The sequence below is a fragment of the Elgaria multicarinata genome, chromosome 10 (assembly GCF_023053635.1).
Source record: "Elgaria multicarinata webbii isolate HBS135686 ecotype San Diego chromosome 10, rElgMul1.1.pri, whole genome shotgun sequence".
NCBI lineage: Eukaryota > Metazoa > Chordata > Lepidosauria > Squamata > Anguidae > Elgaria > Elgaria multicarinata.
Genome location: NC_086180.1, coordinates 46,098,190 through 46,170,278, shown reverse-complemented (window position 1 = coordinate 46,170,278; position 72,089 = coordinate 46,098,190). Strand labels below are relative to the sequence as shown.

The window sequence follows — 72,089 nt, the reverse complement described above, 5'->3', positions numbered from 1 at the left end:
ACTCATACCACTCCTATGCTTTTTTATTTTATTATTATTTATATAGCCCTTATATAAATAATAATAAAATAAGCACAAAGTGCTCATTGCCCCAGAGCTGTGTTCCACTGATTTTTACATAGCGCAAATGACATCAAACTAGAAATTGAAAAAGAAACCTACTTTAAACCTAATTGGAGGAAAATAATTTTTGAACTTAGTACCCGAGCAACCTATAGAACCTTGAGAAAAAAAAGGTTACAGACACTTGCTTTTGCCACCCTAGCTCATGGCAGACAGTACATTAAAAAACCTCAACCCAAAACAGAGCCATTGAGGTCGGCTTTGTACTCCCTTTCAGGTTGGCTTGGCACCCCAGGTGACCACCATGCTTGCCCACCCCTAAGGCTAGCCCTGACTGTGGTACGATGCTCATGGCTCCCTTTAAATGAATTGAAAATTCACAAGAACACATGTTTCCCTCCTTAATATAGCATCCTAGGAAGAAGCAAAACAAAAAATGGACAACAGTCACCAGAATGTGTGTGTTTGAAATGTGCAAAACCTTTATTTCATCCATATTAAATTGCTTTTTTGTTGTTGAAACCATATCATCAAAGCAATAGTTCAGACTGGCTAAATATAATATCAAGCTTCAGCCTTGCATGGCTTATACAGATGCAAAATGCATGTACTTGGTGCAAATTCTGCAACAGAGTGCTTAGTTCAGCCTTCCTCAGCCTGGTGCCCTCCAGTGTTTTGGACTCACAATTCCCAGCATTCCTGACCATTGTCCATGTTAGCAGGGGCTGATGAGAGCTGAGCTAGTTTTGCCACCTGCCTCACCTTTGCAAAGTAGCTACAGAGTTTCCAAACAGGGGTTTGTAATCTGTTACACAACATGATGTTAAACAAGTAAGGTTAATGAGGTTAATGGTTGAAGCAATAATTGCTTCTGTCTAACTATGTTGGGGAGGTAGCACCAGAACCATACTATGTACTTTCAGATATTATAAGTTAGAAACCTCAGCCTGACAGTTCAATTCAGTTTTGGAGAAGTTATCGGGGGGCTGTATTCTAGCGGTGGGTGGGGCTGAAGGCAAGTGGGGCAGAGCCAACATTACAATAAAATAAAAATCAGCATATTGTAACTTAAAGCGCTTACTGCCAGTAACTAAGGTTTAGGGGAGGCAGTACAACATTTTATAATTGGTTGGGTTGGGGGAGGGGCAAAAAGCCAGGAAACACCAAATGATTGGTAGATGGTGGGGCCAGCTGTCTGAGTCGGATTGGGACCCCAGGCCTGAGCCAAAGAAACCTCAGCCTCAGTGGAAGAATACATGCTTTGCATGCAAAAGGCCCCAGGCTTAATACATTATATCTTCAGGGATGATTCTTCTCTAAACAAATAATTTATAGTACGCTCATGATTGGCCACTTACAGAGGTTTGTGAGTTTATTTCACAACATTTCCAGCATCCAGGGTCCCTCACATGCTATCCCCTGGAAATTGTGGGTTTATAAAACCTAGAGGTGATGTGGGAATATCTAGGAAATCACACCATCTCCCAGTATGTAATCTCATTGTTGCGCTATAATAATGCCGCCAGATGGTGCTGTCTCAGTAAAGTCAATTGAGCATATGGAGCAGGAAGTATTCCATTTCAAACCACATGGCCACCTATGTAATGCATCCAATCACATCCAAGAAAGAAAGTGGATGCAGAGAGCCACGATAAGGCAACACATTTAAATATATATATATATATAGAGAGAGAGAGAGAGAGAGAGAGAGAGAGAGAGAGAGAGAGAGAGAGAAGGCCCAAGAAAGACTCTTGTCTGAAACCCTGGAAAGCCACTGCCAGCCTGTGTAGAGAACATTATACTGGTTGGACCAATGGTCTGACTCAGTATTAGGCAGCTTCCTATGTTCCTTTTCTTTAAAAAATGGAGTAGAACATGAACGCTTCTTTCTAAAAGAGCAAAATGGTATAATGATAATTACGATTAATTGTCCTATGCTGGTATAAAAGTGCAGAAAGTACCACTTACACAGGTCAAGTTGTTTTCAGAATCTTTTGAGTAACAATAAAGCTATAGTAGCTGCAGAAAGCAAAAAAAGACTGGCTGAGTTTTTAACTATACATGACTTTGACATGACCTGCATATTAGGAATATGGGTTGTGCTGAATTTCTAAAAAGTGAAGAGAGAATATGGGGGGAGGAGAAAGTTAAGGTGTAAAAGCTGCTGACAGGAAGGGTCCAGAACCTTAGTATGGTGTTAAGAGCCTTGGGGCTCATCTACGCCACGCAGGATATTCCACTATGAAAGCGGTATATAAAAAGCAAGAGCCACACTACTGCTTTATAGTGGTACTGAAGTGCACCGACAACTGTTGGGGCCCATGACACATCTTAACCAAGCAGGATATAACACTATGAAAGTGATATGAAAGTAGTATATGGTATGTGTCAATGGGCCCCAATAGTTGTCAGTGCACTTCAATACCGCTATAAAGCAGTAGTGTGGCTCCTGCCTTTCATATACTGCTTTCATAGCACTTTCATAGTGGAATATCTTGCTTGGTGTAGATGAGCCCTTGGATGCCAATTGTGGGAGAAAAGTGGTAAAATAAAGTCGTCTTCTCACACATTATTCTCTCTCAAAAGGGGTTAATTCCAGTCTTGGGGCCTACTAAGGAAAAAGGCTGGGGGAAATCAGGGGAAGGGGTCAATACCCCGGGGCTTCTATACTTTGTTTAAATTATCCTCTCATGCCCTTTTCAGGGACTGAGCAACAACCTATATATAAGACTGGGTGTGCTACCATCATGTGTATTAAATCCTGGTTCAGAGTATGCTGGCAAGATCAGGGTCACCTCAGGAAATGAAAACTCATTTAGGAACTTCAGTTTGCCTAACATGGTTGGTTGGATATCTGCCAGCTACTCTATGAGAACTGAGAGATTGTCTCCAAGAATTAGTATATCAAAGGATCTGAAAGTACAGTTTCTCTGGGAAAGCCTTGGGTGTAACAGTAAAGACAAGGATGATACATAGAAGAACCCTTATTGTGAGGCAGAACGGAAAGTTAGTTCCCCGGATTAACTTCATGGAATTTGAGAACAGTTTGTTCAGCCATCGCCAGCAGAATGCATTGAATGCATTGCCTATGGGAGGGTGAGAGATAATCAGGAAGAAAATGAATTAACTTTGTTCTTTGAAGGACACAATGTTAGGAGTCAGCTAGCATGACATTTTTGTCTCTGCCAGTGGAGTTTCTTAAGGCTCAATCCTATGCATGTCCTACATCCTGGGGCATCCTGGGAGTTGTAGGACTTTTTTCTGTCTAAAAATACGTAGGATTGCACCTTTAGGTTTATAAATGCACAAATGCCAATATAAGGCTGAAGTGAACTGAGAATTAAAAAGGCCTCTGGGACAATCTAAGATCTGGTCCTTACCTTTGTATTCCTTGATCATTAAAATACCTTAGTGATTACCTCAGAAAAGCAACATTGGGCATGTAGAATTCACAACAACCATATAGTGATGCAAGAGTAATCCAGACAACTATGACTAACTGCCTTGATCTAACCATCTTTCTTCAGAAGTAATTCCTATCCATTTCAATGGGACTCACTTCCAAGTAACTATGCTTAGGTTTGCAAGTTAAATGTTTACCTCAGGCAGTGAACAGGTTGTGGCTGGCCCTGGATCTGCCCTTTATACTACCTTACTCCTGAAGAAATGCTGACAGGTTATCCTCTGAGTAGCCATGACTAAGGTTTTTGTTTCTTTAAAATGTACAGTTTAAATGTAGTGGACAAAATAAAGAATCAAAGTATGAAAATAATATTAAGGACAGTGATGCTAGAATGTACTGGCAGTGGTGTAGTGGTAAATGTTGAAGTGCAGACGCTCAACATGACAGTCCTGAAGCCACGCCCCCAATTAGAGTCTAGAAATGCAGGCAGCTCTGTCAGTCCATATAAACAAACCAGCTCTAGCACTTTTCATCTCTACCAAGAACAGGTCTTTTGTACAGCTAATGGGTCTTAATTGCTCATTCAAGACCAACCAAACCGAAAGTACTTTGCGTTACAACAGGGACCAACATATCATTGATGAGAAAATTAATTTCTTGAGCTACTGTGAGGGTACTCTGAGAGGGGTGGCAGATGATGTCACTGTCCACCACCACCACCATCATCATCATCATCATCATCATCATCATCAGGCCAGTGCTGCATCCCTGTGAGCCCTAGTTCCACCACACCACTGTATACTGGACATAGAGCAAAGTGTCTTATTGGCTATTGTATTGCCCCTCATTTGATGGAACTGTAGAACAAAGTAGGCAGTGCTGGCTCAATGTTTTGGGGGTACTCTTGGCAAAATGTTGTCATGTGCATGCACATGACAGATGCACTAATTGAATTCCCCTCCATGAGTGGGTCCATACCACCACCACTGTCACTGCTGTCCAATTGGTTGCCCTCTTTCCCTGAGCCTTATCCACACAACTGCCCAAGCTATGTGGAGGAATCTGATCCATCTCTTCATTCTTGTCACTGCTTGCATACTCGGAGAGGGATAGTGAACAGGCAGTAAAACCGAAAATGCTAGAACCCGGGGTCATCCCATGAAGCTGATTGGTGGGAGATTCAGGACAGATAAAAGGAAATATTTCTTCACACAGCACATAGTTAAACTATGGAATTCACTACCACAAGATGTAGTGATGGCCACCAACTTGAATGGCTTTAAAAGGGGGTTGGATAAATTCCTGGAAGAGAAAGCTACTAGTCCTGATGGCTATATGCCATCCAGTACCTGAAGCAGTAAGCCTACATACATCAGTTGCTGGGGAACATGGGCAGTAGGGTGCTGTTGCACCTGTGTCCTGCTTGTGGGTTCCTGGTTCGCAGCTGGTTGGACTCTGTCAACAGAGTGCTGGACTAGATGGACCTTTGGTTCTTAGAACCAACTTATTACTTTTATGCTTTAATTGTTGTTTGTTTTGGTTTTGGTTTTCTTACTATTTTATATAGGAAAGCAAACTTGAAGCACTTTGAATGGATCATAGTGATCACCAGGAGTGGTTTAGAGTTTGATCAATGCAGCAGTTGAGGTGCGTAGGTCACATAGGATCAGAGAGCACAGAATAATGAAAGATTGGTATTCAGTGTTCATGCAGAGGGAAGAAGTGAAACATCCCATTCCTTTTAAGAAACCCTCAGACAGTTCTGAGAAGACTAAACTGTGGCATCAGCAATTTTGGTCTGTTCTGTTTATTTTACTTTCCTCTGCCCGGCAAGTCAGTCAGTAAACAACATTTTGACGTCTAGAAGTCATAGAGGGAAGCTGACGTTCTGTGCATAATGTGAAGAGGATCAAAACAATTGTTGTCTGCAACCTAAAATGTCATGTGTGACGACTCCTTGGTGTACACACAGTACTCTTTTCAAATCACATATTTTCTAGTAAGATCTAGGGAACATAGCACAGATTGTGCTTTGATAAAGAATTCAAAACATTTTCACATGACTTATTTCATGTTTGTTTGGAGGAACTAAGGAAAGAACAGCCTGGTTTTGTAAGCCAAGGATGTATGTGCATGTGTGTGGAGGGTGTCATTATATGTGGCTATAGAAAACATAGGCCCTTTCTCTGTAGTAAGACACTGGCTGAGTTAGCAAATACTAAATTTAAATGAAAATTCAGTGAGTACACATTGGTTATAATCCAACAGAGTTAAGTACACTTAAGCCAATTAATTGCAATGGTCTTAAACACACCACATGTTTTGCTAGATTATGGACATCAGCTTCATTTTGTTTTCATTTGGGATGCCAAAGGGCTGGTTTACTCACTGGCATCTCAAAGGTTCAGGCATGGTTGTGGATGCTAGCTGGGAATTAGAGCATTTTCAGATGCAGGGTAGGTGGGAATCATGTTTCCCTACCTTTGCTTTGCCTCCTGCTTCTGTCCCAAAATAGGGACGAGCAGCTTCCTCTTTCTTCACACGGGGAAGAAAGAGGAAATAAGTAGTGACCACGTGGCCCATTTAGTGGGCGTTTTTGTAGCGCAGCTTCTCCTGCACACAGCAGGAAATGGCGCCAATTATTCTCAGAGCCATGAAGAAATGGATTTTCTGGGTCGTATTTTTGTAGCGGAAAAAACAACAGAAGAACCGGGAGGTGCACAAGGGGATCACTGCATTGCCAAAATGACCTGCGAAAATCCGTGAGTGGCCAGTCACAAGCGTGCAATAAAATATTTGCCTAAAGATGCTTATAGGCTGCTCTTTGTCCAAAACTAGCTTGGAATATATATGAGTTATACCACCTGCAGGGTGGAAGGAGGCTGAAATTGGCTTATCCAGCCTGAGGTAATGTACAAGAAAACTGGAAAACGGGTGTATTGGCGATGTAATACGGATTGGCTCAAAAGTACCACAACTCCATATGAGCTCTTCTGCTTGCACGTAACATTTCTTTCTTATGGCAAGCTCTCCAACTTCTCTTTAGAAGTGTTCACGGGAGTTAGAAGATACCATAAGAAGGGGAAAGATTAAAAAAGCAGCTCCTGTATGTGAATGAGGGATCCAGCCACTCAGGACAGGCTGGATCCCTGCCAATAAAAGTAATTTTGGATTCATAATTTTGAAAGTGCACTGATGTTTCTCTGAGTTGGCTCTGTAGCTATAATATCTGCTCAACCTGTTAGTTGCAGCTGTTATTAGTTCTACTTAGAGTAGACCCATTGAAATGAATGAAACCCTAAATCTTTATAAATAACCAAACTATTAGAAAGACACCATACATCATCAGTGGTCCTTCATCCATAAGGAAATGCACCATGTACGCTACCTAAAACTTTGATTACATGGGGAAGGAGAAACATAAAGCAAGCTATAGAAGTACAGAACTTGGCCCTTACAGCAAATCTAAAAGAAATCTACATTTGATGCCATTCACTAGCTTTGGCAAAACTAGTCTATTGTTTCTCCTGTCAGGTCACCAAGATGTGAGAATTTCAACAAGAATTTTTTTTTCTTGTTTTCATGACAAGATTTCCAGTTAGCCATGCAGTGCAACATCAATAGCCTGGGGCAATTCCAAATAATTATACTAATAATTATAATAATTGAAGTTATTTCATCTGTGAAGTAGTTCCCCTGTATTTGGTATTCAGAATGTTTTGCATAAAAATAATAGTTATTCAGGTAAGCAGATGTATAGATGGATGGGAGAGAAGTGTGCACAAATCTGCAGTGAGGAATGCAAACAATGAAAAATGGTGTTTTGTGAGGAGTTTTCAGATTTGGGCAATGGGGGTTCTGACAACCTTCATGAGAGGCCCTTCTTTTGATAGTGCCACCTTCAAAGATGCATTTGGGGCTGAGGCCAGAGAAGGCCTCCTCGATGGCCACTCCCAGACTTGGAACTCCCTACTGAGGGAGACTGGATTCACTCCTTCTCTGTTGTCCTTCTGCCAGCAGGCAAAGACCTTTTTATTCAAGCAAGCTTTTGACATGGAAGTAGTCTTTTGGGTTAGATGCATTTTTATACTGTTGTTTATAATTGTGTTTAATACATTTGTTTTATTATTGTTTTAACCAAGTTGCATTTGCAACTGCAAGCTGTCTTGAGTGACATTTTTCTTGGTAGACATGTGGGGTTTAAATCAAATCAAAATAAATAAATAATTATACAAACTACCACAAAGTAAAGTGTTGGCTGCCGATGGAGATGACTTTAAAAGGGAATTAGACACATTCATGGAGAATAAGGTGATCAGTAGCTACTGGCCATGTAGGCTACATGCTACCACCAGATGCCTCTGGACAACAGTCGCTGGGAGAGGGCTATGGTGCTCATACCCTCCCTCAGGGCTTTGCATAGGCATTCAGTTGGCCACTGTGGAAAGAAGATGCTTGACTAGAGGGGCCTTTGATCTGATCCAGCAGGCCTCTTGTTATGTTCTTCGTCAGAAATGAAAATTAAAACAGCTGACACTGCCACGACCCAACTCCCTTCCCCTTCTGCATTCTTATAAAAGTTATCCAGAGGTCTTCTGCTCTTCATGTGATGCATTTAATGAAACAACAATCTGCAGTTTTGCAGCCAGTAACAGCACCGGCTCTTTTTCTCTCCCTAGCCAAAGAGTAGAGGCAAATTATGCTTTTCCAAGGACGGCTGTGGACCACACACAGGCAAAACACATGAACCCGCACAGAGAGAAACCTGAAGATAAATAATATTACTGCTCCTGTTCAGGTCCTTCTGCATCCACAGGGCCAAAACCATTATTTATCTCTTTGGTCAGCTTCAGTGTAAACCCCTTCCTTAAAGTGGAACAGTCAGCTGTGTTTACCCTCTGAGGTAAACTTGCAAAGTCAGCTTTCCACTAAGGGGAGCAGCAAAAGAACTTCCATTCTTGATTTCAGCAGAAAGGCAACAACTGTAGATTAAATGTATTTCTTGCCCTTTTGTTCAATTCTCCTACTAGAGCAGAAATGTGCATCTCCTCAGCAGCTTTCCCCCTTGTTACATTCATTCCTCAAACTAAACTCAAGGTCACCATGTTCTCTTGCTTTAAAAAGAAAGAGGGAGAGAGAGAGAGGGAGGGAGGGAGGAGGAGGAGGAGGAAACACTCCTTTCACGGCACCCTTCAATCTAGAATATAAAATGTTTTCAATACAAGGAATAATGCTTAGTGAAGTCTGCTTTAACAATAAGTTATTATGCAGGTCTCTTCAGGTAATGATGAGAAATCCTCTTATGTTCTGAAGTCAAACAATGCAGCAGTTTCTACATGTGCCTTTACACATGTGCTCATAACAACATTTTGTCCAAATTCAACATATCATGTGAGTACCTCTGTGTGAGGCCTATCTAGCCTAGATATAGGCAGGGCCGGTGCCAGACTATTTTGCGCCCTAGGCAAGGTAAGCTACTTTCACCCCCAATCCCCAAAATGCCAACTTTGATTTTTAAGAACATATGTTTCCTGGGAAAAATAAGAAGCAGAAAACTTGAAACTGCTAAATTCATTTTAAAGTGCAAGAAATACGTCATGCCAATTATAGCAAACAAATTGGAAAGGAACGTCTATGGGTCTAAAATGCATTATTTAATAGGAATATCATCTCCAAATCATCCCCCCCAACTCACACACGCACGCGCGCACACACACTCAGCATCACTCACTCCAAACAAACACACGCATGAACACACGCATTCACTCAAAGACCCCATGCACCCCATTCACCCATACATTCTCTCTCTCACACACACACACACACACCTCAGTCTTACCTTACTCGCTTCTTCTCTTTCTTCTTCTCCACCTCCTGGTGCTTGCTGCTTGCTTCTTCTTGCCCCTCTTCCTCAGTGCTGGGGTGTGTGTGCTGGAGGCCCAGCCACTTGCGACAGCGAGCGAACTGAGCCCCGCCCCCTGCCTCACGTCATCTTCATGCTGACAAGATGGCGCCCCATGCCCACCCAGCCAAAGCGAAGCCAGAGACGCTGGGGTGGGGTGCTCCACATTCAGGCTTCCAGGCGCATTCTAGAAGTCCAAACGTGGAGCCGCCCCACCCCACCCCAACATCCCTGGCTTCGCTTCAGCTGGGCGGGCACCATCCTCAGCTGAATCCTCAGGCCAGCCCGGCTTACAGCCAACATGCGTGGGTGCTGCGCCTGGCGCCCCTCTTAGCTTGATGCTCTAGGTGGCCGCCTGAGTGGCCTCTATGGTAGCCTCATACAGTCTTGAGCTGTTCATTTAGGGGCCACTAGGAAGTGTAAAGCAGACCTCTGAGTATTACCATACATTAGGGTAACCATATGAAAAGAAGGACAGGGCTCCTGTATCTTTAAAGTTGTATAGAAAAGGGAATTTCAGCAAGTGTCATTTGAATGCATGTAGTACCTGTTGAAATTTTGTCTTCATCATAACAGTTAAAGCTGCAGGAGTCCTGCCGTCTTGACCAGATACAAAAGAGAGGAGGGGACCTGCAGCTTTAACTATTGCGATGAAGAGGGAATTTCACCAGATGCTGTATGCATACAAATGACACCTGCTGAAAATCCCTTTTCTCTACAACTGTTAAAGATACAGAAGCCCTGTCCTCCTTTTCATATGGTCACCCTACCATACATAGGGTGACCAGGTGTCTTACTTTACAGAGGACAGTCCTCTGTTTTAGAGAGCTGGGAAAGGACAGTCCTCTAATTGAAGGGTTCCTCTATTTGATGGGCTATATCCAGTCCAAGTATGATTTAAACTCAATGAACCGTAAGAAGAGAGAGTGAGCAGCAGGGGCCTTGAAGTTGCCCAGCCACAGTGAGCACCTGGGCAGTAGACTGAGCGGCTGGTACACAGGTCACTTGGTCAGTTTTCTAGTATGGTGAGATATATTGTATTACTTCTAAATTTCCACCTATACATATATATTTGTCTATGCAAATTTGTGCCCAGTTGTTTGATTGTAATGTCTGGGTACGTTCAGGTTTCCAATACAAGGAATAATGCTTAATGAAGTCTGCTCTAACAATAAGTTATTATGCAGGTCTCTTCAGGTAATGATGAGAATTCCATCAAGAATTGCGGTCCTGAGCTGTGTAAGGCTTTGTAGGTTAAAAACAGCCCTTTGGATCAGGCTCAGAAACATATATATGCACCATCAGCAGTCTTGAGCACTGGATTCCATTATGTGATTTTGTCCAGTCTGTAGCCACTGCAATCTACCGACTGTAATATTCTGCAGTGATATAGAGGTAAACCTGCAGGGAGCAGCTGTTCTGTGCAGTGATATGCTGTACAGCTGTCTGGATGGAGGAGCTGCCAAAGAGATGCAGTTTCAAATAGGCCTCCATGCCACTTAGAACGGCCACTTACTTGTCATCCAAAAGGAAATAATGCATTCCCACCCCCCAAAGAGGACACAGATTTGCATAATATTTCCATGCACTATGTAAGTACAGGTGCAAATTTAGAAAAAAAGAAAGAAAAGAAATATAAATACATCTCTGCATTGTGGGGAAGTCTGGGACCAGGTGACCTCTGTGCCCACCTAGTCTGTTGAGCAGGTGCAACTTCAAGGCACCTGCTTTCTCTCTCTCCCTGTGGTCCTTCGATTTTAAACCAGACTTGAGCAGGATCTACACTACTGCTATGAAACTGTTTATAACAATAGTGACAGTTGTTGGGGCCCAGGATACACTCCATATACAGTTTTCAACCCGTTTTCAAAGTGTCATATATCCTGCTTGGTGTAGATCTGGCCTTGGACTGGGAAGTCCTTCAACTAGAGGACACCTCCAAACAGAGGACTGGCCTCTGGCAGCCTTTCAATTAGAGGGCTGCCCTTTATAATGTAGGGTGCATGGTGACCCTAGTGCCGCTCAAAGTTCATATGAAGTGAACCCCTATGAATAAGTATGTTGCCTCAGAGGAGAAAGAGACAAGACCCAATCTACCAACTTTAGCAATGTTTAAGTGTTGTCAGTATGACTGGAATTGTTCATCATCAGTGAAGAAGTCAGGATTCTCCTGGGGATGGTTTCCCAAAGCCAGTTTTGGGAACTCTGGCTAGAGAAAAGTAGCTGGGTCAATATAGGTGCACACACATCCATCCCCACCCCCATGTTCATACTGAAAGCACAAAGAGGCAACAGGATAGCGCCAACTTTCCATTCCCAGCAATGTGTCCATGTTTGACATTAGTGTGAGAGGGACCCGCTGCACATAGTTTTTCATGCATAGACCTTCTCCATCCAGTCAGGAAGACTGATCACTCCAGGGTTCCCAGTCACATGAAGGAGTCCTACGTGCATACAGCTGTATCCATGTAGACTTGTTCACTCTAAGGTTGAGCATGTGAGTATTAGTGGTGTGGCCAGCAAGCAACCCCCAGCATCAGGGGTATGGCTAGGTGACACAGTCCCCCTTGCCCCTGCCACCTATTCTGTGGATGCATGGGGGAAACATGAGAGGGCCTGCCAACCCACCCAACAGCTGTTGGGTAGGCTGACAGGAACCCAATTCTGCATCTACACAAGAAGACATTCCTGGAATTCCCTGTGTAGTGGGGTGGCTGTACATGCAGGGGGGAATTGGGAGGCAAGGCATACTCAGCAGGCAGCATTGGAAGCCTCCATGGGCCATATTCTCCACCCCTGATTTAGTTGGTTCCTTATTCTGCAAGCGTTTTGACATGCATATTCACATCAACTTATTCAATAGGAACAAGAAACTTCAATGCCACCATGAAAAATCCCCTAATGCATTACAGTGTAGATACTTACTCACATAGCTGGCTAGTGAAAGCACATTTTCCCACAGACTCATTCAGTAATTCATGAGGTATGTTTAAATTCACTGCCATCTGGGATTCATAATCTACAGAAAAGAACTCTTCATACTTCTCTGCATGTGTACCATCTGGAACCATGGCTTTGATCCAAGAAAGGTTGGCTTTTGCTTTCACAAGAAAAGCTATCCTCTATATGATATTTTGTCCTGCCAAGTCCAGCCAGATTCATTGTTTATTATAGTTCATAATTACATGCGTTCTAAAGCATGTACTCCATGCTCCTATTTGCAATACTCTGCTTATATTTCTATTACTGTAATAGGATTAATTGTATTTGTTTGATGTTTTTGTAATGTATACCTAAACTTTTTATTATTATTTCACACATTGTGATTGTTATAGATGACCTAATATTTATTTACCGAAGGGCTGATTCACAGATGCATGATTGTCATTCAATCAGTCCTTAACTCTCAGCAGAACTTGTGAACTACCTTCTTTGAAAAGTATGGGTGCTTGGAATAAGGAAATCTTTCTGTAGTCTTTGATCTATAATGGGTGCCTCACACAATAGAATGCATCATTTGATGTTGCAGTCACAGACTGGGGATATGCACATGCAAAAAAAACTCGTGTCTGCATACAAGCTTCATATGTTCCCAATTGGAATTTTAGCACAAACCTGGAAGTGTAGAAAAATGGCCCCTGTAGGATTTCACATATTCATTTTCATAGGTCTGCATTGATTAGTTGGAGGTATGCAACAGATACAACACCATGGACAGAGCATTTGCATCATCCTGCATCAGTGGAAGCCATTCCCAACTCTGGGTCACAAAATAGTTAGAACCATGTAAGTGAAAGGACAATGTATCCTTCGCTGTCCAGTTTCTCATGCGTATTAAAATATAGATAGTGTTCACTACATTTTGAATATAAACAACATTCAAGTAAATAATGGTCTAAATCTTCTATTTCAGGGTTGCCACATATACATAGTCTATCTTTCTATGGAATACCTATAGGGATTCCATCTCCTTCCTGTCCACCTGAGTGCCAAATCTGAATGTTTGTATCTAGGTGTTTGGTGTTCAGGATAGGTTAGGGAGGCTGCTGGGCAGTAGGGTAAGTGGCACAGCAGACTGAACTGCTAGAGATGGCCTCAGAGCTGCTGCTGAGGACTCCCAAAATGGGGTGGGTTAACATTCATGACAGGGCAGAAGAAAAGGGAGGTAAAGTTTGCCTCCACCCTGCATTGGATGATCAGAAGCCTCTGAGTTCGGGGCTCCTGATCATTGAAGGCACAGTATAGGATTGTGCCCTGTGCTGACTCTCTTGACCCATTTCAATCCAGCTTTAGACCCAGGCCTTAGCTAAACCTAAAGTTTATCCCAGGATCATCCCTGCCTACTCCCAGGATATCCTGTGTGTCATTTACATGAACAGGGATGACCCTGGGACAATCTCGGGATAAACCTTAGGTCTAGCTAAAGCCCCAGTTTGGGGTCAAAAATCACCTTGGTCACTTTGTGGAATGACCTTTGCCAAGAGATAGACAGGGGAGGGCAACCGTGGTGCTTCTCTTGGTCTTCTCAGCAGCTTTCACTACCACTGATCATGGCATCTTTCTGGATCAGCAGTATGATTTAGGAATTGGGGGTGCTGTTCCATGGCAATGACATCATGGGTTTCCATGGGGCTCAGTTTTATTTCCCATGCAATAAGCTGCCCAGAGTCCCTTACAGATGTGTGGGGTCAAAACTGAAATGGAATCTTTATGTTTGCCTTTTAGTAGATCACTTTTTCAAAAAGAAATTCCTTCAGAAAGTATTAGGAGTGAGCTAAAATCTTCCTAACATGAACAAGAAAGGGATTTTTAAAAGAAAAAAAGAAGAAGCAGTCTCTTTTATAGTGCAATAATTTAAATCCAAGTGGATAATAAACAAGGTGAGAGCAATTACAAATCGACTTTCATTAAACACAATCCATGGAAATGCCAGTGTATATAGATGTACTCTTACTGACCCTCTTATCTCCTATTGAGAAAAAGTAAATGTAGAGCTAATGAGTTGATATCTTTTAGTGGATCAACTAATCATTTTAAATGCCAGAAGCAATTTTAAAGATATATAGAACCCTTCAGTGCAAGGGCTTAATTTCAGCCTGAGCTAACTTATTTCCTTCATCGCTGCTCAGCCTGGGAATGTGTAAAAATGGCCTTTCCAATTTTCTATTTCCCCCGAATGGAACTCTATCACTTAGGTCACCTTTTTTTAAAAAGCCTCTCTTTGAAACTCTGCCAGGTTATCTTAAAGTGACACTCCTAGAGGACATGGCCATAAAAGGGTTGCTGTCTGTCATCTCAACTTTGGGAAAAACGGGACAATAAAGACCAATGAGTTGGTGAGAGCATACAGAGAATGTGCATGTGAAAGAAAGTATCTGGCAATCATGGGCAAACTCCCCTCAGCCTTAAAAACCATTCTTTTTTTTTTCCTTTTCTTTGCACATTTTCCTGGGAAATGCTTGCAAATGGTCAAAGAGCATGGGATTTGTAGTTTGCTCTGCCTCACGATTTAATTCTGAGGCAAAAGGAATTACAAAACCCATGCTTACCAGCCAGAAATAATTACATGCACCATTTCCAGTTAAGGAGAAGGTGGCAAGGTCTTCTGTCTCTAGCGAATTCCTGTGCCACCAGTCATTCCCTGCTTCTCAGCATTATGTTTGTTTATTTGTTTGTTTGGGGGGGTGGGAACTGGCAGGGAGGGTAAGCTAGCAGCAGGAGAACACTCAGTTTCAATCTGCACTGGAATTCCAAGGCGTCTCTTAGCCTGGCTCAAAATGGGATAAAGGCTTTGTGAACTGAGGTAGTTTGTATTTTGAACTCAACCATTGTGAATTGACCTCCAGCTGAATTATTATTATTTTATTTATTATTAACATTTATATACTGCTATATCTGCTAACGATCCATCAAGGCGGTGTACAACAATTTAAAATAAAACCTTTAAATGATCAAAACAAAAGCGTTAAATACAGTGAAAACATTAAAACGACATATTTTCCAAGGCCAAATTGAGAAGATGCATCCACACCTACACCTAGAGTTGATGCTTTGCATCAGATTTAACTGGTGATACCGGTTAGCCAAGCTGCATGCAATGCCCTAATTCCACCATTCCTAATACTGCATAAGTAGAACTCTTACCACTTTAGAGCCAATGCAATTGTTACTCCACTATGTTGAATAGCATTAATGCATTCTTCAGAAGGAGAAGAAAATACTGCATTAGAGTAATGTCAACAAGATTTGTGAAAAGAGCTATTAAGAGATGTCTGACACCAAAGTAGTTCAACCACCTTATCTTGCAGAGTCTGAAAGCTTGAAAAAGGGAGGAAATCAGCTTGGTTATGCCTGTTTGCCAGATGCTTCAACAGCTGTCCTAACTCTATCCAGACTCGCAACCAGCCAGTAGAAATCTAGAGGCTGTGGATTGCTGTTTCTGGGCATGTGCCTTTTGGAGAACTTCAGGTAAGATATATTTCATTCATCTTCTGCAATTCTTGGAGCCTTTAATAAAAGCAGTAACATATATTTATCAAAGAATGTATACATTGCCTTAAAAAAAAAGCCCTCCAAAGTGGTTTGCAACACTGGAGCATTGGCTGATGGGAGGTATAGAAATTTAATAAATAAATAAAATCAGAAATAAATAACAATTCAATTTAAAACCAGGGAGCATTAAAACAAGCCAATAAAACAATTAAAAAACAAACGAGTTAAAATGGGTCAAATGCGTGGTGAAAGTGCCCACCAATCTAATCTCCCTTTGGAAGGAGGTTTACAATCAGGATATCACCACCGAACAGGCCCTGTCCCCTGTCCCAAGCAACCATTGACTTCTTTAAGTGAGTGGTTTACAGCGCAGTCATGACTGGCCACTTATGGAAGTTTATGGGTCATTTTGGCAATATTGTGAGCCTCCTGAGTGTCTCCTGCTCCTTTCCTCCATTATTCCATTTAAAAATAAACCTTGGAAAACCTGATTCGTCAGAAATATGTCTGGATTTCCTGCTGTGTGCAGTCAAAGTTGTGCTATAAAACACTCCCACTAGAGTGTGCTGTCCCATTAAAGTATATTAGCTGGGAGGTTTTACATGCCACGTGGTCACTGCGCTCTTCCCCTGTAATTCAGCTCATTTCAAATCTGGAAGAGAAGCAGGAAGCAGAGTGATGGTAAACAAACATGTTTTCCCTTTAATCTAAAGGGCTTCCACATTTTTCTTAGCAATAGAATGCAGAGCAGGATCTCCAAGGATGAACACAATTGATGAACAAGTTCATGAAGGAGGAGGTAGCCCTTCCAATATCCTTACCCCAAGTTTCTCCTATCCTTTGTGATTCCTGAAAAAGCCAGAGACGTTTAGGAGAAGAAGGGAAGGAAGTAGGGGATGGCAGCAGTACCTTACGAACCAAGCAATTTGCAGCAAGAAATGTGGTGGCTTATTTTAAATTACTATGTGAAATTCAACTTCCTCCCCACTTTTTTGGCTCCCCTCCCTGTTCCTCTAGGATAAAATGGGAGAGGTTGACAGCACAATCCTATGAATATTTACTCAGAAGTAAGTCCCAGGGTGTTCAATGGAGCTTATTCCCTGATAAGACAGGATTGCAGCCTTTTGTAGCAGTAGTTGTGGCGTTACACCCCACAAGTCAATTCCAAATGTATGTCTGCTGTGTGTAAGTCTGTGGTTTTTAGAATGTTGGCCTGAGTGGGCGGAGTTAGAATGTCTTGGGAGGGGGGAGGAGTGATATATAAGGGAAGGACTGAGGGGATTGGGAGTTCTTGTTCTTGTTCTGTTCAGGAAAGCTTTTCAGGGAGACTTGTTAGGGACTCTTAGAGTCTGTAGTGCTCTCTGTATTTATGGTACTTAAGTTCTGGGAAATTTGAGAGTCAGTGTAGTGAGTGGTGTCTTTAGAGTGTGGTGTGCACGTAGTGGAAGTATATTAATCAATACTGATAATAAAGAAAGTTCAAGAGTGATTGTGTGAGAAAAAGGAAAGCGCGAATGTGAGAGTGACAGGATTGTATGGAAGGTTTCAAAACGGTTTTTAAATGTTGTTATTTGAAACAAAGCTTACGAACTTTTAAAAATAAATTTTGATTGTTTTAAAACTACCACAAAAATCCCACGTGTCTGTTTGGCGTTTATCATCTTAAGTTTACACATATAACACCCACTCTGACAATCATTCACCTAAGCAGATATAACTCACAGCACATTATTATATATATTAAAATCCATTCTCCATTTTAAACCCCTTTCTCCACATAGTTTGGAGGAAGGTGGGCTTTATCCCTTGCCTCAGGCGTATCAAGTGGTGGTGCTTAGCTTGAGCAGGGAGTAGCCTCGGCCGGGTCTGGTGTTCAGAGCCTGTGTCGCCCCATAAGAAGTGGTGGCAGACGTGAGGTCTGGTGTTCAGAGCCTGTGTCGTGGCAGTAGTATCTATGATCAAATTGAATCGTAAATATATTTTTGATGAAGTGATCACAACCTAAGTTACTGTAGCATGGAGTTACACATATATACGAAATATCTTTAGAACACTAGGAAATGCCTTCTATAATACACACACACACACACACACACACACACCCGTGTCTACATATCTGCAACCTTCTCTATCTTAATCTGTGCTCAGTATGTTAACTGATTAAACAGAGATGAATAATACTGCTCTGGTGATTATACTATTCTTGTAATCAGTGTGACATTAGCAAAATGCTACAATACTAGTGCACATTAACAATATGTAAACACAATTTAATGCAAACAGTTGTGTGGTATAAAACCATTCATCTAGACTGTATTGAAACCCCACCCCCCAAAAATGACCTATTCCAAACAAGCTAAATAAATGGGATTTTAAAAGCACTGTATGGGAATCAGCTTCCCCAGTTTCCCAAATTGCTTTAAAATACTCTAGTCTGCTAGATATGTTCAACTTTCCACCACTGTGCACACAGGTCTGTTTACATTGTCCATACCTAGGTAAGTTATTTGAAGTATATCCATGACACTGGCAGTGCAATCCTATGCATACTTACGCAGGAAAAAGCCCCGTCAAATGCAATGGGGCTTACTCTCAGGAACGTGTGTATAGGACTGCAGGCTTAGATCCCAAATCAAAGCTCATATGCATTGCAATTGGGAAGTACATGAAAGCTGAGCCAAAACTGGGGCTGCCTTAAATCCCATTTCTGTCACTTCTGTGGATGAAGATTAAAGCATGTGCGTTATTAATCTCGCTATCATCTAACCACAAGTTATTGCTACAAAAACTGGCAAGCACATTTGTGCAGACTGTAATGTTTTAATTGAAAACAGATTCCTGAGAACAAGAATCAGGAAATATAGCTTTATTTGGATTGGTCTTAAATGTATGGATGTCTAACAAAGAGAAACACTATTAGTAGACTCCATTCCCATTTCCTACTGAAATAGTCAACTTAGCTATTAATCACATGCCCACTCAGCAGCAATATGAGACATTTACAGCACAACCTATGCACATTTATTTTAATGGGACTTACTCCCATGTAAATGTGAATAGAGTAGCAGCCTTAGACACACTAAATCGACCCAGGAAAAAAATTGCTATAGAGATACTCCCACTGTCTCCAAATTGATTTCGAATATGCACTTTATGAACTTCTAGAATAAATCCCTGAAAGGAAGCTCAGCAAACACCCCACTGGGATCTAGTTTTGGGTGTGGGTGGTATGTTGACAAGATGGAAACTCCATTTTACCTACTCTCAATGAAGGATTCTTTTATTACCCAGCCAAAGCTGAGAATAACTCAAAGAAACATGAGAAGGTTTTGAACCAATTTTTGTTCAATAAAGATAAAAAATGGTGTCAAAGAACAATGACCCCAGTCTTCATCTCGTGCTTTTGTAGATAGCAGTTCTCCTAGCTACTGAACCAGTATGTGGCAAATATGGAATTGTTTGTTCTCTAGTTAACCATAGCTATGTCAGATAAAGGCGAAACAATAATGCTTCATATTAAACAATATCTGGCTATTCTATTGTTTGTTTCTTACTCAGTTGTCACTGTTTATTTTAGCTCACTTTTTCTCCTAGGAGCTGTATGTGATGCTCTGCTCTCTTTTTATCCACACACCAAGATTTAAGGCAGGAAGGTTGACAGACAGTGGCTAGCTTGAGATCACCTAGGGAGCTTCAACCCAAGCTGAGATTGTGAACCTGGAACATCCCAGTCCTAGTCCAACACCTAATCACAGGGTTGGGCAACTTGTGGCCCTCCAGATGTTTGGCCTACAACTCCCATCATTCCTTACCATTGGCTGTTGGCTAAGGCTGATGGGAGTTCTAGGCCGGAACATCTGGAGGGCCACAAGTTGTCCAACCCAAAAGATATCAGCTTCCAGGTTTGGAGTAGCTTGAAAAAACATCTCTGTGGTGGATTGATGTTTTGGCTAGCTACATCTGTGATTGACCAGTTCAGATTGACCAGTTTATCCAGGATGAGACACTTTGCTTGAATGCAATAGCTGAATCTACAGGGCCGTAGATGTTGAGAATAATTGTGCATGGCATTTAAGGCATTTTTGCATGGATATTTTGAAGAGAGGCAGATATATAGGTTTCTGCACCAACAGAAACATCCAGAGCATTCAGGAAGAGAATAAACATCACCCACCCACTTTGTCTCTGCTAGAACCCTAAGAACTGCACCAGAATGAGAGAGAGTGGCTTGGGAGAGGTCAGCTGCTGCAAATTGTAAGAAACCTGGTTGCAATTTCCTGCATTTGGCATTTTTTCTAGAGAAGTGGCTATTTGTTTGCTTGTTTGCTGATGCCTTCATGTGTTGGAAAGGTTGCCATATTTGTCCTCGGTTTACGTTTTACTGACTAATATAAATTGATGATGGGTCTTAATGGCCGATATTGCCTATTTTGTAATTAATTTAAAATGTTATGTTAATATCAGGGAAATGAATTATTTGGGTTGTTAGTGTAATGGTGTGTGATTGCAATTGATGTATTGATATGGGTTCCTTTTGTACTGCTGTTTTTGTGTTGTGAACTGCTTTGGGCACCTTGTGTAGGAAAATGGCATACAAATTAAAAGTGCTGCTGAGATAATGGTACAGCCAGCAGACATAAGGGATGACAATTTTGCATTAAAAAACAAATTGGCTCCTTAGAAAATGGGGAGTATTCAGATCCTAATACTGGTTGCCCGACAGAGCATCCGTTTACTGATTCAGCTGTCTGGTTGGCCACCTGGAAAGGCAGTGAACTCCCACCATCCATTTATTATCATGATTTTATCCAGTGTTGCTCCCCTACCTGTCCCCAACCTGTTGCATGAATAATATGGACCATCTAGTCTGCATGGCGGGAATCAAGTGTTCAACTTGTGCCACAAAAAATGACCTCTTTTTTTTAAAAAAAATCAGCTACATATCTTTTGGGTTTAGCACACAAGCTCTGAACCAAGAATGGGGTAATGAGAGAAGCCCCAAGCCCTATTTTCTTTAATGGGACTACTCTCTGGCATGGACCTGCAATTTTAAAAGCACACCTGGCAACGCTTGAAATCAAATATGAACACCAGGGATGAATTGCAAGGTGAACTCTCCTTCCTCTTCCTGTGTGCAAGATCCTTCAACTTTTTTAAAACACTGAAAATGTGTTCATCTGAGCAGTAGCTGTATCTTCTGGTGCTTTCATGGGCCTCAGCTTAGCCTCCAGTCTCATCAACGTTCCACTTCTTTGCTGTAATTGTGCCAAAGGTTCAGTACATTAGCACTAAATCAAAAGTGTGAGAAACTCCCTCGGAAGATACACTGTTGGTATAAGAGACCGTCTTGTCCACAAAGTGCTTCCTCTTCCATCTGCCCGCAGCTACATCCTGCTGTCTTTTGTAGAGGCTGATAGAAGCCTCAGGCCAAAAAGAGCAGGGAAGCTCAGGTGGTCTAGGTGAGTTTGCGTTCCTAGGCAGGGAAGGGCTGGGAAACCGTTCTTGCCAATTTCAGTCTTTAATTTGTTGGAATAAGCAATAGTTAAAATCTGTTGAGTGGAGAGAAAATCACTGGTCAACAAGCCACTAGATAATTAATGCATGTAGCGAGTTGCTGGTTTTGGTTTCACATTTGCCTACTTACTTTCCTTGTTTTATTTGTAACAAGAATATGCCTGTTAATATTAAGTAAGGATCCTGTTTAAAGCGTTCAGTTGTCTTCAGTTTAAAGTGAGGTCAGACAAAACTTACTTTGCAGCATAACTCAGCTCTAACTTCATTCCACTTACATGAACAACTAGCTCATACCACATTGGATCTATGTGTGGTGAAATACCAGTGAAAACCTCAGGTTCATGTGCTCCCCACTCTGACATAGAACATTTTGTGTGAACAGGCGTCTTGGTATATATAAACATATGCAATAACATCCCATTCATGCACATCTGTGTGCTGCAAAAAGAAGAGGCTGTTGCATCACATAGGCAGGACAAATCCATGTAAAGCACCAGATTTATTTATTATTTATTTATTTATTACATTTTTATACTGCCCAATAGCTGAAGCTCTCCGGGCGGTTCACAAAAATTAAAACCATAATAAACCAACCAACATGTTAAAAGCACAAATACAAAATACAGTATAAAAAGCACAACCAGGATAAAACCACGCAGCAAAATTGATATAAGATTAAAATACAGAGTTAGAACAGTAAAATTTTAATTTAAGTTAAAATTAAGTGTTAAAATACTGAGAGAATAAAAAGGTCTTCAGCTGGCGACGAAAGGAGTACAGTGTAGGCGCCAGGCGGACCTCTCTGGGGAGCTCATTTCACAACCGGGGTGCCACAGCGGAGAAAGCCCTCCTCCTAGTAGCCACCTGCCTCACTTCCTTTGGCAGGGGCTCATGGAGAAGGGCTCCTGTACATGATCTTAAGGTACATATGGGAAGAGGCGTTCCTTCAAATAACCTGGCCCCAAACCGTTTAGGGCTTTAAATGTCAATACCAGCACTTTGACATGTAGCTTGTAGACACTAGATTGCAGTGCATCGTTTTCAGGATGTCCCCCGCCCCCAAATAAACTTAATTTGATGATTAAAGTTTGACAATGCCATAAATGGGTCTTCAGCATTTTAGCTGCTTCCCCTCTCTTATATACATAAAGAAGATTAATTCTGTGAAATTATGGGGAGTTGGCACATTAATGCAGGGTGAATTCAAAAGGTACAATCCAACCATTTTGTTTCCCTAACACAGGGGTGTTGTACTACAGGCTCACAGGCTAAAAGAGGTTCTATGCCCCAGCCCAAATTTGGTGTAGCTATTTTAGGTCACTTCATGGTATTGGCACATACGAAAAAAGCCAAGCCGTGTTCATTGGTGGAAAATCATCAGTCAATGGTCGAGCACATGGTTAGCATGCAGAAAGACCCTGGTTCAGGATCAGTCTGCATCTTTGTGCCCACACACATGTAAACTCTTCCCTCACAGCTGTCCTCAATAAAATATTCATGGATCTGATCAACCTACATTCTTTGGAACATTAAAATATTATGGACAGTTCCCAATGCACAAGCGGCCTCTCCCTCCAATTCTATCCTGCAAGCAGGACCTGCTGCTTGCACAATGGAGATTTATCACTTTCTATGGGAAGTCCAAAAATATTTGTTTGTGGATCAGGACAGGTCAGCAGAGCTCCATTATGCAAACTCTGCTGATCTGCCCCATTCCAGAAATGAATGTTTCTGCTCATTTCCAATTGCTCCCAGAAGCACTAAATCTCTATTGTGCATTTGGTGGGTCTTACTTGTGAAACAGAATTGGCAGAGGTGCATGTTGATACAGCCCCAAGTTTCAGCTTCTTTAAATCTGCAATCCTATGGACACTTATCTGCGAGAAAGTCCCATTGAACTCTTAAATCTGTCATATAAAAGGGGGAAAATACCTCTTGTATATAAAACTGAATGTAGACTTAATATATGAATTAGGGGAGGGAATGGGATGAAGGAGGAGGAAGTTAACAGTGCATCATTATTATTATTATTATTATTATTATTATTATTATTATTATTTATTTATATAGCGCCATCAATGTACATGGTGCTGTACAGAGTAAAACAATAAAACAGCAAGACCCTGCCACATAGGCTTACATTCTAATAAAATCATAATAAAACAATAAGGAGGGGAAGAGAATGCACCAAACAGGCACAGGGTAGAGTAAAACTAACAATATAAAAGTCAGAACAAAATCAAGTTTTAAAAGCTTTAGGAAAAAGAAAAGTTTTTAGCTGAGCTTTAAAAGCTGCGGTTGAACTTGTAGTTCTCAAATGTTCTGGAAGAGCGTTCCAGGCATAAGGGGCAGCAGAAGAAAATGGACAAAGCCGAGCAAGGGAAGTAGAGACCCTTGGGCATGTGAGAAACATGGCATCAGAGGAGCGAAGAGTACAAGCGGGGCAATAGTGTGAGATGAGAGAGGAAAGATGGGAAGGAGCTAGACAGTGAAAAGCTTTGTAGGTCAACAGGAGAAGTTGACCTACAAAGTTGACCTACTATTACATGTCTACTCAGACGTCAGACCAAGTTCAGTGGGGCTTATTCTCAGGTAAGTGTGTATGCTCCATAGCAGCCTTCCCCAACGTGGTGCCCTCCTGATATTTTGGATGACAACTCCTATAATTCCTGGAGTTGGCCCCTGGCCATGCTGGCTAGGAATTATGGGAATTGTCATCCAAAACATCTGGAGGGCACCACGTTGGGGAAGGCTGCTCTATGAGATTGCTGCTTTCAAGTTTGGTCAGATGTGAAATGCTGGAACTCATGAAAGATGTATGGATATAAATTATTTGTACAACAACATTATCTTGGATTCAAAGTTGCGGCACAGAGATCCATTTTAAGATGGTGCTTTGCACCAGTGAGCGCAGCTCCTTTGGACTTGTCTTGTTGACCTAGACAACTCTGGCTTATACAATGAATATGCCTAACAAACTAGAGCAATGCAATGCTCTAATTTTGTTTTACAGTCTTACTAGGACCAGCTGAAAGCAGAAACAAAAACAATTCTACACTGGGAACAGAGTTCATCCCAGTGTGCTGTAGCAATAGGAAGAAAAGGCTGAAAGCAGACCGTAGCTATGATCCAAAGAGGTTATTTACATGAGAACAAGAAAACCTCCAGTGAAATTACAGCTTCATTTATTGTTTTCACTGCTCCACTCATACCCGAGCCAGGCAAGCCATTGTCCATTTTTAAAACAGCTCGGCTCCTTAGCTGCAATGAAAACTTCAAGGAAAAAGCTCTGGCTCCCAGTGCTCTCTGCTCCTCTGATGCCATGCTTCTCGCCTGCCCAAGGACCTCCACTTCCCTTACTCGGCTTCGTCCTTTTTCTTCTGCTGCCCCTTACGCCTGGAACGCTCTTCCAGAACACTTGAGAACTACAAACTCAATCACAGCTTTTAAAACTCAGCTAAAAACTTTTCTTTTCCCTATAGCTTTTAAAAATTTTGAGTTTGTTCTGACTCTATACTGTTAGCTTCACCCTACCCGGTGCCTGTTTACACTTCCCTGTGCCTGCTTGCATTCTCTTTCCCTCCTTATTGTTTACTACAACTTTATTAGATTGTAAGCCTATGCGGCAGGGTCTTGCTATTTACTGTGTAATCTGTACAGCACCATGTACATTGATGGTGCTATATAAATAAATAAATAAATAAATAAATAAAATAATAATAATAATAATAATAATAATAATAATAATAATAATAATAATAATAATAATAAATTAGCAGGAGGGAAAGGTTCTCTGAATTCTTTAGCAGTCTTTGGAGGACTGAAAAACAGCTAGCTCTACAGCACCATCTAGTTTCTAGCTGCAAATATTGGTTGTTTACAAGCTGCATTCAATCTCATGCTCATTATTCAGCTGCAGAGATCAAAGAGATTTGTGTAAGCAGATACTTTGAAACTATTCAGCACTTCATTTCAAAGCTTTTTAACATCTGGATCTTAATTCATATTAAAGTACTCTGTGATACTCAGTTTCATACCACATGTCAGACTTTGATCCTGGAATCTCTGACTTGCTGCAATTTTGGAGGCGCTCAGCATCTCACAGGACTTAGTCTAAGACAAGAAAGGGGGGAAAAAAACTGGACTGGTTAGTGACAATGCCTTTTAGGCCAATTGTAAAGGCAATTCACAGCCACTTCTAAATATCATTGATGAGATTCTGGCCAGTCATTTTATTACACATCACCCGTACTCAGACATCGCAGAGCAAGATCAAACACTCATCCAAAATGCAATGTAGCAAAAACTCTAAACAAAGCCTAGTCAATGGAAAACACAAACATTAAAGGTGACTCCAGTAATACAAATATTGATACGAAACAAAAATAAAGCACCCAAGAAAATTCTAATTAAGACTCACCAGATAAGAGGCTGCAATAATTAAAAAATAGTTTCTTTTTAATATTGGAAAAGAAAAAGTATTTAAAAGGGAATACCACCTGTATTTGATATTTCGTTTCTTTAACAAAGTTAAGAAGTAAAAAAACACCACACCTAACAATCCTGAAATGTGTCCATTTTCTAACAGCTGAACTGGGACATGGCTGGCCCTTTCATTAGGCAGAATGAGGTCATTGTTTCAGGCAGCAAATACCAGGGGGTAGTAGAAGTACCAGAGTGTTAGAGGGCAAAACCAAGTGTCACATAGCTAGACCCGGAACCCTTACGCTAGTCTGCTGCCCTCAGGTTTGGTAGACGGCACTATCCCATCTGCAGTGTTAAAGTAAGAGTCAACTCAGTTTGATCAGCTTCTGTATGTGGAATGGGTGGGGGGAGGTGCCATCTTGTCTTTTGCCTCAGGCAGCAAAATGTCTGGTACGTCCCGGAAACCATTAAACCTAAGGGCTGATTTCAGTCAAATTGTTCTTTGAATTAATCTCTCTATAGAGCAATATTGTAAAGTTTCACCTAGATATCCTTAAAATGCTTATCAGAGCTCCAATACCAAGATTAAATAAGAAAAAAAATCTATCCCAGTTATTGTATCACCCAGGACCCAAACAGACATGACTTTAAATCCATATCTAGCAGCTAGGCAGAGCTTAAATGGTTCTCTACCCCCATGTTAGGACCCGCTTTCACTAAAATAAAAGTGAAGAATGATGTAGTTGCTAGATAGAGTAAAGTAACATGTGTTTCGACCCTCAAGAGGCAATAACATACACACTGACATGGGAGTAACCCTCACTGTAAGCAAGGGGGCTTACTTTTGAGTGTAAATGCATAGGTTGAAGTTGTCAGTCCCTAGACAGGCAAACTAACTTTGTACCTGAACAATGGTTTCCCCTCAGGTATGTTATGACTCTTTGTCTGTAACTCTTCAGTTTCCCCAGATATTTTGGTATTGTTTCTCTCTTAACTCTGTACTATCCAATCTATAGACATTTTTTCTGATTCTTTTCATATTGGACAATCTTATGTGCTAGAACATTGATTTTATTTTCAGTTTTGGTTGGTCTTCTGGGTATTATTCTGTGTGTGTGTGTGTGTGTGTGTGTGTGTGTGTGTGTGTGTGTGTTTTCCAAATCAGAATCAGCCCAGTCTAGTGAAGGGATTCCTTAAGCAAAGTCTAAAAATAGCCTCTGAATGGCATGTTATGTGAACTTTTCAAATGGAGCATTAGCTGTGGATTTTAGTGCTTTCCCCCCATTTGGCTTTTCAATTGGGGCCTGTTAATCCAAAATGGTTCCTTGCATGAAAATAGTGGTGATGAAATCAACTTCATATGCATGAATTGATTCTCAGATATCAAGGCAGGAGATGGAGGTGGGGAGAGAAGATTGATGGAAGCAAAACGGGTACAAGAGATGAGATGCCATAAACCAGGGACGGACAACTTGTGGCCCTCCAGATGTCCTAGCCAGCATAGTCAATGGGGAGAAATGATGGGAGTTGTAGGGAAAAATATTTGGAGGGCCACAAGTTGCCCACTCCTGCTGTAAACCCTGCAGTGAACTCTGTAGCAAAGAGAAGACAGATGTGGGTGAAGGAACTTTGAAAACAGCAGATATGGTGGTGCAGAGATATGTGTCTCAGTAATTACTGATGGTTGGCTGTGCCTTGCAAAGGCTGCCTTCAGGTCTTCAGCAAAATATTGTGTTGAAGGAGAATTTGGAGGTGAGGAATCATTGTAGAAGCTGTACACAGCGTAGTTTAATGTTTAAAATTATGTTTACATTTTATTTTTTAGTTAATAATACAAATATGATTATAGAGTTTGCCATTATTTTGGCACTTTTACACTCATTAGAAGGTGGGAGAAAATTTATTTCTTACAGAGCGATTCAGCAGAATACTCCATAAGCACTTTTCCTTGTAACTCCAGAAGCAAAAGCACTAGAGACTTACCTTTCCCTACAGTCCCAGTTGCCATGGGGGGCTGCCTTGAAGTGTTGAAATGGCACAGTGTACACATTATTCTGCAAGCTTATTACATATGGATTTCCCATAGCAAAACAAACAAAATGGATCTTCAAAAAATAGTACCTCTAATTTAACACAAACTCTGGGCCACAAGTACATTTCAGCTGCAGTGTAGGAGATATTGGCTGTACTGTTTAACTTGGCATCCAGCTCACTAGTTCAAGTTAGAATGGAATATTCTGCTTGATCACTTCCCTAAAGCAATACTCCGAATTTAGACTGGAATGTTTTCTTTGCTATTGCTGTATTATTATTTTTTAGAGTTTTTTAATCTCTAGATTTTTTTAAAAAAATAGATTTTAAAAATGCTTTCTAAAAATGCAATGTCATATGCTTATTCTGATGTACAGCAACGTAGCATCACCTCCTCCACCAGTTGCTATTGGTGACTCACAAAATTCTGAACCGTTCTCAAAAGAAAAATGTCTGTTCCCCAGTTAACTATTCATTCACTCCCCATCAGAGATATCAAACAGATTAATAGCTTGGCCTGATGTATCTAAAGACTCTTCTAAATGAGCAGTTTATTGGACTCTCATGACTCAAGAAAGTTTGTGGGTCTTTTATATGATGTCATGAATGACCAGGATATCTCCCATAGCATCTGTTGGGAATTCTGCCATGAAAATAACATTTGAAAAAAGCAGGATCTTCCACCACTAGATGGCAAAGTTGCAATGGAAGTAAACAGAGCATGCTTAGAGGAGAAGTATTCAATTCAAATCATGTGGTTACCCCTCTCTGTCCATGCAATGCAGCCCACAACAGTCATGCCAAAAAGTGGGAAGCACAAACACCCCAGGGAAGCAACAGATTTCCCCTTAATGTAAAGGTGTCCTAAGAGAACACTCCCAGCAAGAAAGCTGGTGTGTAGTGGAGACCACTGTGAAATAAGGAAAAGTGGAGGATGATCAAGGGTGCAGTACCTGAAATTCTAAGTTGATGCAGAAAGTTGTAAGATAACAAGTACAGAAAATGTAGACGGGGTGGCCTGTCCATCATAATGGAAGAAAACATGTAATTTTTTTTCATCATAATCTTGTGGTTTGTAATCACATAGTAAACATGACTTGAATTCAGTGTGTGAAGCTGAGCATATGAACAGTTTGTCACATGGAACATAATAGCCAAGGGTCCATCTAGTCCAGCACTTTGTTCACACAATGGCTAATGGGCAACCAGGAACCCACCAGCAGAACACAGGTGCAACAGCACCCTCCAACCCATGTTCCCTCTCATACTGAAGGCATCAAGACTAATAGCCATTGATAGCCTTCTCCTCCAGGAATTTATCCAACCTCCTTTTAAAGCCATCCAAATTGATGGCCATCACTACTTCCTTTTATCTATCCTGAATCTCCAACCAATCAGCTTCATGGGATGGCCCCAGGTTCTAGCATTTTGGTTTTGCTAACTGTTCACCACCCCTCTCCAAGCATGCAAGCCACATTCTCCACACCATGGAGTGGAGCTGCAATGAGGTTAATTGTTAAACAGCTTCTCCTGCAGTTGATTGCATTTGAGAAGTAGGCCTATAGTCAGATTAATATATTTATTTTTGATGCACCCAGTTTACAATGACTTAGTTTGCACATAATGACAACTCATGGTTTGTTGGGGCTGCCTCCTACCTGCTCACTGCTTCTGCTTTGCAGAGCAAACAATCCAGCAATACCCCATTCTAAGGTTGTTCAGCATGACATGCAAACTTGGCACTCTGGGTTGTTGAAGGAAAAACCACCCAGAATTTTTAATTCAACAAACCATGAGTTAAGATTGTCAACAACCCAGAGAGTTGGATTGGGATGTCACAGTAAACAACCCAGGAATGGGACATTCTTGGTTTGTTTGCTAAAACGGATGCAAAGTGTAAGTGGTGGGTGGGCAGCGTGCTCCCTCATCCACAGCTCTGACCAACCATGGGTTAATTAACCGATGGTTGGTCATTACATGCAACCTGGGTCAGTAAGTAAAGTAAGATTATACTTTAATCGGGACAACTAGACTATAAAATACAGGATGCAAGCTTTCAAACTATGCAGAACTCTTCCCCTCTCTTGGAGTCCACTACCAAAAGAAAAGAACCAATTTGATTTTAGAACAGGATGTTCCCTTGTAAATCAGATGTTCACTTTTAGCTAGAAATATCCAAACCTGGGTCTGTTGAACATTTCTGTCCAAAAGTGAACTTTTGGGAAAGTTATGTTGATTTAAACTCATTAGACAGGTATGCCAGGGGACTAAACGGTACAGTCTGGGCTTCAGCCAGACTCAAATAACCACAGAGCCCATATAAAAGAGCTTAGTATTCATTAAGAGTCAACAGGAGCTTATGGGGATTCAAAGCAAACACAGAGACATACTATTCTTTCTATCCAACGGTATTCCTTACCATTGGTGGGCAGGGCAGGTTTATGAAACACTTTGCCTTTGATGCTAATGAAATATTGGTTGAGACATACAAGTCGGAGGCAGCGATTAAATATGACATACATGGCAAGAATTAAAATGAACACACACCGAAACAGCAAGGGTACTTCCACTTACTCTTAATCACTACCCGACCCAGATTCAGCCTTGTAGATAAGTAACAAAAGTTACAAGCCTATCATTTTGTTTACTAGCCCACTAGAGGCTAGTGGGATAGAGAGGCCCACCCATCCTCTGCCAGCCGGCTTACTTGCCTGTATTCAATTCTTTATTGCATATGGTTACCAGGCCAGTGCTTAAATACAAGCCTACAGATTTTAATTAACATGACATTGTCCTAGGACATCAGAGTAGCTGTTTCAGTGGGCTGGGGGTGTCACTTTTGCTGATATGGCTTCCAGATCCTCTGGAACAATCTGTTCTATATTTAATTATTTAGAGTTTTGTGTTGAATTTCTACCCTAAAAGCATGCACTCATCTGCAACCAGGATCAGTTGGATCCTAATCAGCACAAATGCTTTTATGACATCTGAATGCTAAGATCCACAAGGCAGAGAGAGATTGGGGCAAACCGTTTCTGTTCAAGGAATGTATCAGGAGATCCATGGGGCTGTGCAGCTTAGTCTGGCTTCCACCATGGCTGGGAGAAACACCCACCACCATCTCATACTAAAGTTCACTCCTCACCGTACTTTGTCTGAACTCCCCCAATTGGTAAGTTTCTACGTGTGCCAGAAGACTTAAGGAATCTCACATAAAGAGGGTAGCCAACACGTTTCTGTCAGGGTTTGTGTGCCTATTAGCTGCACAGTAAGTGATGTTCAGCATTTCACCACCTGCATGCAGACTCAATTATGAAAAAATCTTCACCTGCTGAATTTTGCTTGGTACACAGCTGTTCAAAGCACAGGAGCACAGCCAGAGAGGCAGCATTTCTTTGAATGCCTTTTATATATTTAAGCTTACAAGCTACCTAAGCCACCTGTACCCTTTTAAATGGGCATAAATTAATCCTCTGATCGGCACATCACATTATTATTGAGAAGCGGAGATCCTCAGAGCCTGAAGACCTATTCCAGGTGCATTTGTCTACTGGGGATAGGTGTAGGACTACTAAAGAAGCATTTTCATTGATACCACCCCAGTTGTGGAACTTCCTCTCAAAGGAGACCTGCCTGGTGCCTCCTTCATTTACCTTTGCCAGGCAGAGTCTGTCCATCATGGCCATTTTTGGTTGGTTTTGGTATTAATCTTAATTTGTTTGTGTGTTTTTTTCTATAATTTCATCTGGTTTGGCTTCTTGAGCTAGTTTTGCGGAGATGCTATTATTTTTGGTGTATTATTTGTGTTTTCTGATGTTTAATATTTGAGTCCCTGAATGCCTTTAGTCAGAAAGACAGTTTTAAAGTAAATGTTTCAAAGTAATATTATTATGCAACACAATTAATGTTTATGGCACTTTACGGCGTGGAGAACAACTTGTAGGTCAAAACATCTGGAGGTCTACAACTCCCATGATCCCTCACTATTGGCAATGCTGGCTAGAGCTGATACAAGTTGCAGGCCAAAACATCTAGAGTCACAACTTGCTCACCCTGCTTTTCAGTTATGAGTAGAAGATGTAATCCTTACACTGAGAAATATATAACCTAGCTGTAGCTATGGCATTGGTCTTCATCTTGGTGGGGTTGGACTCAGAACTTGGCTACAGCCTGAATTTAGTAGATTGCTGCAGAAGAAAGATTGGGCAGGGCATGGGGGAGAGTTTAGAGGGGAGGAGAAAAGCCAACAAGAATTTTTTTAAAAGACCACCATTATGAGAGCCTGTCATACAGAAAAAACTTCAAGTAGGTCCTATGTTGTTGGTTGGGGTAAATGCAAGTTATGAGTGTTAATCTTGTTGCTGAAGGCTATTGTCTCAATGAACAGTTACAACATTCATTTAAGACCACAGTAGAACTGGACTGCAATAAATGGGAAGCTTAAGAGTGCTTTCCTTTTAAAATGTTTAGCCTGTATTAACACAACTCCTGTGCCATAATATTGTTGCTGGCTCAGCACCATTTTAATAGGACACTACTGTTTTTTTTGTACAAGTAATTAGTTTTGTGACCTTTCTTTTAAGGTGACAGTAGTTATGGGTAAAGCTGTAATTGCAAGGAACTATTAAAGGTGCTGTTCCTTTTGCCAGTGGTTTTTTTTTTTTAAGATATAAAAAATTGCTACGGAAAGCGTGTTTAATACAACTGCCAGCAGAGGAAAGCACTCCAAGTGAAGAACACTGAAATCTCTTTCATGATGCCAATACTGTCAGCCGACCATGGAATCTGCCAAAAGGTAAAAACAGAGCACACAAATCTGCATGTATTTCATTATTAGTTTCATATGGTACATGTTAATCTTTGCTCAGTTGGCACTTAACAGAATTCATCTACATTTTTAGCCTTTTCCTCAAAAATTAAGATGCTAAAAATTAGTTGGTTATATTTGGTATAATAGCTAATTATCTAACTTGTTCTTATGTCCAGCTTGTGAGCTTCCTTAGGGGCATCTGAGAGGTCACTAAGCATGCCCCCCCCCACACACACACAAAAGGATGCTGCGTTAGATAGGCCTTTGGTCTGATCCAGCTGGGCTCTTCACATTGCTTCTTTTCCACCATAACTAATACAACTGGAAGAGGAGGGTAGAGGAAGTTCTCCAGAATGTTGTATAGTAACATGGTTTTAATTTTTGTGAACCGTCCAGAGAGCTTCGGCTATTGGGCGGTATAGAAATTAATTAAATAAATAAATAGGAAGCGTTTGTTTCAGATGCTATATGAGGTTTCTAACTCCTTATTAATCTATGCCAATGCTGACTTTCCCCCTGCTTAGTTCATGGCTGCAGAGGCAAGTTTACTACTGATCCACCAATCCTCTTTTAAGTAGAAAAACAGGATTCTGACCATCGGTTTTGTCACTGAAGCACATAGCAGACACAAGCCAGTACACCAGGGATGGGGAAGTTTTGGTCTGTGGAGGCCCCCCAGATTCTCCCGCAGCCCTCTCCCTCAAGCCCAAAATCTCCTATCTCAGACTAGCTGCTCAGCTGAGATGAGGGAAGAGATTTTCCTACTCACCCCACCCCAACTGCACTGAACTTCAGCTTTTAAAAAGCCTCAGTTGGTGACAATGTGTCATGTCCCCCCGAGTACTCATCATCAGAGGACGAAGGGGAAGAGCAAGCTCCAGCAGATCCTGGGGAAGGGACTTGCTGCCAAGTGGAACAAGACCCCTTACTTTCAGGGGCAGCTGAAGCCCCTTTAACAGAGTCGGACAACGAGGAAGGGGATCCAAACCCAGCTGAGCACAGGCTAATGAGTCAGGGAGCAGCGTCAGCCACCAAGAGCTCAGAAGCTACGGGGCTAGTTGCCACCACGAAGTTTCAGAGCAGTCCAGAGAAGAGGCTGGAAACAACGTACATACCCTGGTGTTCAGCCCATCCAGCTCTCCATGTGTTTAGACTCTCTGGTAAATCTTGACCCCTTGGACTGTGACTCCAACTCCGCCTGCATCTAAAGTCCTACTCAGTGACTGTGGGTTTCAGCTCTGTTGGCATGCCAGGCAACTTCAAAATTCCAGCTGTAGTTTTTCTGGCTTGGCCTTCTCATTGATAAGAATAGTCATAAATCACTGCTCTTAGCCAGCAAACGCTGACACAATGGAGGCTTTTTAAAACCTAACTGCAGATTAGGGGGCATTTAAGGAAGGAATGACTAATCTTGCCCTCCCCAAGGCTGAGATCCACCCTCTGCCCCCTTGTGTGAGTGTGTGTGTGAATGAGGTCTGGGCAATCATGCCAAGGGCGCACATGCCAGCAGTCGGGAGGGCACAGGCCAGCAGTGGGATGGCCTTGCCCCCTGCTGGCCTGTGGCTCCCAACATGTTTGCCCACAGCCATCTGTGCTCTCAGGCCAAAAGGCATCCCCCACACCTGCGGATACACAGGCAAGCAGGCTTGTCTTGCTGCTATCACTGAAGATGAATTTTACCATCGTTCTTTAAAACATTACTAAGTTGGAATTTCTGTCTTCCATAAATATCCCAATAGTGAAGGAGATGCACATATATTCACTTTAAAAAAGTGTAGGCTTTTGCAGACACACACTTCAATACAGCCCCTGTAATTCTTGATCACCACCCTTGTATATTGGCCTCATCAATGAAATATTTACTCAAGTCCAAATTATATACATTGAAGCATGGTTAGAATCACTCCAGCAATTGTATATTTAACTTACCTTATAAAGGTCTCCTGACCAACAAAAGGCTTCATCTAAGAAGATGGGTAACATTTCAGTATCAGCGTTTTTTAAAGTGTTTCACAAACACAGTGATGTTAATATTTTCTGAATAAACATTTAAGTCCATTTTAGATTTTAAAATTATGAGCAACTAGTGTAATTTTAGAACCAACAAACTTTACTTCTGGAGAAGCTAACACTTTTCAAAAATTCATGAACTTCATATTAAACAAGAAATTAACATCTCACTTTTCTGCAGCCTCAAAAAGTTTTGTACTTTGTTACAGTACAACAAGGCACATACAGAGTCTCTTCCTTCAAAACACAGATGTACTCCCTGAAATAATTTAAAATCCTCAAAGCAATTAGAAATACTACAAACTTTGCTTTTTTATATACTTAAAAACTTCGTTCCTACAAGACCATGCACATTTAGAAAAGTGATTTAACAAGCACATTAAAGTGACTTCTGTACATATGTACCTGTAATGCAAATATAGTAAATTAGAATATTTCTTATCCTGGATTACATTGTTAACAGTTTGGATTTTCAATTATTTTATAGTTACCATAGCTAGTGCCTTTAAGGATTTATAGATTTATGGAAAAAAATTAAATCCACCACACACACTGTTGGAGTTGAGTAACCATCTTTCAAAGAATAAGTATATCTTCATCAAGGGATTTGGAATTACATCTTGTAAGTGCTTTTATTAGTTAAACTAGTGTAATAAAAATCTTCGAACTCCTCTTTTGGCCAAGGATATCTTTTCATAAAAACAACTGAATTTCAGAGGTAGATTTCTCCATGATGCACTCATTTATTTCAAATAAAAAACAAACGTTCCCTTTAGAACAAAGATCACATCTTGAAAAAGGCTTGGTACATTATTTAATACAGTTCAGTGATAACAGTCCTAAGCAGTAGTAGGAGCTGTTTAGGGAACCAATGCATCTGACACTCTCCTTCCTCAGAACACGAGCCGGCCAATAGTACTAAATCCTCCCCCGCCACCTCCACCAGTTGGCCCACAGCTTCCTGGGGGGTCGTTGTCATCAAATCCATTTGGCCGAAAGGAACATGAAGCTGCGGCTGCTTGTAGGGCCTGTGTTCGAGCACTGAGCTCTTGCTCCTGAAACAGAAAGGTGAAGAGCGGTCTCACACACCAATTTTAAGAAATCTGAGTATGAACATTTGCGCTGGTTTCAAAAGAATGGGTAATGATTTCACATTTGACACAGCTATACCAATTCTGTTCTGCCAGCAGTGCTACAGAATGTTCAACTATGAATTCCAAAAGCACCAATAAAATGGGTCAGACATTTTCTAACACTACGCAACAGAAAAAGCAACTTTTTTTTAGTACTGAGGATACCCAAATTTCAAACACCCATTGAAACTGTAAGAAGTGGAAGCTGGAATTCTCATAATCCTGACAAGATCCTGAACGCTGTAGAAAAACCTCAAGAAATAAGACCATTACAGTTAGTTATTTTGTATATCTTGGCCTGATGATGAAAGCCACAATACATTACCAGTCTCATATTAAGACATCCCTACTTTTGCAAAAGCTGTTTTAGGGAGTAGGCCAACACTCCGTTTAATAAGCTAATAGGGATCATTAAGTGCTAGTGTTGCAGGAATTCTGTCTAGTCCTTTGGCAATTTTACTGGAGCACGTTTTCAGTCCTACTGATACCTTAAGTTGAGTAAGATGCTATAAACTTTGTGCTAGCAACCACATTGGACTGGAATGACCCATTTCAGTGTGCATGTGGTTTTTTCATCAGTACACAAACACTACTCACTTTCCAGAAATATCACCAAAATTTCGTAAAGCCTGCTAATTTATCAAAAACACTATCCCAGACTTTCCTCACTTTTGCAATAAGAAGCTGCAATAAGAAATCAGACCATTAGTCCTTCTAGCTCAGTATTGTTTATTGACCAGTCGTGATTTTCCAGACTTTCAGGCATTGAAACCTGAGACCTTCTGCATGCAAACCAGATGCTTTACTATTGAACTATGATCCCATAACCATGATATGAAGAGTTTAATACCCAATATAGTTCATGCTGTTCAGGAAGAGCCTGGAACCCTCTGGAAGTAATGCAGAGCATAACCAACCATAATATGTTTTCAACCCCCCTCAAAAATGCCTTTGGGCCTATTGAGGAACTGTTTCAGGAACTCCTAACTTCTCTAAAAATTCTCTGAGCTGTGCCATCCATGATGTAATCAATTCATTCCCCAAAATTTACTATAGCATGAAACTACAACTCTTATAATCCCTGGGCATTGGCCATGCTAGCTGGGGCTGATGGGAGCTGAAATCAATCACCTGGAAGAACAAAGTTTCCTGACCTCTGAGCTAATCGAAAATAAACAATGGTGTAACCATATTTGTTGCTTTCCCTGATCAGTGATGTTAAAGGTAACAAAATATATCCAGAGCTTGACAAAAGAGCCATTATCTCAAGACAGACAATACCAACTTATTCAGGGTGGTTTTTTATTATTATAAAAGTTGAGTTTACTGTCATCTCAACCTTTCTCAACCCTGCACTCCACAGAAACTGCCCACATGAAAGTCACTGATTCTTTCACTGCAAAGTCTTCATCCACCATAACCTCTCTGCTACCTTTGATACAGTTCATTATTCTCTCCTACTTGTTTCCCTTTATGCCTAGCCTCTATGATTCTGCCCTCAGCTGGTTCTTTCTGCCCATCTGACTGATCTTGTAGTCTCCATAGCAAGACACTCTTCCTCTGCTTTCCTTCTCTCCTCTGCAATCCCTCAGGGCTCTGTACCTGGTCCTCTACAATTCTCTACACCTTGTCGTTGAATAGCTTCATCACTTCCCATTGTTTACAGTATCACCTATATGCTGGTAACACCCAACTTTTACTGCAGATCTTTTGCCCTCCATCTCCAACTGCTTCTCTGATATTTCTGCTCGGATGCTTGAACATCATTTCAAATTAAACATGTCCAAAACAATATTTCTCACATTTCTTCCCAAGTCCTCATCTCCATCTTCATTCATTGTATCCACTGACACGGATGCCATTCAGCCTGTTGATCGAGGCATGAAGTCTTTCCCTGCCGTTATTCCACCTACCCCCTATCCCCAATCTTCAGTCTGTTGCCAATTCATGTTGCTTCTCCCATCACAAAATACAGCACTCCCTCTATGCCTGACTACCTTGACCACTGCAATCTTCTCTCTGGTCTCCAGCTGATTCATCTTCATCCACCATACTACAAAATTATGCACCTTTCTCATCATTTTGACCATGCGAATTCATTCCTTAAGTCCTGGCACTAGCTTTCTGTCCATTCTCAGATCCTGCATAAGCTTATCCCGATCTCTCTGTGCTTATATCTCCAAAGATCTCCTTGAAGCTTATGTTCATTCAGTTTTACCACCCTCCAAACATCTCCTGCTCCCTGAAATATCTCCACCCATTTCCCTCTGCTGCCTTTTCTACTTGGAACTGCTCCCAGAATGCAACCACCTCCCTTATTTACTTTAAGTCCCTCCACAAAACTCATATTTTGGGGGAAGCCTTTGTATCAACTCTCTAGTCCTCATTCTTTACTGTAATTAAGCCAAAGTATGTGCAATTAAAACAATCATATTCTTCCCTTGGTTACCCATGCCTCCATTCACCGCTTCCTCTGTTGTTTCTCTGCATCTAATTTGGGATTGTAAAATACTTGGAATAGGGACCTGCCATACCTATTCTTTGTAAAGTGCCATGTAACATAGCTGGAACTATATGAACAACCACCAACTGTTTGTAGTTTTTTTCAATTATTTGTTAGTTCTAAAGCTATGGAATTCTGAATTCTCTACCGCAATTGTTACGAAGATAATGCTTGAACAGTCCAATAATAAAATTAAGACTATTTGTTCCAACTTCATGAAAAATTGCAGTGTGAGGTAAAAACTATAAGATGGCCAAATCTTTAAAAGTTCAGGCAAGAAATGGCTGAGATGCAGCAGTTTAAAGATTTTTCCTTTCCACCAGTTTCTATCCAATTTTTTGTATACCCATAGCATACCTCCAGTCTTTCCTTTTGCTGGTTTGGTTTGTTTCAAAAGATACAGGAAATAAGCAGCTGTTTGAATTCTAAAAAGTACCCATAGAACCCCAGCTTTGTCTAACATGCTCCTCTGTACAGTACCAGCCAAGATTCTTTTTTTTGGGGGGGGGGAGGGAGATAAGATGCTGGGTTCTATGATTCCACCCTCTAATCAAGTGCTCTGTTCAGCCATCTACCACCTGTGAGTCCTTGGTTTTTAAGACTAGGTGTCTGGGACAGAATGGGATTTCTATTGCTGTACTATCCACCACTGCCTAACAGAGCTACTTGAGGTGGGTCTGAGGTATGATGTTGAAATCTCCCAGACTAATGGTACTGGGTGCTTTCAACATCCATGCAGAGGTGACCTTATTAAGAGTGGTTCAGGACTTCATGTTCTCCATGGCAACCATGAGGCTGTCCCAAATTATATTGTGCCCCATTTGTAGCAGGACAAACTCTGGACTTGGTTTCTTGTTCTGGGCAGCAGTGGGCGGATGAACTAGGTATCAATGAACGTATGTGGTCCCTTTTTCATGGACAGGTAACTACTTGATGTACTTAAAATTAAGTTCTCTTTTCCATCTAATATCAAGGAAGCTATTGGAGTTCTGCCTGGAGGTGGTAATAGCTGGGGGACAGCTGAGACTTAGTCCGGACGAGATATATGCTCTTGTTCAAGACAGAGGAATAGTCTCTGCAATAGGGATTCAACCTGTTCGTGATGGGTTGTGGATACCCCTTTGAAAACTGTATTTTAGAAGTGTTCCCAGATTCAGCTTTACATTTGGATGGCAATGTGGCAGCACTGGCCAGGAGGATCTTTGCCCATCGTAGGCTGGTGTGCCAGCTGCATCCATTCCTTAAGAAGTCAGAACTTGCTATAACACATGCCTTAATTATATCAAAACTGGTATTCCCCAATGAACTCTCTATGGGACTACCTTTGAAGAGTATTCAGAAGCTGGGTCAGAATGCAGCAATAAGGATGTTAATGGGCACGCACATATGTGACACCTATCCTGCAATATCTCCACAGCTTACCAATTTACTTCTGGACACAATGTGAAGTGAATAACTTTAAAGCCCTTAAATGGGCTGGATCTAGAATACCTGAGGGATCATCTTTCCTCCCATAACATCTTGCCTGCTCTCTAAGATCAGGAGGAGAGGCCCTTCTGTGTCCAACCTAGAACGAAGGCACAGTTGATGGTAACAAGAGTTAAGGCCTTCTCAGTTTCTGTACCAATACTGAGAAATACTTTGCACCATGGAGGACAGACAGAGGTCTCTTAGGTAGTCTTTTGTCAGCTGGTAAAGACTTTTTTATTTTGGCAGGCTTTTGACTGCTACACGTATGCTATTTTATGTAAAGGTTATGTTTTATCTGTGATCTCTGCTTTTACTGTATTTTATCGTGATTATAAAGTGTGTGCCACCATGAGGAGTACATATGCATTAAAAAGACAAGATATAAATCTTTATAGAAGGAAATATATTTCTTCAAATAAATCTTTGTCTTGATTTTGTATTGCTGCCCAAAATAAATTTCAATTGTGGTGCCATTTTATTCTTGTTCAGCTTAGGCTTCTAAAAAACATTTGCGCCTGCTGAATGCTTGCAAGCGCAAAGCACACACACACACCCCGGTTCATACGACGGAAATGATAATTCTATATACACAATGTAAAGGTAGACGTTTTTCATGATGTATTTTCTGTTTTGTTTGTTGACATTCACAATAAAAAAGTTTAAAACGTAAAAAAAAATCTAAAAAAGAAGTTTGGATTCATAACTACAGTTAGGTGTCTGAATTAAGTTTTTAACATGTCTAGATACACTTACAGCGCAATAGTATTCCGATCTGCTCAGAAGTAAGCTCCTAGGTAAGACAACAGGACCGCAGCCTTAGTCAGGCAATCCACACTTACAGCATTCACACAGCCACCTTCCTTTACATTAAGGATGTCTGCACCTTACCTGTAAATATAGCTTATTGTCTTTTGTAATGGCATCCATAAGATCTTTCTGAAGAGGAGGCTCTCCATTAACCCAGAGCCCATTGGCCGATTTAGTGCTGAGAGCATTAGCACTGTTCTGTTTTTTGTATAACAGCACATAAGCCGTGTCCTTGGGGAATCTGCTTGTAATTTTCTGGACTGACTGAAATGAGGTAAATGTCACTCTGCTATCATTAAATAAAAACCACTCCTTTGACACCTCATTTTCATCCAGTTCCTTTTCAACAGCTGCAACTGGAGCCTCTCCAGCCATTAAATTGCTTTGTGGATAAGCTAAAGTCAGACTTTGGGCTTGATCAAAAGATCCTAATGAGGGCCCTGAACTAGCAATGTTTCGGGCATAAGAATAATAATGCCCACTTTCAGAAGATACGCCAGAGTGCACGACTACAGAACTTAATACATAGGGGACCAGTTGAGGGCAAACCACTTCTTCAGCACCAGAAGGCTTGAGTTTCTTAGCTAGATTCTCACCAGTGTCAGAAAACTCAACACCCATTGACCACATGCCTGATACTGGACTTAAGGAGGAGGCAGTTCTTTTGACAGGTAACTCCAGAACAAGGGGAAGAGACACATTGTCTAAGATTTTGCGCCTAATATGACACTTGGGGTCATATGAAAATCTTAAAAGAGTGAGAATGAGGTATTCTGGCTCCTCCACAATCTGCATAGTTTTTTCCGCATTCTGTAGAGAGGCACATTTTTCACAATAGTATTTGTTATCCCCTTTAAGAACCTCAGTTGCCAGAAAATAATTCAGCAGGTCAGTAACTGAGGGAGTAGCTCCACTGATGTGCTTCTGTAAACTATCCCTGTCTTCAGCCTTGCACAGAAAAGGATCTGCAGCGTTTTCACAGTTTGAGTCGATGGGTAGGTCTTTCAACATTCCGTCGCTTGTGACCATTTCACAGCAGTCACCAACTGCTAGACCATCAGAAACTGTTTCTGCCACAGGACTGAATGCCCCAGTACTGACTTGTTCCATGCAATCATCTTTCCCTTCAGACACATTTTCTGCACTTGGCGGGTCAACATTTTCTAAGAATATTGGAGGACAGAAAGCAAGCGAGAGATCTGTGAAGGCTTCTTCTTTGTGAGAAGTACTTTTGCAGTTTAAACAGCATATGCTTGTTTGCAGTTTCCCTCGAAACATCTTCTCTATCAAGGTTCTCTCCTCCCTTGCTGTGCAAGATGGTTTTGTAAGCATCTGTGTCTTGGTGGATACCTCTTGAACTAGGGACTCTTCATTCATATCTTCTGGAAGCTTTGATGAAGACAAAGCTTTCAAGGTCCTCTCTTCTTCATGAAGCCTAAGGAAGAAAAATATCCAATCAGACGATTTATTTCCCCACCAATTTCTCCTTGCTGTTTTATACATCATTATCTTTCAATATATATTCACAACCAAATATTTATATATTGAAACAGGTCTAGAGTGGAATGAAAGGCTTTGAATGAGGGCCCCACTATACCCTATGACTGCTGGTACCAGCCTCAGTAGTTTACATCCAAGCCCTAATTCAGTCCATAATGGGGACTTGACCATGGGCATGTCTACATCTAGGAAGGAGGAAGGATCTTGCAATATGCTGATCAAGAGATCCTCCGGAATCACATGTGGCGCGTGACTTCTGGAAAAGAAGCAGGACATCATGGTCACCATTTTTGGGGGGACGCAGAGGGGCCGGTTGCACAGGAGTGAGGCCCTGCTCCAACTAAAAGAAAAGAAACCTTTCCCCTCAAAATTGGCCCCCAAACCCCATCCCTGCCGTTCACGGGCCTCAAAATTGCTGCCACCCCCTCCCCTGATGGGCATGGAGCTGTGTGGCTCTGTGCCCATTTCTGGTGCCACGCTTACTTGCAAGTAAGCGAGCAGCAGGCAGGACAAGCACCCACACCTTCCACTGTCTCAGGACGGTCCTGGGACTGTGGGAAAAATTGGGATAACTGGGGAACCAGTTATCCCGGGGAAAATGGAGGGGTTGTCCCTGGTTGCTCCCGGGATCCCCTGTGAGTCATCTGGATGCACAGGGACGACTTAGGGACAACCCCAGGACAAAAGTCCCATGTAGACATACCCCATGTGAGAAGACTGGGAAGTTATTTAGGATGCAACAAAAGCTTTCTGCTTATGAAACATAAGCTTTCTGCTTTCCCTATGACAATCCTTTGTAAGGTCTCTAGGAAAGGCACATGGCAACTATAAGTCAAGACCAAAGCCTTGCTGAAAGAAGGGGTTGGACTCCAAAGGTCATTACCAAGAGCTGATATATATGTTGGAAACAAAAAGAGAGATGTGTCATTTCAGCTTTAGACCATGCATGTTAATTCCAAAAACCAAATGAAACCGAACTATTTTTCTTTAAGTAAGTCGGCTACAACAGATATTCAGTTTTCAATCCTTCAAGTTTAAAAATACTACTATAGCTTGCAACTTTGGTACAACACTTAAAAGTTTGAGGTAGGTACCCTTCTGGGTATTTTTGTTTAGTCAACAATGTTGCAAGAATTATAGCATCCACAAGACATACATACATACTACATATATAAAGGAGTACTGTCTTGAACAATGGATATCAAAGTGCCATTACCGGTCTAGCAGGAATCTGAGATATTCAGAGCAATCCTGCTGGGATCTAGGGGTGAACCAGGGTGGCCTGGAAGCCTCAAAGAAAATCCGAGGTGCATATGCTTCCCTCTAGACAAAGGAAACAAACAAAGTAAGACGAATTCAAAATACCAACACCACCCTATGAAGCATTCCTTAATTTCTGAAAAGGGAGAGTTAAATGAATAGTATGCAAAAACAGCAGTGTTCAGGTGTTATCTATGAATTGCACTGATTATAGAACAAATCTCAGGTGATTAAAAAGGCACAAGCTTCTATTATACAAGCAATTTTACTTTCAATTTTATATCTCATACCAAAATGTTAATCTAGAAATTGAAAAAACAAGCAAAATCTGCTAGCTGTAATTAGAAACATCAAATGGAAAAGTTTCATGTGCTTAGGTGCAGTAAGAATATGAACTGTGTAATCCCTTTTTCTCAAGTTATTTTGATCCCATATGTATTTTAAAAACAGGGTCGATTAAAAAAAATCATGTTATTTAAATCAGCTTTTTTTAATTGCATCAGTTTTTGTTTTTACTTAAATCACATTAGGAAATTTTCTTAAAATAATTAGTTAAAAAAGGCTAGGTCAAAGATGTCATCATGAATATCAATTATACACCTTCAAATTATATTCTATGAATATATTAACAGCAGTTAATAACTTAATCCATCTTATTTTGCACTGCAAGTGGTGTACAAAAGTGTATTCTCTCTCTCTCTCTCAAACTTTTGCCTCTCTCTAAGTGCAAAGATCGAGATGGTCAATGAATAGAGAATTTGGGGGAGATGGAGTAGATCTGAACAAGGATGCGGAAGAGACTGGGGCAGGATCTGCACTACTGCTTTAAAGCGCTTTATAACAGTTTTGAAAACGGATAGGGGAGGGAAATAGAAAGTGAAACCAATAGTGAACAGAGTATATTCATGCAGACAGACACCTGGGGAAACTTCTGCTGCATGTATCCTCCATAGTGGAAGGAAAATACCTACCATGGCATCAGCAGGCTGTAAAAAAGACCCCATTTGGGAATATTTTGTTTCTGTACCTGCTGTGCTTGGAACTGCCTAAATTTTATTTTTTTAAAAAAGGACTTATACATTTTTCAAAAATTTGGAATCATTAACCATTCAAAAATTAATGTATGTGTTTTGTTAATGTTGTTGTTGTGATTGCAGCTTTTATTAGTTGCATACAATTGGCCAGGTTTGAATATTCCTCCCCAGTTTCATAAACTATGGTATAGAAAGCTGGGGGTGAACATCTGAACACACCCTAGTTTAACTACTCTTCATTTGTTTTCAAAGGTACACAATTCCTATTTCAAAATTTCACTTCTGGAAAACATTGCAAAAGCTAAGAATATGCTCCTTGACCCACTGATTCAGCACTACAACAAATATATCAACAGACAAAACGTAATTCATATAGAATGGGTTTATTCTGACAGTGCAATGTTTTAGATATATGCCAGTTCTAGGCATTATAACCATAATATTCAGAAAATAAGAGTCACACACCTGAGTATGAGCCAAAAATGCAAAGAGATGTTGCAACTTTCTCATTAGTGAATTGCACCCGTTTAGATTTAATGATAATACATGTCTTCTGAAACTGCAAAAGGGGAAAAGATGAGAGAATAATGTTTTCATGTACTGTCATATATATAATGTTCTGATGACAAAGATCCAATTTATTTGAAATCAATGGCTTTGGTAAGTGTTTGCTTTTGTAAAGTAGAATGGATTTTAAGAATTCGCCAAAACACTTTATTCTCGTTTACGTTTAGGTACACATCAAATATTGAAAATAAGATATACTTTTGAAGCAGTTCAAATCATTCTCATTAGAGAAAGTTTTCTCAACTTGAAATTCATTCAAGGCTGCACACTGCAGCAAACTGAGCAACTCCAGTTGTAAAGAATGAAGATGACTACCAGCCAGAAATTCTCCTTCAAGTGTGCAAATATCTATTAAGCAATACAGTATGCTACTTTAATTGCCACTTTAAGATTATGCTTTTTTTTTTTACTTATATATGGCCAGTATGCTATGGCAGGTAAGATTTTCTGTGTGTGATCTGTATAGAATTTGGTTAAGGAGAAGTAATTTAGGCAAGTGGACCAGTTCTAACAAGTTACCAAGATGTTCACCAGCAATACTGAAACCATAATGATGCATCCCATAGATTACAGACAAAGACACTGTGACACACAAAATATATTCCTTACAGGAGTTTAAACTTACTCTGTAGCCATGAATAATGCCTGAATCACACTGTTCATATAACATGTATTTCCTAAGTTAATTAGACCAGTCTTTCCAGTTTCAGATTTTCCAGAAAATCTAGACAAACAAGATTGCAAGGAATTGGACTGAGACGTCCAGGCACTCTGATTCAGTATCATCTTAATTTTCTCTTCATTGGGTTTTGGAAGCTCCTATGAAAGGAAAGAAGGGGGAGTTGAACAGTGGGCAGCATGCATTTCCCTCCATCCCCACCCCAGGCTCTTGCCTCTTGCTAATGTATCATACAGTTGTCCTTTAAAGTACTGACAGTACTATTGTTTGGCCAGTTAAAAATTTACTGTGTATGTATGGCCAACAAATTCCTAGAGGCTAAATCGATCAGCTCTGAAGATATTGCAAGACCAGTGCCTTGTTTGTCACCTTTGATCTGCATTCCTGCTATTTCATTGCCAAGAAGAATGCCTCTCAAGTTGTAAGCTGTAGCAGCAACATATAAAAACTTATGTTCATCATGACATGCAACTGTTTTATTTTTATCAATCAAGAGATCCAACAGTCAAAGACAAATACAGTATTAAGTGTGTGTGTGTGTGGTCCCTTTAAGGAAGAAACTGTCCAACATGGAATAAGTACCAATGTGTGAGGAAGAACAGGAAGCATTCAAATATACGTTATACTATTCTTTTGCTTAAGCTAATGACAGATGTAATGCAAACAGCTTTTCTAATCAGGAAATAGTTTGGACAATTCAAACTGTGATTCCCAGTATCAAAGAGTTAACCCAATATGATATTTCTCTTCAATAGTGACACGAGGCAAAGTAGCTCTACCAAGGCAAGTGTGCACATTATCACATTCTACTATTCAGAGCTTTTCTGGAGAAGTAAGCCAAAATCTTATTTGACAACATCAATACTGAAGACATAATCATCTCACATATCTTACTGGGTAGTGTTTTTCTAGTTTTACAGTTTAATCAGGATTCCCACCCACACCCATGATCACAAAATAGCACACATGCAGAGCAAAAATAGAGCCTAGTTTGGAATCAAAAGCACGTAGATATTTGCATTACCATACCTTGATAGTTTCCAGAATAGGTTCATAGAGTTCTGGGAATCCAGAGTAATGATACATCATACAATGTATTAACTCACTGAGCTGTCCCAAGAATGTTGCACTGGAGAGCAGGCCATTGCTTTTGAAAGATTTTACCAACTTGGCCACATGTGGAACAATCTAACGTTAAGATAAACAAATCAAAGCATTTATGCAAGTTAAGTTTAATACAGACTTTGCCATGCAATATATTTAGAAAGCCAAAACTCTCAGTAAGTGTGATATGTGGTGATAATATTACAATAAAGGAACTGTACTATTCTTAACCACATGAGCACATTAAATTGATCACTTCTGCTCACAATAGAATCTCAGTTTGGTTATTAACACACACACCCCGAAAACCCACAATTCTATTATGTTACATAAATGAGGATCCCCAACAACACTGCATTATTAGTGCATTGTACTTCTAAATCGTGGCTGTAACATTAGCATTTTTACTAGTAGTCTGATAACATAAAATCCATTCCATATTCTATGACCTCTTCTTGAGATTAGTTTACAGCACCATCTAGTGTGACTCATTTCAATCTTGCCTGTATGTTTAAAAAAACCCTTAAAGTTATTCACAATCAAAATGATATGAATGAGGAAGTTCTAGAGAAGCTATGTATTCAATAACTTCAATATAATCAGACTGCCTCTTTGATCCTCACCAAAATGTAGCCTTCCCAAGAATTTTACACAAGAGTTTTTCACTCACTGCGACATCTTTATTTTTTTTTCACTGTGTACCTTTGCATAATTATATTTTAAGCTTAAGTGTTCTTCATACCAGGCCTCAATAGCCTGCATCATCAATAGATTTGGTTGTATCCAATTGTGTTCCACTACTAATGAAACATTCTTTGATCTGGTATAGCTATGAGTTTCTGTGAGCTCGTGTGCGTGTGGGATGATACAATTTTTGCTGATTACCCCTTCCTTCTGCAGCTTCCTGCACCTCTTCCAGAGGATTGGGGGGACACTTTGGAACAATGTGAGAGGTGGTATTAGGGAATACAGGACAAGGGGGGTAATTGCAAAAATCACCTCCCCCCTTCCATTCAAGGAAGTCTCCATGGATCAGCAAGAGGGACACCCTTGAATACAATCCATTGCAGGAGGCAATCAAAGCTCTTAAAAGGAAAGTGCTAAAACCATATCTGATCATCAGTACAAGCAACAGCACCTTCTATCAAACTCTCAGCACTATACATATTTGATTTCTCAAAGCAAGCATGTAAGGAGTTATCGCAATTCCTGTCATCTATTTATAATTGTTTTAAAACTTGTTTTGTGCAATGTGCCTTCTGGACAGAGCAGACTGTAGCAGTCTTCTACGACACAACCAGGATTGATGTTTCAATCATTCCCAATAAGTATCATTAATATTTGCTTAGCAAATTGCAACCAAAGGATAATCCTTGATTAGCTGTTGCCTCCCATGTTCATGAGCTTTCTACAGCTGGTTTAGAACCAGTTTAGAAACATTTGTCTTCCAGTTATTAGATCCAAGCTTATGAACACTTCTACTGTTAATACATTTACTTTCCCAATATTTTTCTCCAAGAATTAACTGCAGTCTAGGGTTAGGATCCATTGTGCCCTTGTGTGGGTGACCAGGCCCACTGATTCTGGTGTGTGCACAGTTTCTGATCATTTGGTGGCTTGCCCCAGGAAGTGCTACACTGCGGCTGCCAGAAAGGGGCTGCGTGCACACCACAACCAGTGGGGCTGACGGCCTGGGCAAGGGCATTATTATTATTATTATTATTATTATTATTATTATTATTATTATTATTTATTTATTTATATAGCACCATCAATGTACATGGTGCTGTACAGAGTAAAACAGTAAATAGCAAGGCCCTGCCGCATAGGCTTACAAATTGGATACTGTCCATGGTTTTACAGAGAGAACCATGTAATGGTACTACTTATATTAGTCATCTGTATGTTGTTTGTAAGCAGTAGTTTAAAGCTCAGACAATGACAACTTACCAAGTGAAAAGCCTCTGGAGAATGCTGAAAACTAAGCAACATGTGAGAAAGGACAGCCAAAGCACCAGGTCTCACAAGAGGAAACCAAAGTCGATTAAAAACCTTTGAAAAACAAACATACATCATAATTTTGAGATATTCAGTAGTTAAGTCTTATAAATTTGTTTTAGTTCTGTATTACACAATGTTTTCTCCCCTCTGGATCAGAATAGACAGAAAAGCAACCATGCTACAAAAATGCTCTGCAGCCACACTGTAACTGCAACAGCCCCACATCATTAAGCAAACATACCTACCAGTTCAATCTTAAGCAAAGTAACATCAATAAGGATAGTAAACTTCTGGACTGCAGCCAGTCCTTTCAACAGTGCTATCACCCAGGTCTCCACATGCTGAGCTAATGGCCAGGACAGCCACTCAATCATTCTGAAAAGTGAGGGATGAATGTTAGTATTTTAGGCACATAATGCATATTCCAATTACCAAATTGCCCAAAAGCTAGTGTTGGTTTACATAGTAGCATAGCCACATTGAGAGCCAAGGAACTGCATGGTATTTTATCACTGGGAAAACATCTTTTAGTTCTTCTATTGCATGTAGGTTGTACACAAATCATGGTATTTCACCACTAAGGATTTATTTCCTCAAGCTAACACTTCTTTTGTTGTTTGGAGTGCTGTGTGGAGCACGGTAGTACAAGTGCCATGGGCACAAATGAGCATTTTATCCCCTCCCCATCTTTTGGCATTCTGCAAACATTTAGCATTAAATGTCAAAACTAAGTAATATACTTAAATAAATTCATTGATTACTACATTTATATCCCATCTTTCTTCCAAGAAGCTCAAGGTGGCACACACAATCCTCTCCTCTCCAGTTTATCCTCACAACAACCCTGTGAGGTAGGTTACGCTGAAAGAGTGTGACTGGCCTGAAGTGAGCCAGTGAGCTTCATGACCAACTAGGTCCATCATTTTCAAGACATCTACTATGAGAAATGTGTAAGTGACAGAAAGCAAGTTGTTGACATAACTGTGATTTCCTACAGAGCTTTGAGCAATGTTAACATTTCCTACTAAATATATACATTCACCATGTTTCCAACCCTTACTGTAACGATTACTTTTCTTCCAGATTGAGAAAAAATATCTGTGGAGAAGTAGCAATATGTGCATATCAGTCACCATTAACAGTGCTGATGGTTGATAAACAAGATGTCCCAGCATTCCTGTCATTCCAGGCCTCATTTAACTAAGTTAAGTAGAAATGGTTCTGAGCTTTGTAGTGTCTTTGCTATAAATATGAACCTCAGTGACATGTAATGCTCACCTTAAAAATTAAGCAAATAAAGCAAGCATACAACTGGCCCCGAATTTTTCTCCAGTTTAAGATTTTAATCCAAGCCAGAGGTGAATTCCTCCTTCCCAAACACATACCTGACAGTGTCAGATGCATCTGGGAAAACTACATTTCCCAGAATCCCAAGTGCCAAGGAGAGGAGAGGTCAGGGAGAGGAGAGAAAGCAAGGCAGAGGAAGATGGGGAGGGGTGGGGTGGAACAGCCCTCCTGCCATCAGAACAGGAGCCAGGTTAATGGGTTTGGAGGCTAACCGGAACAAGGGCTAGAGATGTGAAAGGCCAGGGGAAAAATCTGGGAAAGGGGAAAGTTTTTTTCTCAAGCCCATCACATATCTAGTGGGGGTAGGTAGGTATTCCAAGCACATTTAGAATTGGGGGGAAAACAAACTTTTCTTGAGCATCGTCAAGTTTACTCATAATTGCTGATCCCAGCCAAAATTAAGCCTGGGAAAGATCACCAATCTCCTATGAAACCCCCTATAATGGGTTCTTAGTTCATAAGGAGTGCAGGGTTTTTGTGCTGTCACTGACAGAAGCACATATCTTTCGGCACGGGCTTCAGTGATCACCGATACCACAACTTTGGCAACAGGTAAAGAGCAATTTTGTTTGGCAACAAGTAAAGAGCAATTTCCTTTTTTATTTCTTGCCTGCTAGTGACCAAAATGTCAAGAAATACTTTTGTAAGCTGCCGTGAAAGCCTTTTTTGGCTGAATGGCGGCATAAAAATGATTAAACAAATAAAAATTAAAAAAATTAATTACTACAGATGCTCAGCTACTTGACCCATCATGGAAGATGGGGAGGAAATGGGAGACATAAAGGTTACTTAGCGTCAGCCTGATGCATGGCAGAATAGATGCTACTTCTTCCCTTTCCAAAAGGTGTTCTGTCCTATCCCAGGTTGGATTTCCTTACAAATGATTAATATGAAACTGCAGCAGATTCTACACCTGGTGCAAGCATCCAAAATATGGTATGTGCCATCAGGGCTGGGCAAAGCTGATAGTAGGCCCAGGCCTGATGGGAAATGTAGTCCTCATTTCAAACTGCTCATTAAGTATTTTTAATCAGTTCTAAATACATATGAACTAGAATAATTTATTAAAAAGGTAATGGCAAGCACTTCTATCCAAGATGTATATAAGACATCACTTCTTCACATTCAGAAATGCTTTACGTGCTTTTCTTTGGGCAAATTCATCATCAACAACAGAAAAATCAAGCAACTTTGCCCTGGGGGACTCTGAGTAGGCCCTCTCAAAATCATAGGCCCATGCCAACTGGCCCCCCTGCCTCTCCCCCTGCCCAGCCCTGTGTGCCATACGGCACTGGGGGTGGGGAATCAAAACCAGCAGGCCACACACCTGTCATTGTTTTGGGGACAGGTAAGCACTCTGCAGTTGCCATGTTATCCATGAAATTATATGCCTTGCCCAGAGAGCAATAATTGGAAGCTGGATGCCTTAGAGACAGTGCACTAGCTGATGACGCATTATTTCCTGTGACAATAGGATACTCAAATAAATAAATTTGGTCCTTGTGGCCCACAGAAGTGTCAGCACCGAAATTTAAGATGACAATCCGCTAGAATTTGCATAGGGACTAGTTAAACAATGTCTGGGCTAGCTAGAAACATTTGTGGACTTATTTGCTAGGCTGCGCTACAGGGAGCTGAAAAAACAGGTCAAGGCTGAGATGTATAAACATAAATCAGTAAAAAGCCTCCAATGAGCCCTTTTTAGATATAATAAGAACTAGTTGGGTCCCTACATATAAATTTACTTAGTGGACCACCATAGAAATATTGATTTGACAGCTGTTCCAGTATCTGTCAGAAACCATTGTTTCTGACAAATGGCTTCGTCCATTTTCGTCTGCTGCCCCTTACGCCTGGAACGCTCTTCCAGAACATTTGAGAACTACAAGTTCAACCACAGCTTTTAAAGCTCAACTAAAAACTTTTCCTTTTCCTAAAGCTTTTAAAACTTGATGTTGTGCAGACTTCTACTGTTACTTTCTACTGTTAGTTTTTCCCTACCCTGTACCTGTTTGCATTCTCTTCCCCTCCTTATTGTTTTACTATGATTTTATTAGATTGTAAGCCTATGCGGCAGGGTCTTGCTATTTACTGTTTTACTCTGTACAGCACCATGTACATTGATGGTGCTATATAAATAAATAAATAATAATAATAATAATAATAATAATAATAATTGTTACTTGCCACATAGCCAAAGCTGAGCTTCACATGATAGACTAGTATCTGTAATTCATTTTACTGCATATGAAAATTCCTAAATGCTGGATGGTACAATAATTACCAATCACTGGGTAGTACTCAGATTTTTTAAAAAAATGACGGCCAGGATTTCAGTGTCAGTTAGTTCTAAAGGTTTATTTCCCGTAAAGCTTGCTTGGCTTGAGTCCAGAGACGAGCAAGAAGAACTCCATTTGCACAACAGGACTTCTCTGCCCTCTCTTCCCCACTGCAGACCTGTGAAAATTCATTCCTAAGGATCAGGGTACCCTACAAAAGGGCATGGAATAGAGTAGAGGGGGATGAAGCAAAAAAGTGAGGCGGGAAATTGCATGAGATCAAAGCCATTGCAGTCACTATCACTACAACCTCCTAATGTCACATTTTACACCTTGGAATAGACTTGCATATTGCTATCTTTGTTCTCCAAATGTCCAGTTATGACTTCCAACAATCAATAAATATGCATATAAAGAACTGAGCACAACCAGTTGAAAATTAGCCATGACAAAATATCACTGAAATCTATGGAATAAATAAGTTGTGTTTCTTTGCAATTAATAGCATTTAATTTAATGGGACATACTCCCAAATGAATGAACAAACGCTTGCAGCCTTCGTCCCATTCTACCACTTCCCTTGCTGGTTATCCGTTTGCTGGATTGGGCCCACTAGATCTTCACCTAATGGCAATTGTTTTACCCAGAGATTGCTACTTGCTTCATAAAAGCTTACTAAATACTAGGGCTGTGTAAACGCCTCAGATAAGGCATGAATCTGAGGTAAATATCTCCATATTCAGATCACCTCAGAATAAAAGGTGGCTTGTGTATGAAACAGCCCATGACAAAATGGGCTGGTTCCCTAGACTTTGAACCCATTCCTGGGGGTGTTTATTGTCCCAATTCTGATACATTTTTTTAACTTTCCACAAGCTCTGCAGGGTCTCTATAAATGAAAAATGCTAGGGAGAGGGGAGACAAGAGACGGGCATCTCAATTTTGTGCGCACAAGACACTCTTATTATAATTTCAAATACTAAATACTAGAGGATGAACTTTTGTGACTGACAGCCCTAGATTCCAATTAGGGAATTACTTTAACTGGTCTCTTGGATCACAGTCATTTTCGATAAGAACACTGCAATCCTATACCACTTATCTAGGAATAAACCCCACTGAAGACTTACTTCTGAGTGGATGCATTCAAGACTGCAGTGTAGTCCCAGAGAACACTATATTATAATCACCGGGGAAGCCACCCAAAGCTTCCAAAAATGAGATGAGGCTTTGCCTCAGAACCAAGCCAAAGAATAATGTCATGCCAAGGCAGTCTTCTATGTGAACCAATGAGGCGGGTTCTGGGGTTAATATTTCACCTACTAAATACTGACAAAGAAAAATTTGAGCTGCTGAAAACTTAATACAACAGGTTAAACTTTATAGGTCAAATTCAAAGTATAATTGCCTAAAAACCCTATTTCACACCTATTTAATACTATGCCTAGGGCATTCAGAGCCATACCAACACTGCCAAAATAGAAATATGACAGATCAGCACTCAAGATTAATCGCAATATATCTTTTTATCTCATGTTTGGTGATCTGAAAGAAAGATGAATAATCTTATCAGGTTACCCTAGTACATTCACTTTGTCAGTGCTTGTACAGTACCGATACAGATCTTCCCAGGATCACAATTTCAAAGCTTTTTGTATTTTCTCACAAAGTTCATTTACAGCATGACTTTATTAGTGCTGCAATACTTAGCTGATTAAAAACGCACACAAGACAAACACACATTTTTTGTAGAAACCCTTACAAAAAGTATGGGTAGTAAGCTGAAACTTAGAAGAGGATTTTTTCCTCTTCTCAAAATCTGTTTAAGCAATCCATTAAAACTCTATTAAATTAAATCCATTTAATCAACAAGATGTTTTTAATTTAGCTGACACGAACTACTATTCTGCTGTGTGTGTGTTTTCAATACAGAGGCCATACCTGCACAAAGCTTGTGTCATACTTGCATCTTTGACATTTGGATCTGTGGTAAGGCTTCCAATGAGCACAGTAATCATCTGTAATGGGATATGTTGAACAAGACTTGCCAAGGCAACCGAGGGTTCAAAAGTAGTATCTACAAGAGTCAAACATGTAAAGAAGAGATGTTTTCTTCCTACTTTTTTCCTATTTCAGATTTCAACAGCTTTTTTAAATGATATATTACAAAGCTATTACATCAGCTCACTTAAGTTCTAAGTATTTTCTTAATCAATGCACATAGTGGGTTGGATCTAGACTTTGCAGAAGGGACTGGTATCTATTGGAGACACCTGATGAAGCAGGGAGATGATATTTGTCCATTACACCTTCCTCCTGGAGCCCCCCAATGCCAACTCCTCTCTAGTAAAGCTTTTCAGAGGACACAGAGATCTACATAGAGATGGGGAAATCAGCAAAAATACCCTCCACTATTTCCCTAACAGGGTATCTCATGAGCAGGTAGCCTGGATCCAACCGAATGTAGTTCTGTATGATTAAGTCCAGTAGAAACATTTTTTCATCCAAGCTATCCGATTTATCTGTCTTTTCTAGGCTGTAACGATCCAACAATAAAAAGGAAACCTAGGTATTGAACTTTTGTAACATTTACCCCCACTTCCACCTTACTTGAGAAGCAATCACCTGTATGCAGAAGATTTCTAGCAACTGCTACAATTGTAAACATTTGTTGTCCATGGACACAACACCAAAATACATGAGAAATTAATTCCTGAGTAATTTGAACTATGGACTTGTGGCTAGTTTATTTGACTGTCACTTACCAAGTTTTGCACTGCCCTAAGAAAAACCTGCTGAGGCATAAACCTGCATTTTAAGAACCGGAAATAGTAGACCAAGAAAATGAGTCCCAAGTGAGTCCCACTGAGTTCAGTGTGAATAGGATTGCAGTCCAAGTCATCACACCACCTTAGACACAGTCAGACTAAACAAATACTACTATATAAGAAAGCCCACTCATTTGATGCCTATCCTATTTCTGTTAAAAAGTTATGGGGGTGGTCACCTAGCACACTAACTTATTTTAAACAGCTGAGCCACTACAATGTATGTGAAGCTTGATAAAACAGATAGACATCCAATAGACTCTAGTATTATTATAAGCATTGCTAAGGAAGGTTTCTGTAGAATCTCAAGATTATCTAAACGGCTAAGACCAGAAGTATGAGGTGAACCCTTGTACAGGTAATCAAGAGAGAACCAACCTCCTGTCCAGGGTGTGATTAAACTGGACTAGAAATTAAATACCAACTGCCACACAGATTCTTGGTACTAGAGGAGTATGAATAGAACAACCACATCGCTTGTTTTTAGTATGCTGTGGATTCAGTTGTCTCTGTTCCCATTCCCAGCCCTTTTCTGATTCAGCTTTGCTTGCTGTCAACAGAAAGGGTAGTGTAATTAATGTCTACCCAAACTTCTACCCAAACTTCCTATTATCTTTTGCTTCAGTTCAATTCAAATGCCACCCTCCTGTGTAAACAAGAACCAAACAGATACTGAGGAGAGAATAGTTATTTCCCATCCTACCCTTATCCCTTGGCCAGTAGCTCTAATACAGAAAGCAACCACAGACGTCTCACTCACCTAAGTGGTTCTTGTTTTCACCTATTCCCAGAGTAGTTTGGGAAGGGATTAGAAATAAGCTGCTTGTGCAAGGCAAGTGTTGGATACTGCCCTTGACCATTCTGAGATAAAGAGTGCTTCCCCCCTCTTTTTTATTTTTACTAAGAGAAACCCAGTGCCATAAGCCTCGGAAGTCTGGTCCCAGAAAGAGAGACCATTGTAAGGAGAAAGGTCAACTCACCAGTGGAGGAGATGATGGCGAAGAGTTCCTGCAAAGAGGGCAGCAGCGTGTCGGGCTCTGCCTTCCAGATGCTGTGCAGAAGGCCGCTGACTTGGGTGACCTGGGAGACGTAGAGGCGCAGCTCGGCCTCGCGGGTGCCTTGCGTCTGGAAGTGGGCGATGCTGCGCACCAGCTGCTGGCAGAAGGCGAGGGCCGGCTTTCTGCCGCGGGGCAGGCACTGCGGGAAGTCGCTCAGGAGTTGGCAGAGGCGGGCGCACAGCGGGGCCGGGGGCCTCTCGCCCACCAGCCGTAGCGCTTCCCCTTGGAGCAGCGCGAACAGCTCCAGCACCGCCGGGCAGCTGATGAGCAGGCGCAGGCCGCCCTGGATGTAATCCAGCACGGCCGGGTCCAAGCTAGGCCCGAGGCGAGGGGACCGGGCCAGCGACGCCGGGCCTCCCCCCTGAAGCAAAGCCAACACCAGGCCGCCCGTGAAGAAGGCCTCGAAGTCGTCGCGGTGGTGGCGAGCGTAGGCCTCGAGCACCTGCCGCCCGACCTGACGCTGGAATTGGTCGGGCCCCTGCAGGATGAGGCGGGTGCTGAGGGCGAACATGGCCTGGCACTGCGGGCCGCTCAGCGGCGTCTCCGCCGACTCCACCACGCGCCTCACGATCACGCGCTTCACCGGCAGCGGGTGCGACGAGCTCACCAGCCCCTCCAGGATCTTGTCCATGGCGAGCTCCGTCCCAGCATCGGCCGCCCAGCCGCTTCCGGCCCCTCCCGACGGCCGCTTCACCCGACGGCTGCCCCTCGGCCTCCCGACCGGCAGCGTTGCCTCAACATCAGCCCGAGCCGGCCGTTCTCGGGAGGTTTCTCAAAACTGGAAGCTCAGAGGCCCCAAACGCCGGAAACATCTGACCCGGAAGCGACGGAGTGGCGCACAGTCACGCCAAGCAGGAAGTGGAAGACGGTGATTCCGAGCGCGCATAAACAACCAACGACGGGCCCCGGGACCGCCCTAGCAACGCGCATGCGCTTTTCTCACCACGGGGGAGGTGCTGCGACCCTTGCATGGGGGCCCCAATCGGAGAGCGGAGGGGCGGGGGGTTAGAATCGTAGTAGCGCAATATAAGGGGGGGGGAACCAAGGAAGGAGTTAAAGTGGGTGGAGTCAAAGGAAAACGAATCCCGTGCTACTGGGCTCTCACTTGGGGCAGATCTGCACCAAGCAGGATATTATTATTAATTGCATTTTTATATTGCGCTATAAAAGCAAGTATATAAGAGGCAGGGATTACACTACTGCTTTATAGCAGCATTGAAGTGCTTTGACTACTGTTGGGGCCCATTGACACATACCATATACTGCTTTCATAGTGCTATATCCTGCTTGGTGTGGCTCCTGCCTCTTATATACGGCTTTCATAGTGCTATGTAGAGCTGGCCTTGGTGAATGCCGCTTCAATGCGCTGAAACCTAGTTGTGTCCTTAATTTCAAAACACCCACTTATTGTTGTGGAAGGCTTAAAAGAGGTATCACATGTTTCAGGAGGTGAAAGAGTTGTGAGGTAGCAGAATGGACTGTAAGACTTCAGATTGCAGGGGGCAGGTCTTTTTTTTTTTAATGCTCTCTTACCTGAAGCATTCCATGCAAGTCGAAAACTAGCACAGCAGGGAAGGACTTCCTCTACCACGGACATGCTAGTTTTTGTTTTAATATGACCTGAGCATTTAAAAAAAGTATTGGTCACCTGTTGTTTATAATGAGAAGGGGCCTTTCTACCACCTTAACTTAAGAAGAGCCCTGCTGGATCAGTCCAAAGGCCTATTTATCTAGTCCATCAACCTGCTTCCTAGTGGCCAGCCAAATGCTTCTCGAAACCCATAAGTAGGACGTGAGAGCAACAGCCCTCCTCTTTTGTTGTTCCCCATAACAGAGGCTTGCTGGTTCTAATCCTAAAGGCAGCAATGACTGGTAGCCATCAGTACGCTTAACTTCCATAAATTTATCTGCTCCCTTTTAATGCCATCTAAGTTAGTGGCTGTGACTACATCTTGTGAAAGCTGATGCCATTGTAAGTATTCCCCAACCTGGTGCCCTCCAGATATTTGGGACTTCAACTGCCCTAGCCAGCATGGCCAATGGTCAGGAATGCTGGGTCCAAATCAGCTGGAGGGCACCAAGTGCCATAGGGTGTTTTCATGCAGAGAAGACCTAGTGCTACCACTCAGAAGGCATTATACAGCTGATCTGTCTTTTTTTCATTAACGGATTTTCTATGTTAAGACAAAAATGGAAGAAAACTCAGAAGGGTACAAGTAGAAGATAATGTGAACGCTTGGACCCCCATTAACTTGAGGCAGGACAATGACACCATAAAAGCCTCATCTGGAAGCACCCAGAGTTCAATTTCTCCTTTCTGTCTCTTGAATTTCCCAGTATTTAGCTTGACTCAATGACTCTGGGTTCTAGTATTATGTGAGCAGGTGAAAAAGTTATTTAATCTGCTTTCATTAACCATGCATTATTTTATGCACCTCTATCATGTCCCTCCTTATTTGCCTTTTTTCCAAAGTAAAAAGCCCCAAACATAATCTTTCCTCATAACCGTTGATCCATTTAGCCCAATATTGCCTATTGTGGCTGGCAGTGGCTCTCTATAATCTATTTTTTTCATAGAACCAGCAGGGATATGTGATAATAGGTACTTTATATATATTATGTGGAGGTTAATTATATACACAGTATCTTGAAATGAGTGCTCATCATGATTCATCATTAGCACAACATAACAAAGCATGACTCATCATCATGCATGGCTACAAATTCCAGTCATCACATAAAATCCTCCCATTTCATTTGTTGATTTCATCTTGTCATAAAAGGCACATGTAGCATGATGGTTTTCACTTGTTATGTAATGTATGTTTTCACACACCCCACACACTGATGTGAACTCATTCTCTCTGTTATGCCACAGTTGGTCACAAAACACACTGCCAGCCATTTTCCAGAATATCTACAAATTACAAAATTCTTGTGTTGTTCACTCTGCTTCATATGCATGTGATTGTCATTCACCGTTTGATTATCACTGCATTAAGTCCAATGATTCACATGAAAATTTATTTGTGTTGACTTATAAACAAAGAATTGGCATCTCTAAATGGGAGTCAGTTGTTTGTAGGTTCTGCCTAATCATCAGTGTGTTCACTTGGATTTGTTCACCGTTGTGAAATATAATTGAATTAAGATTGTATATGCAGTGTACTTCTAGTGGATATGTGTTTCGTGGGCAGCTATTTAAACAGGATAAAAACCACAAACACTTTGCCATTCATAACAGAAGCGACTGCTTCTCCAGTTGCTTTCTTGGAGTGGTTCAAACAGAAAGGAAGTGAAAATAACTTCACCAAACATCCTGCACTGATTCACATCCTCCCAACGCTCTCAGCTCTCAAAACTATAATCTTTACCATATCATTCCACAAGCTGGCAGTACATTTCACAAGTTGAGAATATAAGGTTCTGAACTACACCATGTCAACTGTGCATGGAGAACAAGTGTTCAGTAAAAATATACACACAATGGATTTGTTATCACTGGATAATGAAACCTATACCAATATACTTATGTAATTAGTTTACTGGTTGTAATTTCTATCACCTCTTGTTACTGGTAATTCTTTAAAGAAACTTAATTCTTAAGTTTCTTATGACAAGGTTTCAGTATTCAGTATTGATAGCATCTGCTTTGTCCTTAGTTTTACTCCATGTTTAGTATTTGCAGCAGTAAATATTACATCTAAGCCGCCTTGAGTGCCATTTTTCTTGATAGAAAGGTGGGGTACAAACCAATCAGTCAATAAACCCTGGATCCACATGCTGCAATAACCAACTCCCATGAAACAGGTTACTCCCAAAGTATCTCACCCTTGGTCCACCTATCACAGCCTATATAGGGCCTCTTGATTATCTGGCCTGCTGGCTTAATTAACAAGTCTAGCTACTCAGATATTTCATGCTTGGTCATGAATATTTATACTATAAAAAAATGATACCTAAACCTACCGTGAAAGTATGCCCATTTCCATTTTGGCCAGATCTTCACTTATCTTGCCTGGTTGATCTCAAAATATCAGCATGCAACCTTGGAGCTATAAGCCTTATATTTAGACATCCTTTGCAATGATGGAAAACACAACTGTCCAGAATTCAGAAGCATGATATGGATGTTTAAGTCCAAGAACTCTTTCCTTAGAGCTTTCAAATCCTTAGTTCAAAAAAAGTTCTCTTGTTTTAACATCTTCAAACTTAAGCTCCTCCCCACTAATTGAAAATTAACCAATTAGGGCCAGCCTAATGGAACAAAATCTGTTTAACCTGCCAGACCTCATTTTGGCGGTGGATGAATGCACACATAGTTATGATGATTCATGACAACTCAGCATCAAAAGACTGTACATCGTCCGATACTTAAAATTAGGCCTCAGGATCATGGCCGTAGCATAATTTTCTGGGCCCAGGACAAATTGGTAACCAAGAGAAAAAAAGTGATAGTCTTTTTTTGATTTCCCACGATTGTCAATGGGAAACATGAAGCTTTGGGTTTTCGAACCTTGACTCAGGTTCTGTACTGAGTTGAAGTGGACAGACTCCGAATCATTCCAAGCCGAATCAGGCCATTTTCTGAAGCACCAAATCAGTGTTTGCATCAAAGCTGTGGGTCGGGGCAGACCTCTAGTTCTTACTTTTTACCAAAGATTTTTTTCAGATGTAATGTTTAACAAGGAAAATTCTTAGAAAGGGCTGTGGGATACTCCCCTCACCCCCCAACCGCTGGGACTTACCTGTAAATCATATCTTCCTCCCAGAGAGCACTGCTGCAATTTAAAGTTAAGATCGCAGCAGCTCTCTGTTTTTACTATATGGTCACAAACTATGGCGGCTATAAAGAGGAATAGCTCTCAAGGAGGAGGATGTGATTTACAGCTAAGCTTCAGCAGCAGCAGGTGACCAGGGAGGGTGGAGAGGGAGAGGGAGGTAAGACCAGTAAATTGAATGGACTCACAGCTGGCCTTGCATCGGCTTTCCCGGGCAGGTGGATATGAGCGGCCCAGTGCCACTCTGAATCAGCCCGAGGCTCTCTGAGGCTTTGGTACCAATCTGCTTTGGCCTTGGGGCACCTCAGGCCAACGAGGCAGTGGACAGCCCTATTTATGAAGTAGACACTTAAAAGCTTCTATGATCTGCATTTAGAGCCAATATAGTGTGTGTGTGGACAAGACATTCCCATATTGGGCAGTACCCAGCGGGGCTACTCCACCTCCATTGGTTCCATTGCCTTTATAGGAGCAACCTACTTCTAAAAATAATCCCAGAAATGCTAGTTTTGGATCAGGACAGGTCAGCGGAGCCCCCTTTTTTTAGCTCCACTGGCCTACCAGAAACTAGCATTTTCACTCACTTTGGGTTATTTTTAGAAGCACCAAAGCCTTGTTGTGCGAGGGGTGGTTCCCACGAGCACACTGGCATAAAAGGATAGTTTGGGCTTGAGAATCGGCAGCACTGGCTCCTGCTGCCCTTGGCAGCAAAATTCCTGATTATTATGGTCCATCGTCCCTCCCACCAACTGTCCCTCCCTTCTGCCTATGCACAAAGAACTCTGGGACTGGTAGTTCTTGAAGAGCATGTCACACAGGGAAGCACAAATGTAGATGAGTACTTCCAGATGGATAGCCTCCAGATTACCAATCAAAAGACATTGTAAAGCTATTCTGCCCTTAACAGACTTTCTGTGGTAAGAAAAAAGAAGGAAGAAGTGGGGGTGGGGAGTTGGAAGGGTTACAAATGGGAGACGATGGCTAGACCCCTTGTAAAATTCTGTGTTTAAGGCAAGACAATTACACAATGAAAGCCTTGTCTGGAAGCATCTTCTGTAACTGTATGTCCTAGTTTAACTCCACAAGTCCACACTCTCAGCTGTAGATAAGGTCCTGGGCCACCCAGTCATTGTTCAGACTGTTGTGCATTCTGTTCTAACTCTACTTCTGATTAGCTCCAACAGATCTCACAAAGTCTGGACAATAGGTGCAGGGGAAAGTTTCCATAGTTATTTTTAATCATAATATACAATTATGACTTACTCCCCCCCCCACATGGTAATGGGGTTGCAGTCTGAGCCACACCTCCCCCTCCATCACCACCCTCTGGATCCTTTAGCTCCAGTAAAGTGTATCTCTCACGCTTGGACCCTGCTCAGACATTGGACATTTTAAAAAGAGAAAAGGGATACTAAATAGTCTGTGATGTTGATCACAAATGTGTAAAGAGCAGTTAGCCCAAAGCAAAGTGGATCGTCCATTTTATCCTGTTGGCTGCCAGTTGCAATCCCACTGTATCTTCTTATGACAGTGTATCAAATGCCCAGGGTAGCATCAGTATCACTGGCTCCATAGTAGCCAAAAGGCACCTTCTTCAACTACATCCATGCTCTTTCTTTCTTCATTTCAGTGCCACTGAATGGCTTAGGACTTAGCAGTATCCCTTAGCTGGAAATTGTGGTTGCTGCTGGTACAGAAGTTTCAACCAACCACAGCAGCACAGGTATCCTTAGATGTGATCCCATACAATTACTTGCTTAAGAGCAGTACAAAGAGCAGGACAGTAAGGGTGGTATGCTCTTGTGCCCAGGTACTAATCAAAGTCCCTAGCAAATCAGTCACCAGCCACTCTAATTATTAAATCATCCCCATATGCTCACATTAGTCATGCATAGAAGGTGCGAATCACCTTACCATAATGGCTAGAATGCCACAATGACATCATAATTTAGCCCAGGGTTGTACAACCTTTTTGGCCCCAAGGGCCAAAACTGATTTTGTCAGGGCAGAAGGTGTCTGGGGGCTGCACATGTGTGCACACACACACTAAGGTGGGGGAGGCACACATAGACACAGACATGGGGTGGAGACACACACACACACACACACACACACACACACACACACACTCCGGCGTGGTGGAGGAGATATTGTCAAGTGCCCACCCTCAGGTCTTTTTTGTGATTAATCAGAGAAGTCAAAGTGCAAAACAGTTGCTTTTATTATGCAAACTACAGTCAGATCAACAGTGCCTTAAGTTATGTATGGAATCCATGAACAGCAGTGAAGACACCTGTGCATAACTCAGGGCCACTTGGGCTACAAGCAACTTCTTTGGTTAATGTACTATGTTAGTTGCAATAAAAATTGACACTGGCTGTCTCTTTGACAAACGTAGTGGCTGGTTAAGCCCCTTCCTTTGGCTGGATCTTTCCAGAGGGATCTTCCCTGTACAACCAGCCTTTTGGAATGCCTCACAAGTTGACATTGCTCCACCTGCCTAGCTCGACAACTTTTCCTAGGATGTCTTATTTCTAACTTCTCCATCCTCTGGCATTCCCACCAGCAAAGAGAGCCCAGGCTTGCTATTTTCCAGCTAATTAGTTTGCACCTGGACAACCTCCACTCTAGTATTCTTAGTCTCCTGCAACCTTGGTGCTTCAGCAAACCCTTCCACCTCCTCCCCTTATGACTCCAAATCTGTTCCTACGTCTTTTCGAGGTGCTTCTGAGATGTGCTAGGCCCAATCCCCTCCAGATACACATGCACCATATGGAGAACTCTAGAGAGTGGGATTTGCCCCTGGGCTTGAAGTTCATCCCCACTGATATAGAGAGGGGGTGGGGGAGGGGTGGGGGAGGGGGATAGGAAAGTTCTCCCTTCAAGTTAGCTTCCTGCCATCTACAAACTGACTGTATTTTTGGCTTGTTTGTGTGTGTGTGTGTGTGTGAAGTGTTTACTGAAGACATGCAAAATGTGATTACTTTGACGCTGAGGCAACTCAGAGCCATTTTTTGTTCATTTAAGTACAAAATTACTATAATTTTACCCATAGAATTCACATTGTATACGTTGGGTAAATACTACTTTTCCTGAATTAATTTGCAGCCAGATAAACACAGATGCCTGTTCTAAAGAATGTTCTTTTCTTAGGCTCTCCTATTTAATGGCACATGTATAACAAAACAAGTATTGTAATGCTGATACAATCACTTTCAGGCCTGGGTGTTGCTCTAAATGCAATGGAAAGCTGGGCTTTATAAAGAAAGACTTTTTGAAAAATGATACATTTGAATCAGCTCGGATACCTGCTGTGGAAATAGCCTGTTTATATAAATGGCGTTATACATCAGTATGGCTAGCTCTCTGTCAGAGAATGGTAAAAATAGAGTGGCTGCAAAGTCATATGTGACTCAGAAATTAGATGGAATAGTGGACTCTGCATGAGCTGACTGTGAGACTCCCGCTAGAAGGTATTATGTGCACACACTCTGCTGAACTTGTCCTAAAAGATGCTTCATCCATCACACAATTTCCTAAAAGAAATCATTCATCACATTAAAAAAAAAGGGGGGGCATAGATTGCCTACCACTATGGAGGTTTTTTGCATAGTAATTTTATAGAAGTAGACTTTTTGAGAAACAGTTTGCTAAAACATAATGAGATTTGCAACCAACATTTTGAGAAATTATCCTTATGCAGGTCTATTAACACTACATGGATTAAGAGTTAGGGCAGCCTTCCCTAACCTGCTGCCCTCCAGATGTGTTGGACTAGAACTCCTGGAATCCCCCAGGATTCTTGGAGTTGTAGTTCAACACATCTGGAGGGTGCCAGGTTGGGGAAAGCTGGCCTAGGGTCACTAAGGGCTGGTTTGCACATATAAATACCATGAGGACGTTACTTTGAATTGCTCCATCTGCTGGGCATAGATGATACTACCTGGCCATAGATGATACTACCGTAGTCTCCTGCAACCTTGGTGCTTCAGCAAACCTTTCCACCTCCTCCCCTTATGTCTCCAAATCTGCCTATGCCAGGGATCCCCACCCTTTTTGAAGCCATGGGTACATATGTGAATTCGAGAAACTGCTGTGGGCACCACCACAAAATGTTTCTCATGGAGGATGTGGCTAGTCACATAATGGCTGTTGTGGGAGGGGGTGCTGGCTAGTCAAAAGTGAGTAGAGAAATAATGAGGCTAGGGGCTGGGAGGCAGGGGGAAATAGCAAGGCAGAGTACAGGGGGAAAGGAAAGAGCAGGACTAGGGGCTAGAAAGGGGGAGAAAGAAGACTGCCGTAACATTTCCCAAGGCTTTTTCAAAACAAGTTCCGTCTCTGAGTTACTGAGCAGCAACTCATATGACGAAGACATGGATATCTGCAAAGGTGTATCTGCCACCTTAAAAGTGAAGGTTTGGAGTTGTCGCTTAATTCTTAGGATCATTGCCTCTCTCAACATATAAATCAGGGGTGTTGAACCTCTTTCAGCCTGAGGACCACATTTCGTTTTGGAGAAGCTCTTGGAGGCCACATTCAAGTGGAGCGTGGGGATGAAGGCAAGAGAGTCAGGGACCAAAATACCAACATATCTTAGCTGAAAGCTCTTAATGCAAGTGACTAAGCCTTAGGAGAGGCATTTCAATCTTTTAGACTGGGGGGAAACTGCCAATAACTGGGGAAATTACCAAATAATTGGTGGGCAGGGAAAAGAGCATGCCTACAGGGCTGGATTGGGGCTGCAGAAGGGCCAGATTTGGGCCCCAGACCTGAAGTTCAGCACCCCTGTTGTAAATAGTCAGAAAGAGTTTTACTGTGGAACGGCAAAGAAGCTAATCGTTGCTGATGTACGTTTGCCTAATGGCAGTTCAGTGGGTGGAGCATTACCAGGTAAGAAACACAGCATGGCTTCGTTAGTTTAACATTATCATCCATGGAAGATCTAATTCGGTTTCCACCTTCAGTGACTTTCAAGCATGTTCCAGAATAGGGTTACAACACAATGAAAACTGCATGCAGGCAAATGGCTAGCCCATTTTTCACTTTGAGCCAAAGGTGGCTGGCAGAGATAAGAAATGGCAGGGTGTTAATAACCCAAGGAAACTGAGGCTCAGTAGTGCTCAAAATGGAGCCCAAGAAGCAAATTCTTATTTCCGTTCCTCATTGCTGTAGCATATGGACTGCCCAGGGACATTTTAAGACACTGAGTGGCCCGGGGCAAAATTGTTGATTTCAGCTCTTCCCCGAGCCCCACACTTCTCACAGCACTTTGTGTCAGTGTCATTTTTCCCCTCAGTGGAAAAAAGTAAGTATGCATAAGTATCCACCCACCCCTCACAGCTATATTTGACATGAGAATGTTAACATTCTATGACTAAAGTTAAAGAAAATAGTTACACACAATAATAAACTACATTCAGAATATTTTAAAAGTGATTTCATCATCTTTTTTTCTACTTTTCTTGTCAGTGAATTTAGAGATCAGATTATCAAAAGATATTCCTCTCAGAAGATCCCATTCTATGGATAGCACAGATAATGACAGTCTTGACTGTAGCATTTTGGAGTGAAACGTATTTTTTAATAAAGGCTAATTTGGAGAATGCTCTTTCTCCCTCACAATTCAAAACTGACAGAGTTAGATAAAGGCAGAGAGCTGTGGTAACATTTGGAAAAGTTTCAACCAGGTCCTTACTGTAAATTATCTTCAAATTACTCTGTGCAGTAGTCTCAGATCCATCATATCCCTCTGCAGTGTCTAAGAAATGAATAAAATGTTTTAGTTCAGAGGACATAGAAATTTGCAGACCATTTGGGTATGTTCTCACTAAAGCTTCTTCATCACTTTCCAGTGCACCATGTTTTAGGGAAGAATGGTCTAGTGCCAGGAATCCAAGTAGATTCACAACTTCTGTGTAAACACAGGAGCACTTTTCCAGTTCCATTTGAAGTTTATCTAATACGCTGTAGACAAACTTCAAATAAACCTATTAGGTGTAGGAGTTCTGGGGGTTGAATATATGCCCTGTATACCCTGTGGTGCTGCGTTGTTTATATGACGCAGCCACCAACTCACTATCACCACAGGTTTCCCCCCCCCCGAAACCGTGCTCTTTAAAAGTTGCTGACTTACCGTGACTTTTTCCTTTGTTCCAGGGTCAACACATTCTTTCCACCATCTGTCGGTGGGGACCTCACTTTGGGTTGAAGCTGGGGGGTGTTCCTGGGGGCAGATTGAGGCCCTGGGTAGGTCGTGGGAATCACAGGAAGGCAGGGCAATGGGCAGGGGGCAAACTCGATGAGCCAAACAGCCACCAGCGCTGCAGCTTTTTGGCCAGTTAGCCTGCGCTCCCTCTTGCCATTAAGATTTACCATTCCCACCCTGGAGCTGCAATACTGCGGGGATTTGAAGGAATGAGCAGCCAAAGCTTCGTGATAAAGACACCTCCCAAGTTAATAAGATTCTGAAAGACAAGTGTAGGCAACAATGCCTCAATGTCAATGTTGACATGGGCACCTCCATGTGTGAGGGTCCCCTCATGTGAGGCTCCCCCCATATGTGGGGCCCGAAGAAATTGCCTCCTTTGTCCCCCTTTAAAAAAGCCCTGGAAGTGCCCTTAAAAAGTGAATCAAAACTATGATGATATGGAACAACCTGATTTGATGTTATGCAATATCTAAACCTTCTACAGCAGCCTTCTGTAACCTGACATCCTCCCAATGCTTTGGCCAGGCTGACTGGGGCTGATGGGAATTGACCTCCAACACGTCCAGAGGGCACCAGGTTGAGGAAGGCTGTTCGGCAGTCTCATTGCCCATGGACGTCTGTGTTATGTGTGCACAAACTAAAAGGAGGATTTTTTTTCAATGATTTCAGTTAAATACTGTTCCAAGCAAGTTTCTTAGAGATCACAGCCTAATAACAGTCCTTGAAGATAATGCTTGAACTATGATCTATCAAATTTATATACTTCAGGGGTCCATCCCTGATTCGGAACAGATATGCAATTTTCTCACTGTATCAGCACAGCGAAATCCCTGCTGAATATGTGATATGCAATAGATATGTCTGTATTGCAGTTCTAGTGATATACAGCTTCAAATATAGCTTTGTAAATAATAATGCATGGAATTCTAGTGCTGATTCCATGCTAACCCAACAGTGATGATTTAGGGTGCTGGCGGTCTTCATTCGATTCCAAGGAAAAACGACACTGTGCCCTTGCATCTTGCCCTGTGCATTGTTAGAGGAGGTGGATGATAACTTGCCTTTGGAACACTTGGATGTATTCTTCAGCAGCACCAGCTTCAGTGTCAGATTTCCTTTGAGCTGAGATGAACACAATATTTTGCATTTCATTCTCTGTATCTGCTGAAATAGGATGGTGATAAATTCCTGTGAAGAGTGTGATGATCCTGCGTAAAATAAATGCTCAGCATTATGAATAACTTTTCGCCAGGCAAATATACTAATCTCACAGAGCGTATTGAATCTCAATTGCATGTCAAGATGAACAATGCACCTTTGTTTAGACTACACTCCTATTTAGAAGAAAGCAATTTAGAATAAAGCAGCTGTGTTTCAGACAATCCATATGTCCAAAGTAAGCAAGTAATGACATTTTGCTGAACAATATTACCCATCACATCATAAACCATCCAGCACCATTAGTGTGGTTGCAGGACCTCCATGTGCTCATGGAGTTTTCTGCACCAGCAAGATCTGCTCCATTCATACAGTACTTTTGGAGATCTTCAGTGTCATGAGTCCCCGACCCTCAGACCTTCCAGTATGCAACAGAGGACTCTAATGAGGACAAGCCACAGGCTGCTTCCTCAGGGGTAGGACAGTCAGTCCTCCTGGCCTGAGGACACAGCTCTGCCACTCTTTTCTACGTCTGTGGATGAGTCCCCAGTGGAACCTTCATCTCCCCAGCTTTGCATAAGTCAAAGACAGTAAAACCCTCCAGGAAGGTATGAGCTGACCACACTTCATGTCCTGTTAGCCTACATAATGCTTCAGGTGGCTTTAGCTTCCTGCTGAGACATCCTCCTATTCTAGTGTAGGGATGGGATACTTTGGGAGGTCTGGGTGGCATTTCTGCTCTCTCCCAGATACCCCCTGCAGGCCACAGGGTGCTGTACAATACATGGGATACTGGGGGGCGGGAGCTGTAGCACTCTGTAGTGCCAAAGGGGTCAAATTTAGTTTCAGACCAAGCTAATTTTGACCCTTTTAGCATTATGGAGTGCTAAAAGTGCCTTTAAAAAGCCACCTAATTCAGCAATACAGTGTGTGTGTGTGTGTGTGTGTGTGTGTGTGTGTGTACAGCTCAGGGGTTGGGATATTGCCCAATCCTTTCCTAGTGGGAGTTTCATCAAGCAGGATCCACTTGGAGCTATCTATGGTCCCATTTTCATTGGGCCTCTGCTTAAGTGGGCTTCTGTCTTGCTGTTGGCTGTTGTGCCTTGACTTATCTACCTTGACCTGACTATATTTCTTTAACCTGATGACTTGATTCTACGCACTAGTCTAGACTTCAGCTGCATTGATTCAATTCCATCAAATCCTACTGGCTTCTCCTATGAACCGTATGTAACCACAAAACAAGACACTCAGCATCACACAGCCAGGCAGCTTGGGGATCAATGGAAACACAGAGGAGTGTGAATTTAGAAGAGCTGTGAATTTAAACAAGGGCAGCAAATTTAAATCTCCCTATGCCTGAACTCTGAGATGGAGTGGGGTGGTGGTGGTGGTGTGTGTGTGTGTGTGTGTGTGTGTGTGTGTGTGTGTGTGTGTATATGTGTGCAAATATGTGCCTTTGTGCATGCATACATGTGCACATGTAGGTGTGTATCCCCTGACTTGCCACCTGTCACCACATGTGACCCTTGGGGGCAAAGAGGTTGCTCACCCCTGCTTTAGGACAAAAGAGTAGTGTGTTATGAACCTAAGTGTCTTCTTTCACAAACAACAAGGAAGCAATTGATACTGTTCTGGAAATCAACATGAATGTAGAACCATACAATTTATTCAGCAGCCTTGCAGCATGACTTAGGCCTTAGCTAGACCTAAGGTTTATCCCAGGATCGTCCCGGGGTCATCCCTGTTCATGCAAATGACACACAGGGGATCCCGGGAGCAGGCAGGGACGACCTCGGGACGATCCTGGGATATACCTTAGGTCTAGCTAAGGCCTTAGTCAGAGACCCAGTGACATCCTGGTTCACCATTGTTCAATTCATCTAAAACATCTCATTTTCTACTCTCTGTGTGAACACAGCAGTAAGAACACTTGGAATTTATCTAGAAAGGATGAGACAGAACTAGTTTGTAGTGAAGTTGAACAAGAAAGATAGAAGAACTAACAATTATAATCTGTGGGACACAGCTGCTAAAGCATGAAAATTCATCAGAATTTAATGAGATTTTACCAGAGAGAGAAGGAGGAAACATTCTAGATTTCCCCAGAGTAAAGAGAGAATGTAATGATATTCCAGATTTTTATTTTTATTTTTTTAAATGACAGATTGTTGTAGATTTAGGAAATAGTGAAGTTTTATATTCAAAACCAATACAAGAATATTGATGAGCTTGGCTAGCTCAGAAGAGTTTCAAAGCAATTCAAAGAAAGAATTGATATTATTTCTCAATCTTGCAGCAGCAGCTATGTGGAACGTTAACAAGAACTAGCTAAAGTTTAAGATGTGTGATTTAAGACCTGTGTGATATTCTACATAGTGTTCTTTTTACTAGTCAAATGTTCAAACACATTGGTACAATCTTTGCAAATGTACCATCTATGGAAAGCTTCATGTGAGGACCAGGATAAACTAGGGGAATTATTAGTCGAGAATCTGTTTCATATTATTGTTTAATTAAAAAAGTACTTATCACAAATATCATTGTAAGAGGAATGTTTGCCAATGTATTTGAGTGCTTTGTGTATTGAATGGATGTATAGTTATAAAATCCTATGAAATATGAAGATGCCCTTAGCCTCCTTATTGAGAAATGAAATGCAAAGAAACTTTTTAAAAACAACAACACTTTATTTAAAATTATTTTTAAGATGAAATGCCTTTAAAAGTAGAACTATAGTTCTTTCACCCCAAATCAAAGAGCAGAATTTATTATGGAGACTAGACTTAAATGTAGAGAGAATCTATTAAATATCAGAATAAACTGACCAGGTACATAGAACCTTCTGATTGTACATTGATTTAGTACTACATCCCTATGGCTTTCTGTGGCTGACAACATTTGTTTTTCTAGGCTAACCTCCCAGAAACCCTGTGAATTAGGACTTATTTATTCCATTTTACAAGCAGGGAAGTGATTTTTACAAAAAGACAAATCAACAGAATCACAGTTGATTCTGTAATACCAGGTGATATTATTCCTGGAATAATACCAGGTGATATTATTCCTGGAATAATTGCAATTAACAGCTGTTTCAGAAATACAGTTTGTGAAGATGTGGCAATTTATAACTGGCAGTGTTTCCAACAATAATATTAACAGTATACATAGTTAATGTAGAGGAAGTATTTCTTGTAGGAGCATTTACTTGCTTTTAATCATTAATTTCTTAAAACAAGGATAAGTGATTGGATTTGTCTGAATCATTAATCTTTGGTTCCTTGCTAAATTAGATCACATCACATAGTTATACTTTGTGAAATTCAGCTTATTAAGAATACCTCAGAGATTTCTGAGAGGAAGAATTACAATACGCAGTTCATTTAGAAATGCTAAGTGCATAAGAAGCCAAAGGTTTTGCCAAGAATTCTTTGTGGAATTATCAGAGAATCATGGCAATTTAACTATGATGGTATTTGAAATAAAATATCTTTGTCAGTCCAGCAGAACTGGTTTGGTTTTTAAAAAATCAGGGCCATATACATGTGTTACTTATTAATCAACAAGTTTAATAAAAAAAGTTATTGTTTATGAAGGACTACTTGCTCAATTAAAAACCAGGGCAGGATCTACACTACTGCTTTATAACAGTTTATAATGATATTGACAATTGTTGGGGCACATTCCATATACTGTTTTCAATCTGTTTTCAAAGTGTTATA

General features: G+C 41.3%; 1 protein-coding gene across 3 annotated transcripts; it reads right to left on the bottom strand.

The window, feature by feature from the left end:
• Nucleotides 1–34,729: 34,729 nt before the first annotated feature.
• Nucleotides 34,730–60,305, bottom strand: USP38 (ubiquitin specific peptidase 38). Of its 3 annotated transcripts, none has more exons than XM_063136385.1 (10): nucleotides 60,190–60,305; nucleotides 54,276–54,411; nucleotides 48,954–49,083; nucleotides 48,658–48,759; nucleotides 46,633–46,791; nucleotides 45,550–45,743; nucleotides 44,823–44,916; nucleotides 43,280–43,386; nucleotides 40,645–41,998; nucleotides 34,730–35,705 (listed from the first exon to the last, which is right to left on the bottom strand). In XM_063136385.1, exons 2-10 carry the CDS (start codon nucleotides 54,350–54,352, stop codon nucleotides 35,544–35,546), a joined length of 2,379 nt encoding a protein of 792 aa, XP_062992455.1. In that variant the 5' UTR covers nucleotides 54,353–54,411; nucleotides 60,190–60,305; the 3' UTR covers nucleotides 34,730–35,543. The 3 variants fall into 3 exon arrangements, with proteins under 3 accessions (XP_062992455.1, XP_062992453.1, XP_062992454.1); XM_063136383.1 differs by lacking the exon at nucleotides 60,190–60,305 and adding an exon at nucleotides 56,143–57,014; XM_063136384.1 differs by lacking the exons at nucleotides 48,658–48,759; nucleotides 60,190–60,305 and adding an exon at nucleotides 56,143–57,014.
• Between the last annotated feature and the right edge of the window lie 11,784 nt (nucleotides 60,306–72,089).

Excerpts from the sequence above, each read along its gene's own strand:
- USP38 (XM_063136383.1), bottom strand. The coding sequence starts at position 56,851 with ATGGACAAGATCCTGGAGGGGCTGGTGAGCTCGTCGCACCCGCTGCCG. Across the intron at positions 45,744-46,632 it reads CTATTCTGGAAACTATCAAG|GAGCTTCCAAAACCCAATGA; the intron begins GTATGGTAATGC and ends TTCCTTTCATAG. Across the intron at positions 35,706-40,644 it reads ACAATAAGCTATATTTACAG|GAGCAAGAGCTCAGTGCTCG; the intron begins GTAAGGTGCAGA and ends TTTCTGTTTCAG.